Below are 72,089 nucleotides of genomic sequence, written 5' to 3' on the forward strand. Positions count from 1 at the left end.
GTTAGGGTCACTTTGTTCTACTCGTCCACTTCCACCAAAACTGTTGGTTGGTTTAAAGGACGTGGGATTCAAAACATTAATTTTATTGTCTCACAACAACTTATGAGTGTTTTGTTGATGTTGTAACTTGTTTTTTTGCAGAGCAATTCTCATGTGTAGGCTTCCCCCAAGATGATATGCATGTAGATGCCTACTCAAAACTAAGATTACTAGGCATTCTATGAGCTTTGTTAAAACATGTGGCTACTCCAAGGATGGGTGAGAGCACATCAAATTCCATATACTATTAACATTTTTGTCTTATGTGCTACAATTTATTTCTAAATATATTTGGATTAAATTGTTTTTTGTGGTACATGGTGAAGAGGGTGGTGCAAAGGAAGGGGCACCATCATGTGAAAAGACAACGGAGGGTAGGACATCAATGAAGATCTCTCTTGAACTTGTGGAGATTGGGACCCTATTATTGTTGAGGATGTGCCTTCATTTCCTACACTCGTAGACCAAAGTGCAAAAAAGTGGACAACCCAAGAAGAGGAACCCGCCCTGATGTTGAGTGTAAAGATCAAGCACATGAGGAGATTCCAAAGACTCCAAGAAAATATCCTAGGCAATGAGGTGGCCCACGTAGATTGGCTGAAGACTATGATGCTCCCCTATCATCCCGATTCCCTAACCCTAAAGCTAGAAACTTAAATGGTTTAGTGAAAGAAGATGACAAGCAAGTGAACAAGCATCCATGAGAGATTTATTTTTAGTTGTGTGGGTGTGTGTGTGAGTTGTCATGGGTTTGCCACATGATGTAATGGACAAACTCTCCATTTTTTTGTGTAGCCTTGCATGGTATTATATGCAATTTGTAATCAATATCAATCTTTTGGCACATCAATTTCACTTTTTTGAGTCTCTACTCTCTTTCTACAATAGATATGTATATTTCTTTATAGATGCCACTTATCCATTGCATACTTTGTCAAACAAGGTGTTTTATTCCAATGGATGGTAGCTCATGAAAAAGATTTCAAAAAACTTAAAGATGTCATGAGTAGGCAACTTGTACACTTTGATTGTTGTTGATACTATTGGTATTGGAATTAGAGGAACACTCATTCAAAGTGTACACGCCCTAATAGTAAACAGGCATCTAAGATATATACTCTCATCAAACATGATACTTATTTACCTATGATGAGCAATTCATAGGTGTAGGTAACATTTTTCCCTCCAAAGTGGCCAAGCAAACCCTCCCACTAGGAATAATCTTTGTGATGAAGAAAGGGCCTGTCCAGCCCCACTGGCAAACTTAGGTTTATGTTTCAAGAATGTTCTAGAATACAATAGGACCAAATTACTTGGAATTCTCTACATCTCAAATCCTAGTCATGCCATGCCCAATTTCCTATTCTGCCACAAATTTGAGCAAAAAATGCCTCCCACCAGTGCTCCTACAAGGCTTCTAGGTCCCAAATTCTTTCAAGGGTGCAGGCCTCTAAGTCATTATCCATCTCTACCATCACTCAGGTGTCCTTCATGTTGAACTCATAAGGCATGACTGCCTCACACCGTACACAAACTCAAACCATGAATATTAGCATTGTAGGTGGTCTAATATGCGAATAAAGCAGCTGGGAGTAACACAAACCAATCTTCCAAGCAATCAAGCAAATTTTTGTCATGATACCACCAAAGGTTTTGTTATTGCTCTCCGCTAGGTCATTTCTATGAGGGTAATAGGAATTGGATGTTTTAATAATTTGCATCGCTAGTACTAACTCGGCAATTATTTCTTTTACAAATTGGGAGCCCCATTCACTTATTAGTTCCATTGGACACCCAAACCTTGAGATGATCTAATCATATAAGAAGGTGACCACCACTTGGTTTGTGAATGTCCTTATCACCTTTGCCTCAACCCACTTTGTACCATAGTCTGTGGCAACTAGAGCAACTGGTTTCCTCATCTTGTGGCAAAATAGATGGGTCCTACAAAATCCAAACCCCATCTATAGAAGGGTGGCACTGGGTTGAATAGCTTAAGGGGAAGATACTCACACCTAGTCGGGCCCTTTGACATGAGACATTTGTGCACATGAGTGTAACAATCTTTTAATATAACTTGGGCCACCAGAAGCAAATGTGCATTATCTTCGTAGTATTGGCTTATGGGCCCATATGACCACCTCCCATTCCAACATGAGCCTCTTCAAAAGCGGACTGAGTTTTGTGCGGGAGCATGCACCACTTCAAAATGAGGTCTTTTCCCAACTTGTAGAACTATCCAGTAATCAATTTGAAAGGAGTTGCTTGAATGATCCATTTCCTCTTCTCTGCTGGGGTCATCCCTTTAGGAAACTCACCTATGGACAACAAATGAATGATGTTGGTATACCATGGTGGAAAGAAATCCACTACACGCAACCATTGATCCTTCCATATTATGATGTCAAAAGGCTTACATCCAGCAATTAATCCTCAACCCTAGTTTGCTACTTCTCCCAAAGATATTTGTGACATATGATCTAAAGGTTGTTGCAATATTCTATCCCTCACCACAATGTCAAAGTCAAATTCTTGAAAAAGAAAAATCCATGTACTAAATCTACCCCCAAGGGTGGGTTGAGAGCCTAATGATCAATAATGATAATAAACTTACTGCCCAAGAGGTAATGTCGGTACATTGTCATGGCATATACAATACCTAGACCCTCCCATCCATTGTGCTATAGTTTCATTCCACTCCATTCAGTTGTCTGCTAGCAACGTACATGATGGGCAACTCTAGTTTGTGGCCCTGGGCCAATATTGTACCAATGGCCACCCCACTTGCATCCACATGTACATGAAAAATGACATCCCAATTGGGTTGTTGTGAAATGGGTGCCTTCAATAGACAGTCCTTGAGATTGTTGAAAGCTAGCTATTCAGGTGTAGACCAGACAAAGGAATACTCCTTGCAGAGAAGTTTTGTTAGTGCCACCACGATGTCACAATAGAACTAGATGATAACCCACATGCCCCAAAAAGGACTTCACTTCTCTAGGTGTGCGGGAAATGGGAAAGATGAGTATCCAACTTAGTTGGACCCATAGAGCTGAGACAATGTGGCCAAGGAGAGCCCCTCATAGTGCTAGAAAGAGGCACTTGTTAGGCTTCAAGCCCAAGCGAGCTTCTCTACACCAATCAAAATCCCATCTCAACTTATCTACATGATCAATTTGTATAGCAAGGTTGAGGTGAGAGGCATTCTTGCCATTGAAAGTAGAGAAATCATCTAAAAATACCTCGAGAAACTTTCCAATATTCTCTTAGAAGATTTTGGTGACAAGGCATTGAAATGTTGCTAGTGCACCTAAAAATACCTCAAGAAACTTCCCAATATTCTCCTAGAAAAGTTTGGTGAAAAGGCATTGAAATGTTGCCGGTGCATTACATAGACCAAAGGGCATCATTTTATAAGCATATGTCCCCCATTGGGTGACAAAGGTGTCCAAGGAGAACCCCTTGTAGTGCTAGAAAGAAGCACTTGTTAGGCTTCACGGGCTTCTCTACATGAGCCAAATCCCATCTCAACTTATGTAAATGATCAGTTTGTACAACAAGGCTGAGGTGAGAGAATTCTTGCCAAAAATACCTCAATAAAATTTCCAGTATTCTCCTATAAAATTTTGGTGACAATTCATTGAAATGTTGCCAGTGCATCTAAAAATACTTCAAGAAACTTTCCAATATCCTCCTAGAAAAGTTTTGTGACAAGGCATTGAAATGTTGTCGGTGCATTACACAAACCAAAGGGCATCATTTTATAAGCATATGTCCCCCATTGGGTAACAAAGTTCATATTTGACTAATCTTGCTCTTGGAACCTAACTTGGTTGTACTTGAAGTATAGGGCATTAACAAACACTATCTTTAACGCCCTATCCATGAAGGGAAGGGGAAATTGGTCTCGTCTTGTGGTGGCAGCATTCAAACTCTGATTTTCAACACACACTCAAAGCTTGCCTATCTCTCTTTTGGGTACAATTACAATTCCATTGACCCAATCAGAGTAGTCCACGGGTAGATCATCCTTGCTTGCTCCATTTTTTGAATTTTAGCTTGGATTTCCTTACCATATTTGGGATTCATGTGGTATGGTCCTTTAATCACTATGTTTGCATCTGGGTATAAGTCAATGCTATGCTCCATGAACTCAGCTAGGACCCCCTTTAGATATTAGTATGACCAGGCAAAGATATCCTCATACTCTTGGAAAAAATTAGTTAGTACAATAGGAAGATAAGCATGCTCCCAAACCCTACTAGCTACCTTCAAATGTTGAAGTTGGTCCTTAGTCTCGATGTTGAGGTACCGCTAGTTTCAATCATGACCAATCTGGGGAATGCTTGTGGATGTGGGGTTACTAGTCTCCCCTGCCCCTCAACCCTTCATGTGTGGGATTATCTTCGAGGGTAAAGTCTTCTTACAACCAGGGCTATGAAAAACATACTGGTGTGTTCTCTTGAAATGGTTGAGATGTAGAGGTAGCACTATAAGTCATTTTCTTTTTAATCTTTTTGAGCCTACTTGAGCATTCCTCAAATAAGGTAATTATTCTTCCTCATATGTATTTCCAAGAACATCTTTTACCACACCTCTGACAGGTATAGGTCAAGCAAGGTGAGGTCCGTGACATCTTCCTCTCCATGTATGTTGCCCATTGCTTGGAAGGGCCATGAGTCAGTGCAGATGTGTACTTCTCCTTCTAATTGGTCATTTTTCTCTTGGTTCCCGCTACATCCATCATCATGCACTAAAGTGTCCACTACCCATTTTCCTTCTAGGAGTCATCTCCTACACCACCCACCCTATGGGTAACATTAATCACCTAGTGGACATGCTTGTCTTTGGTATTGTAGGGATCAAAATGGTCATCGACCCCTTCAATACTCGCCGTGTCCTCCGCTTCTCTATCACTCATCTCCATGGTACCATGAGTGTCCTCATCTTTTGTGGTTGTCAAATGGCCCTCATCAGGGTTGGTGCTACCCATGTCCATGTCATCCTTGGCTAGTTGTGCTCATTTGCCCTTGTCACATTGGTGACACTACATTCACGGATACTTGTGGAAACCATCCTCCTATACATGGGAGGGTTGTTGCAAACACCGAAGGGTATCATGTCATAAGTGAGTTCACCTAGACCAAGTGACACAAATGTCTCAGGGGTTGCTTCTCGTACTAGACCAATAAGAAGATGATTGTCAGAGTCTAGAGAACATATTTCCACCATATTCACAAATAAGAATCCCAAGTCTCCCATCCAATCCAAGATAACAGCTTCATCTTCATCTAGGACTATCTGATCCAACAAGTGGGTCAAGCTCCCAACACCCTGCACAACTTGTGCCTCGTCTCTTTCATCTAGTCACCTCCAATGGGCTAGTCCCCAAGAGCCGAAACTCCTCTTCTACACCTTCCTCTTCAAAATCCTTTTCTCATAGTTCTATTGGTTAGTGCCGAGCCTTTCTAATAACCATATCTATTTCCAAGGATGTGGATCCTAAGGGCAACCAAACCTCATCAGTGGACCAATCTTGAATGGCCTTTGTTGGACTTGGTCTAGCAAAAAGGAGAGGATAGGTTCGTTCATCTTTGGTCATATCTAGGACGACGACAAAGTTGGATAAGAATGTGACTCCATTATCTTCATGTTAAAACCTTTGATTTCTTCCATAGGATTCTCTCTTCATTGATCACCCATTTGGGATTGTGAAATGGACGTCACTTGTCAACTTCAAACCAGTGTATCTTTCGGCATGATGTTCACACTAGCTACACCACTATCCAAGAAGACATCCTTTAGTTACACCCCATTTATGTCCATGGTTATCGTGGTACTTTGTTCACATGTGAGGGGAGTGTAAGCTGAGGAGTGGTCCATCTTGACCGACTCTATGATGAACAGATCCCTTGTATCGACCTATTGCTGGTACGTGTTTCAAGAACGCAAAAGTCTGGTGCTTGATCTATGGGGACAAATTGTCACATGGTGATGTTGGGCCTGAATTCCATTAGATCTTCCATCAAGGAGTAGGGTTGGGTGTTGGAAATTTGGGACCTAATCCTCCCATCTTCTATCCAAGGGTCAAAGCTGACTCGAGGTTGAGTATATAAATCCAAATTTCTAGCCATTGTTTCTTATAGTGTCTTCCATAACTCACTTACTCTTATCTTGGGTAGTGTTATACCTTAATGGCATCTCCTTCTCTTTGTTGAGTGTGATTCTTATAGGGAGAGCTGATGATCTTGCTTGTTCTTCCTTGTCCATGCTTTGTCCTAGTGTGGTCACCTCAGTAACAAACCGCACTATTTTGAATTTCTAGCAAGGAAATTGAGGTGTGCTTTCCTCATCCTCAAAACTTGATTGAAGATCTCTAGTAGCACTCTTAAGCATTGCAGGGTACCTTGAAGGCATAGATTGATGGACCACTCTTCGAGGTAGTGTCGGCTTGATGGTTGTGTGCCATTAGAGATTCTATCTAATCCAATAATACAAGAAGACATGGAAGATGTATTTTTGGGCCCAATGTTCACCTTGGAGGAAGGGGATGGCTTCCTTTAAGAAGTTGCTCGTGAGGACATTTCTAGTGATGGAGGTGGTACTGGTCAATGATGACGAGGCCCTTTAGTGCAGATACTGAGTTGTTGGCACAAATGTCACCATTTGTTTGTGACCTTGTCACACCTCCCAATACTACCCCAATTAATGGGGGTTGTCTCCCTACCCTTCCACTAGTTTATCAGCCATCTTGACTTGAGATGACATTCCCCTCTGCCATTGGGGTAGTCTTTGCTATATAGTGGTCATTTGTGCTACAATGTGTATAGGAATGTCCCTCAAATGGCTATGTGTAGGAATGTCCCCTCTACCATTGGGGTATGCCGATGCATTGACACAAAAGATTTGTGTCGAGCCCATGAAGGCTGCCCATGAGATTGCAAACGTGTCCATGATGGGCCCATTCCATCTCCCGCGACAACGATGACAGATTGGTGACGTAAATGATTAGCAGAGCCGAATGACGACGGGGTGGTGTGAATCCAACCGCCCATGTCCAAACCATGGTCGAGATGCATTCAAAGCATGATGGGCGGGCATGGGTGGTGGTAGTCAGTGGGCCTATTTTCAGGCGACCTAGGTGTGTGAAAATGACAGGCTGCCACATCCGGTGACCAGTGGAGCCCATGGAGGCAGCGGTGGATTTGTTTGGCCACACTGGTGGCAGCCTATTGTTTTCGCGCACCTGGGTCCAACGAGAGAGAGAGAGAGAGAGAGAGAGAGAGTTAAGGACCGTCGGGTGGTGTGAAGGTGCTCGAGAGGGAGGGATTCCCGCCACATTCTTTTGGTTTTGGGAGAAACCAAACAGAGCTTTTCGGCTATGGCGTCAAACTCTGCTTTTCACTTTTCGTACACACATTTTCGTTCTTGCTGCTCAAATCTTTGGAGCTTCCATCCTTGAGCACTTCTCCCGATTCCATCGAACCGTCGATCATCGCATTCAGCATCCAATTTCCCAACAGCTTTGCTACACAAGCTTGTTCGGGCAAAATCGAACAGAGCTCACGGACGGACGCACCGTCGACCTCGCTAGCATCGCATCGTGCTCACGGAGTAAGGAAGGTGGGAACGAAACGAAACGCTACTATCGCAGGTTGCACCTTCTCCCGGCATTTGTCTCAGTGCCATGAAGGGCGGTACCGTGCAGATAACCTGGCATGGATCCGATCCTGTTCTCACTCTTGATTTCCATCGCACCTCCGGATTGCTCGCCACGGGCGGTGCGGACCACGACATTAAGGTTTTCCGTCGCTTCCTCCACAGATTCATCTCAGTGCAAACTCTTTTCGTCCCACATTTGCCCCGTAACTTAGTTAAAGTCGCCATTACTGTCTCCTTCGCCACTAGAATCGATGCATGGAATTGCGAGAGGTTTGACATCACCTGCTGCGTTGTGAAATTAAAGGATAATCGATATCACCAGCTGGGTTGTGTGAAATAATAATGCATTTGACTGTCGTCATGACTGCAGCTCTGGACCGTACACCAAGCCGATAACGCGGCTTTGCCTTCAGCGACCTTTATAAGCAGTCTGTCTTACCACACTGCTGCTGTCAACGTCCTCCGCTTCTCTTCTGCTGGTAAGAATTGGATCGCACAGGCAGTAACACACATTGTCATGAACTCCACACGCAAGCAGTTTGCAGCATGATAGTACCATAAACTTTCAGTGGTTCAAAATTTATGAAGTCTCATCACGTGGACTCCACACATACAAATAGACTTCTATGGCAGTGCAGCCAGTGAAAGGTTGGAAGCTTGCTATATTAGAAATACTCGGCTTAACTGCCGCATGTTTAAAATACTGGGTTTTGGATTCTGGAACAGTGCTGGTCCTGCAAGCCTGGCTTTGTGCTGGTTAATTTATTGATTATAGTAGGATTGTTCAATTTCTACGCTCATTTAACGAACACTATTTCCTAACACGTAACTTAATTGCGTTTAGTACAATTGTTTGTTGATACTTCATTTCTTACCTTGCAGGCGATCAACTTGCTTCTGGTGCAGATGGTAAGTGTGGAGTACATTCATAATTTAATTTCGGAACAAATCTTGAGCTGACTGGCATCATGGATTCCTTTTGGAAATTTGAAGTTACTGCAAGAGATTGCATTACCGCTTCTTGAATGTCTTATTTTTATTTTTCAGATTTCTATTGAAATATCCTGATCTTAGTTCTGTCTAAATCACGATGAAACCCAATAACCTTGCAATGCAGGTGGGGAAATACTTTTATGGAAGCTTATTGAAGGCTCAGAAACTGCAAATACATGGAAGCTTTCGAAGAATCTAAGGTATGTAATCTTCCTACAGCAAATGCGTGGCTTTTAGGTTGTGTCCTGTCTGAGATAGCGTCAATCGTTGATTGCAGGTTTCATGTCAAGGATGTTTTGGATTTAGAGTGGTCACTTGATGGAACTTTTTTGATATCTGGATCTGTGGACAACACTGTGATAATTTGGGACACCATTAAAGGTATGACTGACATTCATTACAGAAGGTGTTACTATTCTTTTATTTTGATTTGGTAAGCTGGCTAGTCCCTGCTTGAAACGTGGGTGGTGCTACTTGAACCTTTATGCAAATGAAGTGAAAATCATCTAATTTGTAGTTCTTGTTGTAGCATGGGAACAGGCATGTTGTTCATGTTTTTCCATACCGTCTATTCTTCTTTCCATAGGCTTTCTTGTAAATGACTTCTACGAGTGCAAAGGGTAGGCTTAATACATACTAAAGGCTAATTAATGGTGTCAATATCTTTCCAAAACATCTACGCTTCATATAGGTTAGAGGCATAAGTCCTAAGCATAGTAGATATCTAGAGATCATATATGTCAGGTAATCAAACATACTTGCATTGTTTCCATTCCAAGTCAATGGAATGTTCGTTTTTGCACTGCTTTCTCCTTGTGCATACAACTGCATGCAATCTCCATGATTGTGGTTTTGCCTCAGGTTATGTATTAACATATTTATAAGATTCCGGAAAGTGCCTGCTGCTAGAAGGTAGTGTCCACATCCAACATAGTAGATACATGGTTGTTGGACATTTTCAATGGAATGGGTGACCAATTGATGCAATGGTCAATGGAGACTAGGAAAGGAGTCTATACAGAACTCATTGGCAGGAACATCCTTTGAAGTCAAATATCTTCATACTAGGAATACCAATAAGTGGTTCTATTCCAAAGACGAGTTGAGGTCCTTGAGAGTCCATGTTTTTATAAAGTGATGACATTTGGTTCTCTATTGGAAAGGGAGGCTTCGATGCGGGGGACAATGGAGCAATCGATTCCTATGGTTTGTATGTTTGACTGAGCAAACGAGATGTGTGCATTGACAAATAGCATTTGTTAATATTTTACCATGTGGTAGTTAGTTTTAATTGCATGAGAGTTTAGTAAACTAGTGTTTATATAATAGAGAAAGAAAGAAAGAAAGAAATTTTGTTAGTCTTCGGAAAACCGATGGGTCTATGAGACTAAAAGAAAACTCGATACAAATCACAGTAAGGGTGGAGCTACTGAAACGAGCATCATCACCCATGCTGAATCCTAAGTTTGATCATACATAATCAAGTACATCTGGATATAACAATGAAAAGAAAAAGACTGGAGCGGATTGGAATCCTCTGTATGTCATGTCGCCTTGGCTGGTGCATAGACGATGATGGGATGCTGGCACTCGTCAAGGGGTGACGTGCGTCTCGGTCTCTTGGACGAGGCTTGACGCAAGACCAGAGCCATCGTGACTCTCGTGGGATGTATCTCGGGTCTAAACACTGGCGCCTGTCAAGCGGTGACGTGTGTCTCGGTCTCTTGGACGAGGCTCGATGCAAGACCAAAGCCATCGTGACTCTCGTGGGATGTATCTCGGGTCTAAACAATGACGGGAGGTCTCCTCATCGATGTCTCGTATGTCGTGCTATAGTCGTCGGGTTGGGGTCTTTGTCCCATCCGCGGCTGGAGACTGGACGATCAATGTCACTCGATGGGAAGAACTCTGTGATCCTGCTTTGAGAGGTGTCTGATGATGTGGCCAAGCCTTGTCGCCTGAGTAAGTACTCTCTGTGTTGGACCCCCTCGTGAATGAAGGCCGCGAGGCATCTGTGATACGGGTAGGCAAGGAATTTGGAAAGGAGCCTGGAGTTGTCTCTGAAGAGGCAGTGGTAGCGACCTCGGATCTCGTAGTACACTGGGCACCTGAAAATAAAATGCTCCTCTGACTCAACGTCCTGACAGTCGCACAATATGCATAAGCGATGCTCCCTAGGAATCCCCTTTGCTTTGCCGCTCTCTATGCGGAGGCGGTGCGATGATGCTCGAAACTGTCTGATGGAGATCCGTAGTGAGTGAGGCATATGAAGCTTAGTGTACCTCGGTGGTGTGATGAATCCCTCCTCCGAAATACGAAGACAGTGATCTCTGTAGAAACTCAGCTTCACTGGAAGCTCCCTTGGCTCCAACCAGGTCCTAAAGGTGTGTAGTTGCAGGAGATCCTCTCAAATGACCTGGTTGGTGTGTGGCCCATCGGGATGGTAGGTGGGAGTACCGGAGGGGCATCTAAACTGTACTGAAAAGGAGGTATCCTATCGATGTGAAACCCTAGTCTCACAAACCATTTGTGAGTCTGTGCATACTAGCATCGCTCGTCTCCCTCTGCTGCCAACCTCATAGAGGAATCGAGAGCCAACCAGATGTGCAGTCCCCATATGATCTAACCCTGTGTAGATATGTGATGGTCTGAAAGGCTGCATCTAGCTGGAGTAGAGAAGCCCCAAACTCGGCTTGAATGATGTGATGTGGTACAAACGGTTTCCCCCGGATCATCCGTGAGAGCATGAGGATTTGCGGGCGCTCCACGTGTGTCCACTCTATCTCTGACATGTTAGGCTCCCAACAAAGGCTGCCATACATATTGGCTGGTCGGACCAAGGAGTCCAAGAGAAGAGCCTTGGTCAGAGGGTCCTGGAAGTGGGAGTGGAAGCATTGTCTCTCTAGCCGAGCTAGTGAGGTGTACCCCCTACTCAGTTTGGCCTGCATCGTTGGTCTCATGGTGAAGATCGGGCCGGAGAAGATGACCCCCAAGTAAGTGTATGAGGATACGATCTCAACTGGTGACTCGCCGAAAGTGAAAGTGAATTGCTTTCGTTGCATGTTTGCTCGAGAGGTGTTAAAGATCATGACCTTGGTCTTGCCAAGGTTGACCTCCAAATCATGGGATAAACAAAAAGCCTGCAGTGCATCTAGGTGTTGCTGGAGCCTCTTGGGTGTGGATGACAAGAGTGCCGTCATCTGCATAAAGAAGAATCCTGATGATGATCCCGGCAAGTGAGCAACCGGTCCCTCTGAACGCCCCCATGAAAGTCTCAAGCTCATCGATGTAGAGGCCAAATAGGGTTGGTGATAAGGGATAACCCGTTTGACCCCTATGGTACTCAAGATCTCATCTGTCCAACTTGCGCTTGCTCAAACTCGGCTTGAGACTCTCTCATAAAGTGCCATGACTGCCCAGATTATCTGATCAAATTCCAGTGTCTGTAGGCGTGTGATGAGACGAGCTCGAGGTACTATGTCAAAGGCTTTGCGAAAATCCACAAAGCAGCAATATACCCTCTCCTTTCGGGATCTAGCCTCCTCAATGACACTCTTGAGTGTGAGTATGTGATCCATAGTCCCGTGGTCTTGCCTGAAACCGGCCTGACCCTCTGCTCTGAGCCCTCTCATCTCTGCGAACAGGCTGACTGATGCATCCAATACAGTTGTGGACGGGGGGATGGTGTTGAGTGTCCAAGTGCAGGGGAAGCGAAGGCAAACAATGTCATTGAATAGCTTTGCTAGGATCGGGGCTAACGTGTCAATCCCATATGCGATAAACTCAGTGCATAGCCCCTCATCATCCTTAGCTCGGCCATTGTGTAGTTTCAATGTCGCGTCCTTGACTCCCCTTTGGTGAACAACGTGCAAGTGGTGGGGCGAGGGGGTGTGAGATTTTGAGTGGGTTGGTGTGGGACATCATAAAGATGGTGTGCATATGTGTGTCAGACTCTCGTGTCGGTGAAGGGTGATGGAGACCTACGCTCAAGGAATCTCCGCAAAAAATCCTTAGAGTTGCTGTACAAGATGTGCAGCGGAAATTTTTTATTTCGACGAAGAAATGCTTGCTTCTTCCGACGTACGAGACGTCGGTACTTGCGTATCGTGTCTGGTGTGTTCGAGAGGTGACATCTGGTTTCAAGTTGGAGTTGTCGGCGATAAGCCTTGCACTCCGCATCGTACCAGTTGTTGCAGGGTACAGAACCAAGAGGTGGTGGTCTAGTGGACCGTGTGGTGTGGGGAAAGATTTGGAGGGCAGCTTCGTGGAGTGTGCAACTAATCAGGACAGCACGGTCCTCTGAGTGGTATGTGATCGATGTAGGTTAGGCGTTCAGAGTAGGCCGGTGAGAGGCTATGATCAAAGTGTATGTCGTGGTTGGTGTCGTGCTTCCTATGTGGTGTGTGTGGTGTGGCTAAGCGTGGAGTGGCGATAGTAAAGAATAGGTATGTGTGATCAGCTCCTGGAGGGAGTGGTGCTATGGTGAAGTCGGTGATACATGAAGTGAAGGTAGGGGATCCCATGATGTAATCTACTACACTAGTGCCCCCCCCGTGTGGGAAGCAAGTAAAACCACTTGAGGAGGGCCATAGGTCGAGCCCATTGTAGATGATGAGATCATGCATCCTGCCCAGATCAAGGAGTGCGTGTCCATATGGTGTAACAGGCCCATGTCGGTCCGATGAGGTCCTGGTCATACCTGCTCCGCCTAGGTCCATGTTTGGTAGCATGATAGAGTCATCTTGAAAGTCCAGGAGTGGTGCTTGGCGCGTGCTCATCCTGGCGTTGAAGTCCCCAACAAGGAGAACCTCCGTACGGATTGAAAGGTCTGGGATATCCTGATGTAAGGGTGCATATGGCGATGTCTCACCCTCCTCTCATGCCACTTTGGTGAAGTGGGATGTGTTTGGTGGGAAGTAGCATATTGCTATGAAAAGGTCACGGGTGTCTGTGTGTCGGATTCGATCCACATGAATTGGGAGTGTGTGTCCTTCCTCTCAGTGGAGATGGCTCCAGCGAGGGAAGACCTGTACAATACAACGACCCTGCCTGATCCTCGGACTCCTCCCGTATCCCTCATCTCATACCTAAAGGCTGACTCCCATGTGTAGCCACTGACTATCGGTAGTGGACGCTCTGGGCTCTGGTGTGTCTCCGTGTAAAAGACTATGTCTTGTCTTGTATAAGACCCCGAGAAGTTCCCTGGTCTGACCATAAGGTACCATTATAGTTCTAAATGGTGCAGGCTAGGGTCTCGGAAACCTGAGTCTCGTAGGCCTCGTCCCCCTAGGGGGTACGGGTGGGAGCCCGACGGGTGCCAGTCAACAACCTACCATCTCGGAGCACGGCCCATTTTCCCTCCTTGCGAGCAACATCTCGTTGTTGCAGAAGAACTCCTCGCTCCTCAATCTGTAGTGGTGTCAAATCCTCGTCCGTGGATAGGGTGGGATGCTCTCGTAGAGCGGCTTGACGTCGGAGTGTTGCTAGTCGAGCATGTGAATCTTTGAAGCAAATGACTAGGGGCTGCTCTCGGTTGGGGTCTCTCCCAACATGCCATGCTCCCTCTATGCCATGGTCGGGGACCCCCATGGTGATGGTCACAAAGGTGATTGCCTCCTCCATGGGCGTTGTAGTGGTGCTGGTGTTGTCTCGTGTGATCCCTCATATCCAGATGTTGAGGGCCTTCGAAGCCCTCTGCTGTTGCTCATGTATGGCGGCTGAAATGGTTGCCTTTGCGAGCTCCCGTTTCGCCACGTCCACCCATCTAGTCGTCTCTGCTATAGCCGATTGTATCGTGGCTATTTGTGCCTCGATCTCTGTGACCGGGGTCCCTCTAAGAGATGCTCTCAGGGTCCCGAGCTTCTCTCGAAGTTGTGATGTCGTATCTGAGCCCTTGGATAAGGGTGCTCTGCTCGTGTATAATGCGGGTCTGCTCCTGGGTGTATCGGGCCTGCTCTTGAATGTAATGTGTTAGCTCTGCGTGATGGGCCCGGATGCTGTGTATCTCAGCCAATAGGGAGTCCTAGGCATTTGGTGGGGGCCTAAGATGTCCTGGGCTAAGTTGGAACTGGATCTCGAGAGGGGTTGGAATGAAGGTGGGCTACTGAGGTTGTACTGAGGGTGGGGACAGCATGATCTGGGCGGGGGAGTGGTATGTAGGAGTAGCAAGGCGAGACGAGGTGATGAAGGGTGGTTGATTGAGAGGTAGAGGTGATACGAGGGGAGCCATGGCCGGTGGGGCCAGTGGGTGATGATGTAGGAGAGGGGGAGGAGAGAGGTGGCGTAGATGATTAGGCGGATGATGGTGGTGAAATAGTGGTGGTAACCATAGAGGTCGAGGATGTGGTGAGCGGCATGGGCTTTGGGTGGGCCCCTTTCTTTTGGGCCGCGGTGCTATCCATTGTCAAACCGCTCTGGTTGCTGCGTTTGTTGAAGTCCTCCAGACTGAGTTGCTTTTGTGTTTTCCTTGTCACCGTTCCCCTTCCCCATCGCCACGCATATATAAATTTGGACTGAAAGGGTCTCTCGCCTAGTCTCCTGTCCTCATCCCCCTGTTCCCTTCATTATGGGGAAGGAGGAGGAGAGCGGGGGGGGGGGGAAGGGGGAGAGAGAGCTGTGGGAAGAAAAAAAAGAAAAAGAGAGAGAGAGAGAGAGAGAGAGAGAGAGAGAGAGAGAGAGAGAGAGAGCTGAATTAAAAAAGTAAAAAGTTTGGAGGGGGGGGAGGGGGGCTGAGCGAGGGGATAGCAAGGGTGGCGGAGGGGTAGTGGGGGGAGGGCTGAGTGAGGGTGGCAGAGGGGATAGTAGAGGGGTAGCGGGGGGGTAGTAGACAGAGCGGAGGGGTACCGAGGGGGTAGCGAGGGGTTAGCGGGGGTAGTAGACAGAGCATAGAAGTAGCGAGGGGGTTAGTGGAGGGGGTTGGCGGGGGGGGGCAGCAAGGGGGTAGCGGGGGGTTAGCAGATAGAGCGGAGAGGAAGTCTTCGTGTTTTTGGTAGACTCATTGCTTCTTGTTGCCATTCCCATTGGGAGTTCTTGGAGCTGTTGCTCCCTATGTTACCTTGCGATGCTGTAGCTTGGTTCTTCTAGAAACAGTCCTTGTGTCCTTGATCCTTCAAATCAACAGTAGTGTCGTAGTCTTTGGGTGTTTGAAGCGAAGTGAAATATCAATAGATGATTGCACAAGAACTTATTGAGCTTGCTAGAGTTGTCTTTGGGTCTTCGATTAGTGTACTTCAGGAGTGTGCCTTCAAGTTCTTCATAGCTTTGACTTGAGTGTTGGATATTGAAGCCTTAGTGTGAGGTGTCCTAGAGTGAGTGTCCTCTCTAGAGTTTTAGTGTGTGAAACTATCTGGGTCACTGGGTTAGGTGAGCCACATGTCTTGCTGGTTGGTTTGACTTGGTAGGTGTGTGAGTTGGAAGGTCCATACGACCTACCTGTGACGTCAAAGAGAACGCTACACAATCCTACAAAAGGAGACTTGTCCCTTGCATCAACCATCCATCAACAAGATCTTGTGCATTGCCTCACTGCTGCCTCCATCATGTGATTTTATCACTCTCTCCCTCTTCCACCATGGTTTTTAACGTGGCATTAGAGCAAGGATGCAGACACACCTTCCAGCCATGCTGTCTGCATTTTGCCGCCATGAAGACCTACAGCCACCCATGCGTGTTCAGTCCTGCTTGATCCAACTTTGCCATCTCCATAGATCTATTGCGTGTACACCAGCTGCCAAGCTCATTTGACAGAAGTGCCTCTGTTGTGGCATTCCATTTGATGGCCTTGTGTGTGGTAAACCTGTGTGTTGGACCGTGTGATTTTTCGTCCGAAGCTTTGTATCTATCCTTGCAATCCCATATCGTGCACACACATCCCACACACAACTCTGAATATCTGGTGCATTGAGTCTCCAGCCTCCCCACAACGTCCTACTCCTTTCTCGCCAATCACCCTTCTCGACACAGCTTACAAGATCCTGGCCAAGGTCTTGAGCTTGCATCTGTGACCCCACTTACGGGACATCATCCACGAGACATAGATTGGCTTTGTTCAGGAGCGTTGCATCTTGGATAACATCTTTACCGTTAGTGGACTGGTCCAGAGAGGAGTCACAGCCTCTCGCTATTATTCTTCTAGATTTAGAGAAGGCTTACAATAGAGTGGAGTGGTCCTTTTTGGAGGGTACCATGTAGAGACTTTGCTTCTCAGAGCAGTGGATCAAAGGGGTTTCAGTCCTCTATGTAGGCAGCTCCAGCAAGGTGATTATTGGGGGACACACATGAGAGGCCTTTCCTCTTTCCCCTTCAATGAGGCAAGGCTGTCCTTTGGCCCTATCTAGTTCTTTTTGTAGCGGAGGCCCTTGGTTACTTTTTGTGCTCTAAAGCACTTGGCCTTACGGGAATGAGGCTTCCGATCCTCCAGGAGGAGGATTTTGTAGACTTTGAGTTCTTGGATGATACGGCTCTCTACGTGGACTGCTCAGCATCCAGTCTAGAGAGAGTCAGAGGTTCCTTGGCCATCTACTGTGAGGCCTTAGTATTCAGCATTATTGCTTGGAATATCTGGTCGCTTGATGCAGTTGGGTGATGGGAGGCTGGCAGGTTTCTCCGACGGCTACCCTAGTTGCCATCTGGTACTCCAAGTTCGAGAGCGACCGCTGAAAGGTGGGAACGTTTCTGCCAGACATGGCCGGCAGGAACCTTCTACACCCTTTTCGCGAGGGGTATTCGCTGGATGTGCAGACCACTACCTTGGTTGCTAGCTTCTGTTTCGGAATCTCTCTAGGCGGTGAGCCGTGAGATCCAGAAACAGGGGGCTATGGTTGGCAACCTGACCTTCTTTGTATTTTCATCTTCAGCTCCTTTTGGAAGCTGTTTGTATGGTTTTTTCAGCACATTAATAGAAGTTACCTTTTTCTTATTAAAAAAAAAAGGTATCCTCCTAGATGTGAAGGGCCCTATCTTTGCAATTTGAGATTCAAATCAAGAGTAGCTTTCAGCGACATTTCAACTGTTTGCAAAAGTCAATTCCCATAAATTTTCAGCTATTGTAGGCTGTTTTCAGATCATCAATCATGATCTTCAGATAACATATATGACTTACCGTTTTGAACCATCTGTCGTTGTAGCTAAGACTTTAGTGGAATCCTTGAGACTAAATCTGGAAGTAATGCTCAATATTAAGCTTAAATTATTAAAGAAGGCTCCATTGCTGGAAGTCTATTTTCCTTGATTCAGACTTGGAATATTGATACAGTTTGCACTTTCGTTTGGGTTGCTTTGTTAATTAAGCAGTTTTCCTTCCTATATTGGTTTTTGTTATGTGGATCATTGTTGTTTGCTTGTTTTGGAATGAAGAAATGCATATTTCTTGGCCTGTGAAATGTTTATTGGAGAAAAGAAAGGGGAAGTGTTTCTCAGCCAAGGAAAATGGCTGGTTCCAACCACATTCCCTGCAGCAGCTGTTAGCGATGTTGGCAATGGCTTCTCCTGTCCCTTATCTTTCTACCAGGGAATGTGATAATATGGGGTTTTCTTGTCTTCCTGCTTCCCTGCTTTGAAACATCTCCATGTGCAGCTCTCAATGTTTCCTGGTTTGCCTTGCAATTATTATAATCTCTCTCTCTCTCTCTCTCTCTCTCTCTCTCTTTCCTTCCTTTCCTTCCTTTGTTCTCACTCTTCCTTGCCCTTTCTTGTAGTTGCTTAAAGTTTCGACCAGCTAAATTGTGGTAAGTTGATTTAAATGTCAAGAGATCATGCCATTATTGATTTTTATCTGTGAATCTGCAGGTACTCCCCAACAATTCATTAAGGATCATATGCACTATGTACAAGGTGTGGCTTGGGATCCTGCAGGTCAATATATAGCTTCTATTAGTGGTGATAGAACGTGCAGGATTTACAGTAATAGACACCAAAGCTCTAAGAACAAATCTCAAGGGAGGAACATATTTTCATGTCAGACCGTTCTTGTCAAGGCAGAATTGCCCAAACAGGATGATGATATGTGTACTGCTAAGGTAAAGCATGTATGATTGTACATAATTACTTAGGATGGTAGGCACAAACTTCTTGCTTATGATCTTTTTGTCTAGTAAAAAACTTGTCAGCCATGCTGGCATTATGTTGTTTTTTGGATAAATTCAAAGTAGATCAACGTTGGCCAGTGTTCTTAGACCATATTTTGTTAATTTCAGACACAAATTTACGTGGTTAGTGACATTGGCTGTTGCTTCCTCCGTTTTCTAGGTTGCAGCAGCTAAGCAGAATCTCTTTCATGATGAGACATTACCTTCATTTTTTAGGAGGCTTGCATGGTCTCCTGATGGTTCGTTTTTGCTTGTGCCTTCTGGTAAAGATCAAGATCCTTACTATGATAATGGCCAGCTTTCTTTTACCATAGGTCACCACATTGTAATACTGCTCGGAAGCTTCTCACACTTTTTAATTCATTTTTTCCCAAAATTGGTGTGCTTGTTAAAGGATTTTGCTCTTTTTCACTGGAAGTTTAATTGTTCTTTGTTCGATTCAGGTATTCACAAATTCTCATCAGATTCTGTGCTGACAAATACGGCATTCATTATTTCTAGAAAGGATTTGTCAAGGTGTGTGCAACTTTCTCCTTGTGCATCTTGCTTTTTTTAAAGGATGAGCTTCACAAGGGTTGCTACGATGTGAAAAAAAATAAAGTTTCAAAGCACATTTCCTTTATCTAGTTCATGTAATTGAACTGGATCTATACCTTATAAGAGTCATCTTGCATTTTACTTTTGAAGATTTAAGCGAGGATCTCTGCTACAATGTGAAAAAAAATAAAGTTTCAAAGCACATTTCCTTTATCTAGTTCATGTAATTGAACTGGATCTATACCTTATAAGAGTCATCTTGCATTTTACTTTTGAAGATTTAAGCGAGGATCTCTGAGTTTTTGTCCCATCAATCAAGTCCCAAGTATGACTCTCTAGAAAGAACTCTATCTCTGCCTCTCAAATTGGTTGGGACCAATTAGCTGTTATTGAAATCGAAGATATAGATCCAGATAGTGGCAGGGAAGGTGGACTTAGATTTGGAGCTAAGCTCAAGGCAAAAGTTTATTCCATGGGCAAGATTGTACCACCTGTAGACCCAGCAGTTGAGATAACTGTCGAGGTTGAATTGAAGCCGTTTTACGACTAGCAGTGACAGTGGTTTGTAGTAAAAAAAGTTGTTGAGCAGAGAAGGAGCCCTTGCCAAATTAGAAATTCGGCCATCTAGGAGCTGCTGGGGATGAACTTGACTGCATTGGGCAGGAATGACATTAGATTTGGCTTGGTTCTTTTACAGCCTCACCATAAATGAGTTTGCCTGTCATCTGTGGAGCCTGATAGAAAATTTAAGGAAAACAATATAATTGTGTGCTTGCATGTGTGGTAATGGATATGTGCAATGTGCATGTGTTAGAGCATATGTTCATAGAGTTGTAGGCACAAGCAGTGGGTAGTGGATATATGAGAGCATATGTTCATAATCAAGTGCTGATATAATGTCAGTGGGGAGGTCAATGTACCCAGTCTCTGCTATGCATGATTACGTTGATGGATTTAAATTGTGCAGTTGATCATCGTGTGGTTGTAAATTACTTTGTTTGTTTGCGTTTATGTAATGAGTTTGTTAGAATTATTCAAGCATGCATCAGATGGAGCTCTAATACGTGCTAGGATATGCATAGCCGAATGTTCCAAGATTCACCAACACTCAGTATTTCAATATATATGGCTGTGCACATAAGCTAACTGACAGAAACTTGCAGATCTGGAAGAGGATGTACAGCATTGTGGCAGCCAAAATACCATGTAATATATTGCTTCAATATAGTACAAAAGCCACCCGTCTGTGTATCTCATACCTGAGACAAAGTCTGCTATGTCAAGCATGAAAGTGGGCCTGCTCTGCTGCTCCTATATTCTGCCTCTCCTCCTGCTCTGCCATGTGCTCTTTCGAGAGCTTTAGTGGCTTTGCTTGGCTGAGGGGACTGAGGGCCAATGGCTCCTTATGTGGGGGAAGGGCTGGTCTGCTCCCCCACCTACTAGATGGAATGATTGGATGTGCAGAGTGGCTGACCAGACTGTTGTAGGCTGACCAGCAGGCTGACCTGCTGCTGTAACCCTGTCTATACCCTGGCTGACCTGCCCTACAAGTCTTTTGTAGAATATTGGTCAACTCTCCACATGTAAGCCCCCAATTGAGGAGAGGATGTGGGAGTGACACTTGTAGATATTTAGGAGGAATGTGAGGGAGAAATGCACAAGCATGGGGGATTGTGAAACCGGCCTCTAATCACTCAGAGGGCAGTGGAACTAAACCTTTAATCACTTCAGCACTTATTTACAGCTCACAAAGCATATATCACAACCATTAACCATTGCATGATCACCATTTGGCATTTACCCATTTGTTCACAAACAAAACCATTGAAAAAGGGATCGAGGCTAGAATGCCCCTGCTCAACGAACATAGACAAGTGCACTCGATTGGCCCCAAACACCATGGCGCCCCTTTCAGTATTTCTTTATATTTCACAGTGAAATGATTACAAGTTGCATCTGGGAGACCTTCCTGCAACTGAGCACACAACCCCAATTCACTAAGCCTTCGCAAGGCTTTCAAGCATAGAACACCATCACATAAGTGCACTTAACCCATAGGCTCAACCCAAAGGCATTCTCTTTTCCGAGTGCAATTCCATTGGCTGTCCAGATGCAATCACAATGCACCCCAGCTGCACTCTCTTTGAGTGGTTTCCAGATGGCATTCACCAAGCTTTTCAAAGCTCCAAAATAAAATCAGCAAAGTATCCGACCAAAGAATGATCCTGTAGCATTGCCTGGGCACCTGTGAGCCAAGAAAGAGGCGGCACACAAGGCTAACCAATAGCTTATGGCAAAAAGAAATTGCAACAGCAAAATCACAACTCACCAAGCCCTGAAAACTCGAAAGTCCTCAATCGCCAAGAGGACATAGTAGCCAATGCCCAATTTCATTCTCAGCCAAAGAGGAGTGCAAAGGCATGAAGAAAGAGCATTTACAAGAGCCGACCAGCAAGAATTCCACTGAAAAATGCAAAAAGAAGCACTTCTGTCGTGAAGAAGTGGGAGTTCTTGGGCTCAAAAGAAGCGTGCTTCAGAGAGGAATGCATTGAGAAGGTTTTGGAGAAGTTTCATCGCCGGAAAGTCTTCCAAAATTGAGAAAAACTAGTCAACCAGTGCATGGGACCACTCGAAATTCAATAGAAAGTTGTAGCTTTGCAAGAGGAGAGGCCCAGGAGGCGGTAGAAGCAAAAAGGTCCAGAAAAAGCCACTTTTGCAAATTCGACCAGCAAAAGAAGTGCTCAGCTCTACCCGTTCTACCAAACGCACGGAGGGAAAAGCATATTACTACAAAGGGGAGGTAGAGGGGAAGCCATCGGGGCAAACGGAAGTCGAGGAATCCAAACGGGTGAGGAGTTATGAAGAAAAACGGAATTCAGCTGAAGGAGGCTGAAAAACCAGTCCAAAATCTCAACAAAGGGAGAAGATGAGAGAGAAAACCACACATGTGAAGTTTAGAAGGCCCAGGAAGATCTAAGAATGGCAAAGGAGCATGTAGAAGGCACTAGAGCCACTTGGAACTCTAGGGGGGCCACTGAAGGTACATGGCTCTCTAGGGGGCCCATTAAAAATGCCACATCATCATTTCCCAACAACCACTCTTTTAGTTCCTTGGAATGCCTTTGGACCTAGGGATTAATTACGCTTATGTGCTAGGTATCATGCTACGTTTAATTACACATTATTAAGCCCACGCTTGGACTTTTAAAACCAAAGTTGTCACGGTCTTGTAGTACATTAAAGTACTTAGAATTTCACGCCCCCGTGACATACCCCTCTCTTGAAACGGCAAACCACAGTTTGTTGCCCCAAAACACAGGAGCGAGCATGAAATATAGCATAAAAGAGTATACAAGAAAGCCGCAGCTATAGTATATAGAGACAGTGAAAATATGGCTAGGAGAGGCATGCATCCATCCATATACACTGGTCAAAATCTATGTGATCCTCGGCGATCAATAGTCAAGATGCATCAATATCATGAAGTCTCACTGCAGAAATACTGTCAGCTCAGTATCTCAGATGAAACATACAGTGTCATCAAGCGACCTCATGAAATCACAGTGAGCTCGTCTGTACTGAGGGAGTGGAGGTGCAACCCCCCTCTCGAACATCAGGTAATGCTCCAGACGCTCGCTCTGCTGAACTACCTATAGGAGCTTGGATCGCAGTCGGCTCTAATTGAAAAACATCAAGGTAAAGCTGCAATATCCCAAGTGAATCTGCCAGTTCACCTTCCTCCATCCATTTTGCATCAAGTGATGAGTAATTTTGAAATTTTACCAAGTAGCGACAGATAACTTTATCCTTGAGCTTTCTATCCCTGTGTGTCAGAATCTGCTCTGGGACCAGAAGTTCATCTTGTTCTTCCACTTCAGGCTGCACCTCATCAGGTAAATCCTCGGGAATATCTCCATGATATTGCTTTAATAAGCTCACATGAAAGGCATTGTGTATCTTCCAATGCGGAGGCAACTTCAGCCTGTAAGCTACCTCGTTTATCTTTTCAGAAACCTAAAAAGGACCATAGTAACACATGTTCAGCTTTGTGTACAACCTTTCCTTGCCTTTCTTATTTTTCAGCCTTGCCTTCTGAAAATGCAGCAAAACCCAATCACCTTCTGTGAATACCAATTTCCTGCGGTGCTTATCTGCTGCTCTTTTTTGCTTGTCGTGACTTCTTTGCAAGGCATATTTGATCTTCTTGTAAGCCTCTTCAAGGCTTTCCACAAAACGATCAGCTTCGAAGATTTTCTCTTTTGTATGCAAAATGGGAGGTATCTTCTTGGCACCTTCCACTATTTCAAAAGGTGCTTTACCCGTGGATGTGTGCACCGTATTATTGTAAGCATATTCCAGCAAAGGCAAATAATGCTCCCATTTGCTTTTGTGGTCTGAGACATAGCATTTAAACATGTCCAAGATGGTAGAGTTTTCCTGCTCCGATTGTCCATCAGACTGAGGGTGAAAAGATGACGAAAAATTTAGCGTAGTGCCCATATTTTCAAACAGTCCTCTCCAAAAGAGGCTGGTCATCCTCGGATCTCTATCACTGATTATGGATTCAGACATCCCATGATACTTGAAGACATGCTGCAAAAACAATTTGGCCATTTGATCTGCTGTAATTTTCTTTCTTACTGGCACAAAGTGGGCTTGTTTGCTAAACCTGCAAATTATTGTCCACAATCCATCATGTCCAGTAGGAGTACGTGGAAGATCAAACACAAAATCCATAGCTATGCTTTGCCATGGTCTATCCAGAATTGTCAAAGGGTGTAACAACCCAGGTGCCTTCTGCCTGTCAAACTTTACTTTCTGACAAACCATGCATGTTCTCACATATTCTTCCACATCTTTCCTCAAAGATGGCTAATAAAAGTATTGCTGCACTGCTGTAATTGTTGCTGTAATTCCCCTATGTCCTGCATATGGAGGAGCATGACTTTCCATTATGACTTTCTATCGCATCTGATCAGTGACACAGACTCGTCCATGCATCAAAATGAAACCCTCTTTCAACATATAGTGATCATGCCTCTGACCATCAGAAAGCTGATCATAAATAGTTGAAAAATCAGCATCATTAACATACTGATCTTTCATCACATCTAACACATTGTTGTAAGGAATGCTCACTGCTGAAACACTGGGTTTCTTGGAGACTGCTTCAAGCTGTGGTTTCTTGGAAAGTGCATCAGCCACGACATTTTTGTTACCCGGCACATGTACAATTTGAAAATGAAACATTGAGAGGAAGTTAGCCCATCTCATGTGCTTTTCAGATAATTTTCTCTGTGTGAGAAAATATCTAAGTGACTAATGATCTGTCTGCACATAAAAATCAGCTCCAAGAAGGTAATGTTTCCATGTGGTCAAAGCATGTATCACTGCTAACATTTCCTTCTCGTATGTCTGCAAGTACAATTCAGCATCTTTGAGAACTCTACTCTCATATGCAACCACTCTGCCATCTTGCATCAAAGTGCCTCCTATGCTGTTCCCACATGCATCACAAGTTACAGTAAAGGGTTTTGCAAGCTCTGGCAAGATAATAACGGGTTCAGAACACAACTTTTGCTTCAGCTCTTCAAAAGCTGCATTTTCCTTTGGTCCCCACTGAAACGGTACAGCTCTCTTTTATAAAGCACGCAAGGGAGAAGCAATTTCGGCAAAGTACTTTATAAACCTCCGATAATGTGAACACAACCCAAGAAATCTTCTGACTTCATGCAGATTTTTCAAAATTGGCCAACTCCTTATGGCCTCAACTTTTGCAGGATCCATCTTGACTCCATCCTTTGACAATATATGACCGAGAAAATGAATCTCATGCATAAAGAACTCACTTTTCTTGGTGTTTATTAATAGCTTGTGTCTTTTCAACTCTTGAAACACAATAGTGAGGTGTTTCCTATGCTCCTGCTCATTTTTAGAGAACACAATGATGTCATCGAAGAAAGTGTCCACAAACTTTCCGTGTGCTCTAAAAATTCTGTCCATCATTCTATTGAAAGTGGCAGGTGCATTAGTCAAACCAAAAGGCATCACAAGGAACTCATATAAGCCAAATGAAGTGCGGAAGGCAGTCTTGTAGACATCTTCAGGCCGTATCCTTATGTGATGGTATCCACTTTTAAGGTCAATACGAGTGAACATTGAGGAACCTTCCAACCGATCCAATATATCATCGATGCATGGAATTGGAAAACGGTTCTTAATTGTGACTTTATTCAAACCCCTATAATCAATATACATTCTCCAATTGCCATCCTTCTTTTGCACAAGCAACACAGGGGAACAGTAAGGAGAATTACTTGGCTGTATTAATTTCTTTTCCAAGAGTTCCTTCACTTGTGACATTATCTCTTCTTGTTGTGCCTTACTGACACGATAGGGAGGTATATTAGGCGGTGAGCTTCTTGGAATTATATCAATTTGATGATCCTCGGGTCTCTTGGGAGGTAATTCTTGAGGAAGTGCATCTGAGAAACAATCCTGAAAATCTAAAATAAAAGCAGCCCTTTCTCTATCTAGAGCAGAAAGAGTAGAGCCTTCCTGAACTGGTTGGCTATCCTCTTTGACAAAAATCAAGTACGCTGAAATATGGCGCTTTATTACATTGGAAATACAAGAAGCTGAAACTACAGGGATGGACTCCCCTTTCAACTTTACATCAAGTACATGATTTTTGCCTCTATGTTTCTCATTTGCACATCAGCCCCCACCCTGTACATCCAAGGCATGCCAAGCAAAGCATCACACTCTGGCAAAGGCATAATGTAGAAGTCCTCTGCATTGTGATATCCCTGGATATGCATCCTCAACTTGCCAATGATAGGAGTGACAGGTGTGTTGAGTTCAGGGTTGGCCATATCACACATGCCGGATGGCTCCATTTCCTCAGGCTTGATGCCAAGCCTTCTTGCCATATCAGGAGTTATGAAATTCGCCTTTGCCCCAGAATCAAAGAAAAACAAGCAATTCTGATTTCTGATTTTTCCCCATGCTCTGCACATCTCAGTCTTTTTCATTTCCTCTTCATCATGTGCATGTGGCAAACTCCCAATCACATCTGGAAGAAGTCCTGCGGAAGGTTTAGGCCTTTTGCCCTTCCGATCAGCCTGTTTATCACCATTCTTATCATCATCTGACCTGTCTCTTTTCTTGAATGGGCAATCATAAGAGCGATGTCCCTCTCCTTTGCATATAAAACATTTGTTTTGCTCCATGAGTGACTTTTTCTCTTCATCAGATAACTTGGTACGGGGCTGTTTATTAGGATGTCCACGCCTTTGACCAGCTTTGAATTGGGCTTTTCCTCCCTTTTGAAACGGTCGTTTGCCATAATTTTTATTTTCAGATTTGATGTCCTTATCCTGGTGTTTGGCAGCCCATTTGTTGTCTTCTTTCTTGCTGTCCATAAAGCCCAAATTCTTCTCCTGCATCCATGCATATGCTGTCCTTGCATTCTCAATTAATTGAGTCATAGAACCCACCTTGGTTTTGATGCAATAATCACGTAGCCCACTAGGCAATCCACAACAGTGCCTCTCTATTTGCTCTTTCAAAGAAACATGCTTGTAAGAGCTCAATGGCAGCAAAACATCCCAAAACCTCTGGGTGTAATCATCAAGATTCTTGCAAAGTTTGTATGACAAGTCATGCCAGTGTGAAAGTACTTCAACTTCAAAAGTTGGAGTAAGCCAAGTAGAAGAGAACACTTGCTTAAATTCCAGCCAAGTAGTAGGTGCATCTCCATGAAGCATAAGGTTGGTGTACCACTTAAGTGCATTGCCTTTCAAAAATGTGGCAACCTTCCTCATCTTGGATGCTTCTGTAAACAAACCCTTAAGAAATGCAGCATCAAACTGTCGAAGGAATGCGAGGGCTTTGTACCTGTCCTGTACTCCATTATATGTATCAAACTTGACATGAGAACCACCATCCTTAAATTCTTTATATACATTTGATATTGGCTGTCCCAAAGATGGCTGTATATTTGCAGCATTCCCTTCACTAGGGAGAGCCATGCTTGGCTGAACATTAGGCATGGGAGCATATGCTGTGGCTTGCATGCCTGGCTGCATTCCCACATTGTCATACATGGCTTGCTTTCTATGCCCAATTGGCGGTGAAATCAACATAGCATCAAAGATAGAATGTGTACCAAAATATTCAGGTTGCTGCCTCAAATATGGTTGAGGTGGTTGAGCCACATTTATGGACTGCACATTATTATTTTGAGGAGTAGAAGTACCCAAACCAAGGCCTTGTGCTGGCTGCTCATACTGTTGCACTGGCTGTACCTTTTGTACCTCTTTCTCAAGTGCTCTTTTGGGCGATTCCTTTCTCTTGGAAGTCACTTTTTGAGTCATTTTTGATGGCTGTCCCTCATGGGAAACTGATGCATGAGTGTGCGGTCCGGCATGAGAAGCTGATGCATGTGTGTACTCACTCTTTCCGTGCTTGTGCTTTCTTGATTTCTTCTTCTTCTTGGCATTTGTTTGCATAATCTGAGCCAAATTTTGAGCCAGTTGAGTCAAAGCAGTCACTGCACTTGCAAGCTGTGCATTCAACATAGTAGCATCATCTGACTCACTGTTAGAACTAGTATCACCGTTGAGCTCAGTTGTAGCTTCATGTGTGGCGTGCTCAAAAGGCATTTGTTGTGCTCCCTGCAGCTGTACACTAGTTGGATCATTAAGGCTTTCTTGCCTTCTCCTTTGAGGAGTTGTGGAGCTCTCTTGCTCATGGGTACTCACCATGTTTATGGTTGTAATATTCAGCCGTCAAAAAGTGCAGCAAAGATATCCTTCCACCAAACTACCGAGGCCCACCTCTTGAGAAAGAGTGTGTGGTGTCCCGGCAACGGAATCAATGAAACCGGCCTCTAATTACTCAGAGGGCAGTGGAACTAAACCTTTAATCACTTCAGCACTTATTTACAGCTCACAAAGCATATATCACAACCATTAACCATTGCATGATCACCATTTGGCATTTATCCATTTGTTCACAAACAAAACCACTGAAAAAGGGATGGAGGCTAGAATGCCCCTGCTCAACGAACATAGACAAGTGCACCCGATTGGCCCCAAACACCGTGGCGCCCCTTTCGGTATTTCTTTATATTTCACAGTGAAATGATTACAAGTTGCATCTGGGAGACCTTCCTGCAACTGAGCACACAGCCCCAATTCACTAAGCCTTCGCAAGGCTTTCAAGCATAGAACACCATCACATAAGTGCACTTAACCCATAGGCTCAACCCAAAGGCATTCTCTTTTCCGATTGTAATTCCATTGGCTGTCTAGATGCAATCACACTGCACCCCAGCTGCACTCTCTTTGAGTGGTTTCCAGATGGCATTCACCAAGCTTTTCAAAGCTCCAAAATAAAATCAGCAAAGTACCCAACCAAAGAATGATCCTGTAGCACTGCCTGGGCACCTGTGAGCCAAGAAAGAGGCGGCACACGAGGCCACCAACCAATAGCTTATGGCAAAAAGAAATTGCAGCAGCAAAATCACAACTCACCAAGCCCTAAAAACTCGAACGAAGTCCTCAATCGCCAAGAGGACATAGTAGCCAATGCCCAATTGCATTCTCAGCCAAAGAGGAGTGCAAAGGCATGAAGAAAGAGCATTTACAAGAGTCGACCAGCAAGAATTCCACTGAAAAATGCAAAAAGAAGCACTTCTGTCACGAAGAAGTGGGAGTTCTTGGGCTCAAAAGAAGCGTGCTTCAGAGAGGAATGCATTGAGAAGGTTTTGGAGAAGTTTCATCGCCGGAAAGTCTTCCAAAATTGAGAAAAACCAGTCAACCAGTGCGTGGGACCACTCGAAATTCAACAGAAAGCTGTAGCTTTGCAAGAGGAGAGGCCCAGGAGGCGGTAGAAGCAAAAAGGTCCCAAAAAAGCCACTTTTGCAAATTCGACCAGCAAAAGAAGTGCTCAGCTCTGCCCGTTCTACCAAACGCACGGAGGGAAAGGCATATCACTACGAAGGGGAGGCAGAGGGGAAGCCATCGGGCCAAACGGAAGTTGAGGAATCCAAACGGGTGAGGAGTTATGAAGAAAAACGGAATTCAGCTGAAGGAGGCTGAAAAACCAGTCCAAAATCTCAACAAAGGGAGAAGATGAGAGAGAAAACCACACATGTGAAATTTAGAAGGCCCAGGAAGGTCCAGGAATGGCAAAGGAGCATGTAGAAGGCACTAGAGCCACCTGGAACTCTAGGGGGGCCACTGAAGGTACATAGCCCTCTAGGGGGCCCATTAAAAATGCCACATCATCATTTTCCAACAACCACTCTTTTAATTCCTTGGAATGCCTTTGGGCCTAGGGATTAATTATGCTTATGTGCTAGGCACCATGCTGCGTTTAATTACACATTATTAAGTCCACGCTTGGACTTTTAAAACCAAAGTTGTCACGGTCTTGTAGTACATTAAAGTACTTAGAATCTCACGCCTATGTGACAGATTGATACTTGTAGGCATTCAGGAGGAATGGTGAGGGAGAAATGATCTACCCGTTGGGGCAGATCTATCTCCAGGACAGCCATGGTAGTGGCCATTCATTGGCCTAGGTTGGCGCTTGGATTGGATGGACACAAGCTAACAGTGAGCCCCTCATATGTGGGGCAGGTAGGGCTGCATACAGACCTGCATACGAGCAGGAAAAAGGCCCTTGTGGTGGGCAGTAGGGCTGGGACAAGGCCCAGCCAAATGCAGTGGAGGGCCCCACCCTAGTCTGGTCAGCCATCCAACAGTCCAGGTCAGCCTGACAGGCCTTGTTGACCAGAGTTGTGCCTTGCTATCGTGAGTCTGTGATAGGTAGACAGTTACTATGAGTCTTTTGTCCCATGTGTCCATCTGATGCGTAGATGCATAGTTCATGAGTTCCACTGAATACTCTCATTTGTTGTAGCACAATGTGCTTCAGGCCTAATTTACAGGGCTTCCTTCAGAAGGATTTAGGCCCTCCTTGTCCAAACACATGTGCTAGCAATCAGCACATGCATAGAGAATGTTTGGAAGTCAAAACAATGTTTCTCTATGTGGACTTGTATGAAGAAGTGTATGAGTCAGCCCGTGTGTTTTCAGGTGCTTAGTCAGGAAAACAAAGTTTGCAAGCTGCATAAGGCACTTTATGGGCTCAAACAGGACCCATAGGCTTAGTATGAGAAAATTCCTAGATATTTTGTTATGAGAAAATTCCTAGATATTTCTTTAGTCAAAATCTATAGAATAGTCCAACTGAAAGTATCCAGTACAATATGGATTTGGTATTGCTTTACAGCATTCCAATGCTGTGTCTTTGGGCTGTGCATGTACCTGCTCGATTGGGATACACTGAACTTAATATTTTGATGGGTACTGCACAGACATATGAGGCATCCAACAGCGGTGACTGTATGTAACAGCATAAATTTGTTCATTGCATTATGCATGGACAACCTGAGTGTTAGAAAATACCCAACAGAGGGTACGCACAGCAGAAGACTTATAGTAATGCCCAGGAGCTCACATAGTGTGCATGTGGGATGTGGAATCACAAACTTCTTAACTTAATGTTCATAATATAGATGTGCAGACTCATCAATAGACAATGAACCAGCCAGATAGAGAAACCACCAAAATATATATTTCTGTCCAAAACTATGGACACAATACAAAATCGATAGATCCAGAGTCCCACCAATGGTGTGGTCCTCTGATCTAACCACAAGGTCCTCCTCCTATCTGCTGGCTATCTCTAGACTCGAGCTTGCATGCTCCATCTCGAGCATCTATAGACTTTCCGTCCAGTGTGCTCTTCTCCACCTTACTGCCTGTGAATCAGCCTAGGTGGGCAGCCCCTGCTAAGCTTTGTCTGCAGCGCAGAGGTCCCCTTGGTCCTCCTGAATGTAGGCCCCAAGATAACTGTTCCACTGCTCCAACCTGCTTGTGAATGGCTGCTCCAGAAGATGATCTCAGCACCTTGCTGCCCTAGAAGACAGCCAAGGTCCAGCCCTCCTTGGCTAAGTCTACAGCCCTTGTTGCACTGTCTCACCTCCTGTAGATAGGCCCAGAGAGTAGGCTCCCTGCTGCGCCTCTCTGCCCTGGAACTGCTGGCTATGTTGGATGATGAAATGAGGCAAGTGCCTCTCCTTTTATAGGCCCCAAGGCCTGCTGCAAAAAACCGACCAGCCAGCTTCATACTGGCCGATCAGTCTGCTGCTGGTCCAGCCCTTTAAGGGCTCACAAAACTAGGGCCCTTTGGCCCACACTTCTAGGGCCTTTAGCCCTCCAATCAAGGCAGGGGCCCAGCCTATATAAGGCATGCCACTGCCCACTGGCAGCCTCATTTGCTGCTCCACCAGGCCCCAGCCATGTCAGCGCCTGTTCACCCTGCTGCTGCTGGTTCTGCCCTTTGCCAGGCTCTTCTCCAGCTATGTGTGCAGCACCATACTGAACCGTATTGCTGCTGATGTCATCGCGCCCTGCCAGGTCAGATATAGGGCTTGTTGTCCTCGCCTTCTGCTCCTTCCACAGGTTTTGTCCTTTGCAGCCATGCTTGTCTCTGTGAGGTGCTGCCCATGTGGCAGCCCCCTCTCTTTCTTCTCTCTTGGGCACATCCTGCCCTAGGTCTCCCTCCCCCACGCTCTCCTCATTTGGGGGCTTACAGATGGGGAGGTGACCTTTCCAACACCCCCTCTCACCGACACATCTCGGCCCAATGCCAACACATCGATGACGATGCTTCAGTAACTCCCTGGTCGTAGTCCTCTGGAACTCTTCGATGTCGAAATCTTTTCCTGGCTTTTCATCCAGTGGCTCCTGCTCCACCAGGTTTGGTTCTGCTTCTGCACACCATCTTGGTACACAGGTCCATCTCTGGTAGCACCTCCTGGCACCACCTCCTTTAGTCACGTTCCCGCCTCTGAACTCGAGCAATCCAACCGTCACGATCTTCCAGTTGTCCCTCATAATGAGTGAACAACCTGGAGTCTTCTAGGCACCATGCTCTGAGGGTCTGTTTCAGCCCGTCCTTCCTTTGGCAAGGTCTGCAACAAAAGTACATCTCCAGATAACTTGGACCACGAACTTTAAACGCACCTGATTGAACCTGAGTCACCCTCCTTATCGAAAGGGCACAATCCTCTCGTCGTGGAAGTCGATTCCCAAGAGCTTCTGAATCAGGGTCGTCCTTCAGCAAGGTCCCTGCCTTCAAGCTCCCACACCTGCGAGCCTCCTACTTGGGCTCTGATACCATGTTAGAAAAGACCCAACAGAGGGTATGCACAGTGGAAGACTTATAGTAATGCCCAGGCGCTCACACAGTGTGCGTGTGGGATGTGGAATCAGAAACTTCTTAATTTAATGTGCATAATATAGATGTGCAGACTCATCAATAGACAATGAACCAGCTAGATAGAGAAACCACCAAAATATATATTTCCGTCCAAAACTATGGACACAATACAAAATAGATAGATCTAGAGTCCCAGCAATGGTGTGGTCCTCTGATCTAACCACAAGGTCCTTCTCCTATCTGCTGGCTATCTCTAGACTCGAGCCCGCGTGCTCCACCTCGAGCGTCTGTAGACTTTCCGTCCAGTGTGTTCTTCTCCACCTTACTGCTTGTGAATCAGCCTAGGTGGGCAGCCCCTGCCAAGCTTTGTCTGCAGCACACATGTCCCCTTGGTCCTCGTGAATGTAGGCCCCAAGATAACTGTTCCACTGCTCCAACCTGCTTGTGAATGGCTGCTCCAGAAGATGATGATCTCAGCACCTTGCTGCCCTAGAAGACAGCCAAGGTCCAGCCATTCCTGGCTAAGTCTGCAGCTATTGTTGCCCTGTCTCACCTCTTGTAGATAGGCCCAGAGAGTAGGCTCCCTACTGCTCCTGTCTGCCCTGGAACTGCTGGCTATGCTCAAGGCCTGCTGCAAAAAACCGACCAGCCAGCTTCATACTGGCCGACCAGTTTGCTGCTGGTCCAGCCCTTTAAGGGCTCACAAAACTAGGGCCCTTTGGCCCACACTTCTAGGGCCTTTAGCCCTCCAATCAAGGCAGGGGCCCAGCCTATATAAGGCATGCCACTGCCCACTGGCAGCCCCATTTGCTGCTCCACCAGGCCCCAGCCATGTCAGCGCCTGTTCACCCTGCTGCTGCTGGTTCTGCCCTTTGCCAGGCTCTTCTCCAGCTATGTGTGCAGCGCCATACTGAACCGTACTGCTGCTGACATCATCGCGACCTGCCAGGTCAGATATAGGGCTTGCTGTCCCCGCCTTCTGCTCCTTCCACAGGTTCCGTCCTTTGCAGCCATGCTTGTCTCTGTGAGGTGCTGCCCATGTGGCAGCCCCCTCTCTTTCTTCTCTCTTGGGAGGCGTGTGTCTACACAAAATGAAAAAAGTAACCTCAATCTTTATAAATGCCCATGGCACATTTTCCAATCTTTATTTGTGGCAATGTGTTCGGGCTTTACCCCTTCACCTTCAAATTCTTTTATTTCTTGTAAGTTTTTTGCAAATGGTCACCAATGATTTGCTTCTACATACCCTTTTGTGGATGAGGGAGAGCATGAGTTTGACTTTGTGAGTTTCAAGTAACTAGGGCAGGGTAACGAGTCTTACAAAATGAAATGTGTACTCTCCTTCACCTCTAAACTCCTGGAACTAAACTAGACATCTCTTGTAGGTTAAACCTTGCAATGTTACTAGGACAATGTTGCAATTATGTGAGAGTTGACATTTTCCGAGGTACAAGGGTTGCTCTAGCAATTATGTGCATTGGATGAATGCTTGACCTTGTGTGCTTCTATGCATTGTGTGTGCAGTGTTTCTTTTAAAAGCTATAAGGATGGTTTATCTGAACCACAGCCCAGTTAAATTACTTTTGCAAGTTTCTTAGGTTCATATTCAATGCAAGGATGATGCTTATCAATGCAAATCAAGATCATTCTTGAAATCTGCAATTTTGTCTTTAGTAATGCCTATGAGGAGCATAGCATCCACATAAACGATGACAATCAAATTTCCTTTACGTTTTGCTTACTCCACTCTCTATCCTCCTCTCATCAAAGACACAAAGCAAGATTGGTTGCCAAGGGATACGCGTTACTGAAAGACTTTAAGTTCTTAATGAAACTCTATGTATTTGGTACGTCAATGACTATATCTCAAATATGGGCTTTATTGGGAGTAATGTTGCACCGAGCCTATACATTAAGAGAGATGGTGAGATTGTGTTTCCTTACGGTCTTCAATGTGGATGATTACTGTTAGCTTAGCAAAAGCATCGTGTACCAAGTCAAGAATGAACTTTCCATGGAGTTCACAGTGAAGAATTCGGGCATGCTACAATATTGTCTTGTTGTTGAGGTATGGAGATGCAAGAACCACCCCCATATACAAGGCAAGCATATTGACAAAGTTTAAGGTGAGCCTTAGCTACTACAGATTCCAGCAGGCAAGTTATTGGCATGTGAGGATGGTCAAGAGCTGTACGGCAAGCCTACATTATTGACCACTTCACACTGTCTAGCTAGATGTCTCATACACAGATCGTGCATTGAGCATTCATAGCATTTCCAAAGAGGAACACTGGATGGCAACGGAGAGGATACACTCTCTCATGCTCGGCATTACAGAATACATCTTACCAGCATTGTTGGCTATTGATCACACATATTTAGTTTGGGCTAGGATCGCAGACAGTGATAGATCTATATCAGGCTATGCATTCAGCATTCCCCACAGGTGCCATGCCATCATCATTTGTGCAACATCAGCAAATCTCTTAAACTTTGGAAGTTTGCAGCCTAGATCCCTTATTAACTTTTAGAGATCCTTATGGGACATTATCTCATATTTTCTCGAGACTAGACCCTAAAGCTCTCCACATCTCAAAAGCCTTAAGACATGGGCTAGCCATTCCCATGTGAAGCTCTTGTATGTTTACCAGGTCTTGTTCCCAAACCTCTTGCATATGCTTTACTGCAAAATCGATACTTGCCTTCCCCTTGTTCTTTTGCGCAACTGTCGTGTATTTGAAGCATGTCATGAAATGCCTTGGGCCAGTGCATATGTTGCTGTACTTTCGGGACCCATGCCCTTGATGCCTGCCTTTCTCTAGATCTCATGTAAAGATTTCCTCAGGCAACATTGAAAGAGTTGATCCATAATGATGGAGTCTTCGATAATAAGAGCTAGTGTTGACAAAGAAGCACCCCGTTGAGCCAGAATCTAGACAAGCAGGAGGCTTTGTTCATACACAAACTTTCAAGAACTCAGGGCTAAGTCAACGTTCTCAATCCAGCCATGTGGTGCAAATAGAGCCCATGCTGCTTGCATAAAAAGATGCAATGCAGAGATGATTATGCATTGAGAAAATGCATTGCATACAGTGAAGTTTTCTTTCTCTGAAGCATTTAATCTCTTAATCTACACAATGCCTTTAGAATTCATGTATTGAGTTTTAATAAATGATGTCTTGACAATGCGCTTGGGGTGATGCAGGCCTGCTCTTCAGCTTCCTGGAGCAAGTAAGCCAATTGTCGCGGTTCGATTTTGTCCAGTAATATTCCCCCTTCAACCAAACAGGGACCAGAAAATTGATAATGATTTTAGTGGTAAATTACGGACCTGAAATTTTCTTACTCTGAAAGTTTTGTGTGTGCACATGTGCATTTGTATGTAAAGGTGTGCACATGTGTACATGCATGCATGCCCTTGCACGCCTACTGTGAGCTTGTACGTTTACATGTGCATGTTTTCTTGAGTGATACACGCATTAGGAAAGTGGCCTTGTTCTCCACTCTGGCTTCTCACACATAATGTGGGAACTATCACCAATCTTGAGCTTTGGTTTGCATAATGCCACATTTCTGAACAATCAGTCTAATTTGCCTCTTGTTTGCTGCTCCACAGTTGCAGAGGTTTTCAAGCTTCCATATAGACAGGTTTTTGCTGTGGCAACTCTGAATTCACTTTGTGTCTATGATACTCAAAGTGCCTATCCTCTCGCTGTCCTTGCAGGCCTCCATTATGCTGCAATTACTGATATAGCATGGTTTGCTTCCTTACTCTGAGATTACTAACCCAGCACCCCCCTCCGTCATCTCCCCCTTGTAGGTACCCTTTTTAAACTTGTAAACAGATGAAAATTTAAGCACTACTTATGCATGGATTCCATATAAAAGGGTGTTGATTTTCTACTCAGACGAATCAGGCATCCTTTTGAATTCAACAGAATTAATGAAGTTTTGAAATGCCTCCAAAATCTTAGGATTGTTCTATATTATTCATCAATTTAAGCTATCTGTCAGGTCATGGGATGCTAAATTCTTGGCAGTATCATCGCAAGATGGCTTTTGTACCCTGGTGGCTTTTGATCAGGGAGAACTGGGCCATCCTTTGCCTGTAAAATGTAGGTTATGTGAGATTTTTGTTTTGCATATTATGGTGGTTATTTTCTTCAGTTGATATAGATAAGATTCTGAAAACAAGGGTCTTTCTGGTTCAGTTGGACAAGCAACACCAGAAACAGAAGAGATGCATGCAGAGCCTTGTTTGACAGTACAAACATTAACTGTCGCTGTAAGACCATTGCCAGATTTACAGCAAAGTATTGAGAAACCTATAGTCTCGAACTCTCAATCTATAATGAGTATTGAGAAACCCAAAGTCTCCAACTCTGAAGACATTGCAAAAACACAAATCCAGCCTGTGAAGCTAAGACGAATTACACCGACTGCCATCTCCGTTGATTCTACACCCTCACAGCTACAAGCTTCTGGTGGGTCAAGCTCTGTGTCCAAGTGATGCAATCGATTTGAACTTGCAAGATTCCTAGTGACAGAGCATCAGAATTCTTTAGACAAGACGGGCATAAGTGGTCTTTGCTCCTCTGAAAGTCTTTTCATCTGATGGATAAGTGGCCGAATCTGGCCAGGCAAAGGTGACATGGCTTCTGAAGGGCGTAAATTTTGTACTGGTATCACATGTCAAGCCCGTGTCGAAGGATTTCTCATGCTTGAAACTTGAAGGAATAGTCAAATGCTTGCCCTTGGTGGAGCATTGTAGAATGTGGTGACCACACCAGTTTGTAATGATGTTATACTATGTACCATGTAAAAGATTGAAAAATCTATATGTTAACATTATTTCAGAAGCTGTAAGCTTATGATCAACAACCAGGTCTGATTTTCTGGGTGATAACCTTCACAGCTAACAACTACTAAGAGAAAAAACTTCTTACAGATGCTAATGACAGCCTAGTTTTGGAATGCATCACGTCGAGTTGCATTTTTTTCATATTGCAGACTACTGATGTACATGTAGTTATGATTCTGGATTATACTTATTTCACAGGTACAAAAGAAGAGGGATATTTATTCTTCCTGAGTCTCTGGATAATGAGAAATTCAAAGCTAACTATTTTAACTGTGAGGATTGCTGTGCATGTATAGCTAATTTAAAAACATACCTCCTTTGGCCCTTCTCTTCAGAGATCTTGGAAAGAACCCTCTTGTTTTCTCAAGTATTGGCTACTGATGTTAATGCACCTTACAGATCTTGCTCTGGATTTACTGATTCCTCCTTTCTTTCAAATACTGGTGGCTTTTGTGGTCCGACTAGTTCTTTTCAACAGACACTATGTATGTATGTATGCATGCAGGCATGTAATTGCATGTGCGTGCATGCTTGCATCTATGTTTGTACATGTGTTTTCATGTCTTTGTATGTATGTATAGGTCTAGGTTTAGGTTAGGTGTGTAAATTGTGTATGTCTAGTTCTAGACCTAAATGTGAGTACGTGTATTCATGGACATTTATATGTATGTTTAGTCACTAATCCAAAAGAATTGACGGCATTGGTTATCGGAGTAATTTCTGTTAGATTATTGAAGACTGCACTAGACAAAGTGATCCAAGGGCTGCATAAAAGTAAGGGCTGAATGTGCAAATTTGGTGTACTACACTTTGGCAAAGAGGCTCAAAATTAACAATCATGTCAAACTTGTATGGTCAACTGTCATGAGCTAAAGGTGATTTGATGTGTACATGGCAGAAGATCTGTTAATTTCAGGTGCAATGTTAAGGAGATGATATAGAAAAGGCTTAGAAGCCTAAATATAATTGTAAAAACATAAGCTGTCCTCGAGACATGTCGGCTACTAAATGCTCCTTTCATGATAGATCTAAAGTCTTGGATATATCCACTAATGTTTAAGTATGGAGTGTGCACTATAGCCATAAATGCATACTGGAACATTGGATGGCTATAGTGCACCTAGTTGCTCTATGGTCAAACATGATAATGTCCATTGCATTGAGGTATGACTATGTTGATGCATAAATGTCCTCATGTTGAGGAATGATCTATTGATCTAAAGTGGGGGAAGAAATTGAATCCAAGTAGTTTGCACTTTGGAATAGCTCAATTAATGCTATAATATCTTGATGGTTGATCTGTTGATCCTAACTAGTGGAAGGAACTGAGTCTAAGGACATGATACAATCCATGTTAGAGGTGAAAGCATATGGATGCTGAAATAAAATTACTCGAGGAGCCGGATGCATTAAGGCGTTTTTTCTGCATGTCAGAGGAGGTGAGAGCTTCATGTTGAGGACTTATGTACAAATAGACATGGTCACGATTGAGCTCCTATTTTGCACTTGCATCATATGTTGTAGTACTTAGAGTCAGATCTATGCATACATGTGATGGTGTACACTACTAAAGTCAGACTATGGTGACATAGATGGGATGGCTTTGTGTTTAGGGCTTACTCGCAATGTGTATGATGAGACGATAGAGGATGATCCATGCAAGCATATGATACCTCTGTGTCCATTCTCTCAAGACCTGTGAGATTCAAATAAGAATTGTATAGGTCCAAGTAGGTCTCATGTGGAGTCATGACTAGAATATCATTACTATGATCTATCATTTGATTGTGAATAGCTCCATGCTAGAGAATTTCTATTGTTTTGTGCTAGATGCCTACTCATGTAGAATTCGATGAGTTGCCATTGTCGGGCTTACGCTTTGAGTTGCCGCTATGGAGCTTATGCTAAACCTATAGAGAAACTATAGTGCTCCCTCTGGAAATAAAGTGTCTACATGAATGTGAGAGTCATTGTCACAAAATGTGGGAACCAAGTCATGATGAAACACCTATAATCCAAAGATGTATGTGTACAAAAACCCAAAAATAGTTTACAATGTGATCTTACATGGGTGGCATATGTAGTGCAAGTTGTCTGACTATCTTGAATCAAAAGGAAGATCATTCTCTCATCATTCTACCCAGTGTATCATTGATGTGATGAATTGGCCATTGCCAAATACCCAAGTAGTATGTTGGCTATATGAGTGTGTGCCAATGATAGAGCTGAATGGACCGATGTCGGTGGAAACTAATCAAGTGTTTGAGAGAGAGAGAGAGAGAGAGAGAGAGAGAGAGAGAAAGGTATATAACACGTGTGCGACCTCTAATATGACACGCGGTGAGTGTGAGACATAGAGACAGAAGAGAGAGAGCACGAGGAGAGAGGAGAGAGGAGAGAGGGAGAAAGGGCCCGAGACACAGAGAGAGAGAGAGAGAGAGAGAGAGAGAGAGAGAGAGAGAGCAGGGGGGGACGAAAAGAAAGAGAGAGCATGCGAGAGGACAGAGGAGAGAGAGCTAGGGCTAGAGAGAGAGAGAGAGAGAGAGAGAGAGAGAGAGAGAGAGAGAGAGAGAGAGAGATATACAATATATCTATATATATAACATGTATGTATGTATGTATGTATGTATGTGTGTGTGTGTGTGTGTGTGTGTGTGTGTGTGTGTGTGTGTGTTATATGTTTTATATATATATATATATATATATATATATATTATAACATAATATATGGTATAATAGATTTTATTATAAAATTGTGTGTGTGTGTGTGTATTATGCGAGGGAGCGAGCGAGAGAGAGAGAGAGAGAGAGAGAGAGAGAGAGAGAGAGAGAGAGAGAGAGAGAGAGAGAGAGACTTTAAATTTATTTATAAATAATTTCTAAAATACATACATACATACATACATACATACATACATACATATATATATGTGTGTGTGTGTGTGCGTATGTATGTATCTGTGTATATATATATATATATATATATATATATACACACAGATACATACATACATACATACATACATACATACACACACTCACACACACACACACACACATATATATATACATATTGATATAATGATGAAATGTGGGGCTATAGAGAGAGAGAGAGTGAGGAGAGAGAGAGAGAGAAATGGGTGGGTGCATGGTAAGGTAGTACACTTGCATGTGCTAAATAGTGGTGCCCCAATAGTAATATTTTAGCAACAAGTACGGGGTGAACAATTTTTTTAAAGCGTGTAACCGAATGATGGATGAGTGCAAGGCTTTACCAACTAACTCAGTGTAACAGATTGTTATGATTTTGGCGACACGCACTACACTAAGTGTAGATTCCCTCTCTCACACACACCCGTAGACCAAATGAAAGTTCTGCATGAACCAAGCCCTATGCAACACATGCAAAGCTTCCTTCCTGGTCTTCTTCTTTCTTCTACTGAAGTTTGCTTCTTCTATTGCTGATCGTGAGCTAGAGCGAGTTGCGAACGAAACCAAGCAACATCCTTCTTGCACGAGTAGGTGGACCAAGTGAGATGACATAGCTCCAGGACTTTTATTTTTTTGAAACAAGCTCCTTGCTTGTCTAGAAGTAGCCTTTGATTGTGAAGCTTCCAAACATAGGACTGTTCTTTCTGTAAAAATGAGCTCCTTACTTGTTTGTAGCATCCATTATGAACCTAAATGTAGGACTGTTGTTTCTTTTAAACGAGCTTGGAGTCCTCCATTGTGAAACTAATGGTGAGGGCCTCTATAATGACAAGCGGAAGAGAATCCGTCAATACAAATGCATGTTCAACTTGCGCATGCATGAAAATGAGCTGCAACGATAGGACGCTATTAGATAAAGACTTCATAGAAGAGCTTGGTTGGTGACGAAGCTTCTGTGTCTTGCCTTTTCGAATCCTCTTTAGCATAGCTATTGGCTTGTTGAATGTTATGCATCAATAAATTAGCTTTACTGTTTCTTAACTTACACTGTGAATTGAGAGAATTGTATAGAAATCCCAACGAGCTGCACTAACAAATCTCAGTATATAGATGTTGAACTATAGTATTGATAGTCCTCTGCTTGAACCTCCTATCAAAGTAATTTTTCAATATATCTATATCTGTAATAAATGTTTCTATGTCTGTCTGTTTCTGTTAAGTGTGTTTCTGTTAGTCAGTCAGTCTCTGTATGTGTATCTGTCTATCTGTTTCCGAAAGTGTGTAACACAATCTATTTGTCTATCTGTTTCTATAAGTGTGTTTCTCTGTCTGTTTGTTTCTGTAAGTGTGTAACATAATCTATATTTGTTTTAACTATGTCTTTAATAGTATATCTGTTTCCTTTTTTGCAGTCCATATCAGATGTTTCTCTAACTGTGTCTGTATTTTAAATTTGTAGTATCAGTATTCAATTCACTTTTTGGGGCAATGTCAAGGTTTAAAGCACCCCACATTGACACTCCATGCTAGAAGGTGTTTTGCAAGACCAAGGAGGAATTCCACGCAGAGTATGGCCTGAGCTTGGTGGGCTTGAACCCACACCAACTCACAGAACTTGGTGTTCCGGACAGGTTCTGGTTGACTATTTTTCCCACCTTCGGTATGAGAAAGAAAAAATAAAGTGCCGGTTTGTTAGGCCTGAGTACTCCCATCTTCTGGAATTTCATCTGAAGGTCTATCAAGAACCTCCAATCAACCTGGAGTTGTCCCTCCGTTTGCGAGAGGATTCGCTTATGAGTATGGACAGGATGGTCGTACAAACACAGGGTTGATTGCTTGGTTAGATTTTGCTGAGAGCATAATCTCCCTGGTCCAACATTAAGACAAGCTCCAGCAAAAGTTTGATAAGTGCTTGAGCAGGAACAAGAAGGACGACAATGAGAGGAAATTTGAAACTCTTATGGCTTCCCAAGCTTTTATTGGCGGAAGCGTTTGTTTCGATGGGAGCAGCCAAGGGTGGCCAGCCCTAGGCGTAGAAGATGCCAGGTTGAAGAATTTCAAATTTGTAGTGGTACTGTTGCAAGAGAGAGAAAAGATGCTAGCTGCGGCAAGGGAGGAATACAAAAGGCAGTGGAGTCTCTTGAGAAGGCAAAATGCCAGCTACATGAAACTTGAGGCATTAGCTCAAGAGCCTAGAAGGTGAAGAATGATATGGCCAATGCCATGGAGGCATATGAGACTGTAGCAGAAACAAAAAAATAGAATCTGCATATCAGAATAGAAACTCTGAAATCCATGCTTGCCTACATGGAGGTCAATAGCTCTGACAATGCTCAGGTGTCATGGATACTGTAGAGGTATGTTGGTCTTGCCTGCGCAAACTTTGGTGCTTGCAAGTCTTTGATTTTTCAAACACTTGGGAGATGGTTTTCAATTATTCATGTGTTTGTAGGAAGAAGCGCGCCGACAGAAAGTGGATCTGAGGGAATGTGAGGTGCATGTAGAGTTTGCTTGGAAGATGCTCCAACATGTGCAGAGCAGAGCCTCTACAACTCTGCATCCTCCTGTGCCATGATGGCAGCAAGTTGCTAGGATTCCAATCCCTTTGATAGTTTTTGGTTCTAATGCTGGGTGAGGCCTTGTCCATAATGATGAGGTACAGGGTGTTTGCATGCTACCATGCAAACACCTGTACCATCTGTTTTGCTTCGCACAGTTATGTGCCATCAAGCAAGAGTGTGTGCATCCGGGTTGTGGACAACAAATAACTGATGCTGCACAGGGTCATTGGTGGTAGGTGCACATCGACCACCACATGAGGACACAAAACTACATGCTTCAATCGGCTTTGGAGGTAAGTTTTCACCAACACTACCTTGGCCATTGTTTAGAGCTCTAGCATAGCACTTACAAAATATTTATTACAGTAGTAGCACATCTTTGACCCGCACCATTGGAGCACATAACAAGTACCAGCACACCATTTACTTGTAGTGTTACTGCACTGACAAGCACTATTGTAGCACTAGTAGATCATATTACTAGAGGAATAACATGTACTGGAACTCTTAAAAAGTTCTAGCTTAGCTTTGACCAGCACTAATTGTGCACTAACAAGCACTATTAGAGCACTATTACAGTAGTGCCAAGCACTAGGACTATATCAAGTTTTGGGATAGCCCTGGAGAACACTATTACAACACTATTATAGTAGTATTAGAGGACTAACATGTACTTGAACTCTTGAGAAGTTCTAGTGTGGCTCTAGCATAGCCTTGGAGAACACTATTAGAGGACTAACATGTACTTAAACCCTTGAGAAGTTCTAGTGTAGCTCTGACCAACACTAATAGTGCACTAACAAGTACTAATGGATCATTATTAGAGCACTATTATAGTAGTACCAAGCACTTGGACTATATCAAGTTATAGCATAGCCATGGAAAATACTATTACAACACTATTAGAGCACTATTATAGGACTAACATGTGCTTGAACTCTTGAGAAGTTACAGTGTAGCACTGACCAACACTAATAGTGCACTAACAAGCACTATTAGAACACTAATAGAGTAGTACTAGGCACTTGGACTATATCAAGTTATAGCATAGCCTTGGAGGACACTATTACAACACTATTAGAGTACTATTAGAGGACTAACACGTACTTCAACTCTTAAGAAGTTCTAGCATAGCTCTGCCTAACACTGATAGTGCTCTAACAAGCACTAATAGAGCACTATTAAGGCACTAAGAAGCACTACTATAGCACTATTAGAGGACTAACAGGTATTGGAACTCTAGTAAGTTCTAGCATAGATCAGACCAACTATCAGTGCACTAAGAAGCACTATTAGAGCACTATAGTGAAGACTTATAGCTTACATTGTATCTGTTAATGGGCATGCTTAGTATCAAGAACTTTGACAAAAACTCAGTATTCTGAGACTTGTATGGATCTATGCAAAGTTTATCAATTTGAAGCATTTTGTTATTCCATCACTAGGAGTTGTATGATTTTGTGGTTACACAATTGAAATTATGTCTCTACTTTACATGGCATCAAGTTATTTTGTGCTTTCAATTAAGAATGTTAGCACACTGCAGTGATTTATTTGTCATCGACCTTGTTTTGTATGTAGTAAGATTTGAACTAGTTCACCATCAATGTCAATGTGGATGATTTGAGTTGTTCAACTATCCTTCAAACTTTTTCATCTATATTTGAATGATTCCAGAATAGTTAAAATAGGTATTTTAACATGTGTTCTTAATATTTATTTATCATTTGTATTTAAAATCTATTTTAAATTCGGGACTTAAACCTGTATTTAAGTTATATTCAAATATATTGTTCCTGAGAACTCTATCTAAAATGTGATTGACTATTGGAATCCTGTACTTAAACCTGTCATGTTTATCTATCCAGATGTATTTCAGCTAGACAATATGGTCCAAGATTCGATGTATGTGGTAGAAAGGGAAGCAGGCTTGCAGTTAACCATCCACATTAGCAGCTACCATGAAAAGAAAGCACACAAAAAATGTATCGCTAAGAGGCAGAAGAGGCAATAGAGGAGGGAATTAAAAAAATGGGATTGGATTCACAAGAGGTGTCTCGACATATTGGAAAGATTGAAGTCAAATCCTTCAAAACTTGTAGACATCCCTTTGATGGATCACCCTCAGCTCTTGTCCCTGCCTCCACCTCCAGTGATTCCATCGATAGTGGTACCAGTGCCTCTCCATCAAGAAAGAAGAGCTATAATCTTAGATTTGAATGGCCTACTAATGAAGGTCGTTGAGTCGTATTATGGCAATCCTATGCACACTTGATGGAAAGAAATGGTGGGCACACATGATGGACCGTGTTTATTCATAAAGATGCTACTGCCTTCTTGGAATTCTGTTTGTCATGGTTTGAAGTTTTTATTTAGAGCATAGCTAGAAGAAGAAAAGTAACCAACATCCTAAGCACATGCTTTGCCGAACTATTTTAAAAGATAATAGTCTTGGCATAGGAAGACCGTCACAATGCTAGATTCACGATGGATTCTCAAGGAAGATTGTTAAGTTTGAAGCCCATTATATTTAAGGACTTGCCGACCATCTGGAACAACTTCACTTACTTGTCAGCAGCCAATAGTATTATTTTGGATGACTCCTTGTACAAGATTTGTAGAAACCTAGCTGGAACCTGGAGAGTGCTTCCAAAGTTTGAGATGCAAAGTGATGAAGAAAGGTTCTCCTATTTGATGGACAACATCACGCCATGGTTGTTTGTGTGGCTGCAAAGGGAGGATCGCCATTCCTACACGACATATTTTGAGCACGAGCTCTTCCATGATGAGGCGTCCATTGACATTATGGAATATATGATAAGAAACAACTGTTGGAAAGAGTATTGAAGATGGAAGTAGATGCATGTAGTGGGATACCAACCTTTTTGTACATTATTAATAACTTTTATAGAAATAATTCATTTTTGCTTGTACGTTGTCTTTTTGGAGATGGAAGACTAATTGGATTCCTTTTCTAGTTGAAACAAAGACTCATTCATAGTGTTCTTATTTCAACTCCTGCTTTGTGTTTTTATAATGTAATGTGCTTAAAATTAATAGAGTGTTTGAGTATTGTACATAACCGGGGTAAAGGCACAGTGACCTTTAACCCCCACAGGAGACCCATGGCGTATATCCAAATTAACACAGTTCCACTTGTGGACAACTACCTAGCCGAGCTTGAAGGCAATGCAGCGTTTAAGTATACTTAAGTATACACCGTGTTGTCCAGTAGCAATCTTTTAGGAAATCAAAGACTTGAGCGATGAATTATGGGATGCTCTTAGGTCTTCTAATGACGCACAACACAAGAGCTATGTGCGTGAAGGCTTGCGCTGTTTAGCGTGCCATAGTCACGTACTACGCACTTTTATTCAGCACAGGGTTTTTGGCCATTATTAGATTTTTTTTCTTGCATGTTACTAGTATCTCTAATGTTTTCTTCTTGAACTTTGGCATTTTAATTGCTAAACTTCAACCATGGATATTCGGGTCATTGTAATTCCGAATTTCAATCATACAGGGTTATTGAAAGAAATTTTAATTGCACTCAATATCGAGTACGAGTAGTCATAAAAAATACTTGACATTGTAGACATCCAGAAAATGCTCAACACAAAGACAAGTGGGATATCGGTTTATGAATGCGAGCTATTGCACTACGGCTACAATGTATCGTTGGACCTACTTACAAAAACATCATGAGAAAGTGGGTTTGTGATATTAGAGCAATTCATGGAACAATTTGGTGGTATGCATGATGCAACGAGCCCTGTTATTACAATCGAGAAAGTGACTTACATCTTCAATAGAGACTTGTACAACCAGCGGTTCGACATGAACACGGATCCTTTTACTGCAACCAAGCCACACCAAGGCAAGTAAATAGCTATCGTGTTGTCTTTTGTTTCAACATTCAAAGCCACGGCACACAACTTTCCAATTCGCTTGTTTTCGGGTTGTGAATATCTTCCTTTCTGTCCTCCTTACAAATCTACACAATGACAAAATATGAAGAGGGGAGAGGAGGAGAGTGGAGATGAGGAGAGAGGGCACATGTAGAGAGCACACCACAAATGACTAACTGTACACTAGATTAGTTGAAAAAATAGAATATATATAAACCCTTTTAGGGTTAGGGTTAGGGGATCTAACCCTTTCCTTTATAGCACTCTATAAGGTTAGTGCTATGCACATATGATCACGTGATGGTGCTATGCACACATGATCACATGATGTTGACCGTGAACTCTCAACACCTTCCCTCAAGATCAACATCATGAAGTAGGCCTCCCTCAAGATGATGATTCTAGGGAATCGAAGAAGGACTGAGCATTACATTCCATCACACCCCTTTAATGGGAATGTCCTTCCTCTGCATCAAACTAAGAGCTAATCAGTGTTTCTCGAATAGCTCTTTACCGAGTGGTTTGGTAAAGATGTCTGCAACATTCTCTTTGCTATCACAATGCTGTAGTGTGATGTACACAAAGTAACACTCTTCCTCTAATGAAGTGCTCTCTGACATCAATGTGCTTTGTGTTGGAATGATATACTAGATTCTTGGCCAATGCTTGAGCCGATTGATTATCACAGTATATTGTTGTTGGCTTTGACCCATCAAAGTAATCTATTTCTGACAATAGTCTTCTGAGCCATATAGCCTCACATGACCTGTAGTGAGTGCTCTATATTCTAATTCACTTGAAAACAAAGAAACAGTTGGCTATTTGTTTGACAACCATGATATAGCACCTTGACCAAGGAAAAATGCATATCCTTGTGTCGATCTCCTAGTTTCATGATCTTCGGCATAGTCACTATCACAGTATCTGTGCAACCATGGATGACTTCCTCTGTATTCTATCCCAAACTGTCTTGTACCTTTGATGTATCTCAAGACTCTTTTGGCTACATTCCAATGGGACTGTTTTGGATTTGCCATAAACTGTGCTAGTGAGCTTACTGCATAACAAATATCTGGCTGTGTGATTGTCAGATATATAAGAGATCCGATGAGTTGCCTGTAGTATTTGCCATTGACTGTAGGCTTTTTTGAATCTTTAGTACATTTTAATCTTTGTTCTATGGGAGTGACTGCAATCTTGCAATCTGCCATATGAAACTTCTTCAGGAGACTATCAACATACTTGAGTTGACTCATGAATGTGCTATCTGAATCTCTCCAGAACTCAATTCCAAGACAATAGTGCATAAGTCCAAGATCTTTCATGTTGAACTCTGCAGATAAGCCTTGTTTCATTTTTCTGATGAAGCTATCCATCTACATTGGATTTCATGTATCCCAAATCAGCAAAATACTTGTCGATTCTGTTGTACCAACTCCTAGGTGCTTGCTTTAAGTCGTAGAGACTTTTCTTGAGATGGCAAACCTTATTCTCCTTTCCTGGTTCAACATAACCTGCTGGTTGTTGCATGTAGACTTCCTCGTCTAGATAACCATTTAGAAATGCATTCTTGACATCAAGTTGATACACATTCCATTTGTTGAGTGTCGCTAGTGATATAAAGAACTGTATGGAATCCATCTTTGCTACTGGAGCATAAGTCTTATCATAGTCTTGACCATATTGTTGTGCAAATCCTTTTGCAACTAATCTGGCTTTGTATCTTTGAATACTGCCATCTGGATTGTACTTCACTTTGTATACCCATTTGTTTGCTATGGCCTTCTTTCCTAGTGGAAGGTCGCATAATTCCCAAGTATTATTCTTATACAAAGCATCCATTTCTTCATTCATAGTAGTTTGCCATTCTAGCTTGTCTACTACGTCTTTGAAGTACACTGGCTCTTCTGTAGCCATGATGGTAGTCATAAGAGCATAGTTGGTGGTTTTAACCTGAATTGCTTTGCCTTTTTGAGCATATGTCAATCTGGTGGGAGGTCTACTTTCCCTAGTAGACCGTCTGAGCTGCTGTGGCTCTACTTGGGGTGTTGCTGGCAATTCTCGCTCTTCTTCATCAACCTATTCTATAGATGACTGTGAAGTCGATGCTTCTATCTCCTGTGTAGGTGAGGTTTTCCATTCTAATTCCTCATCAAAGATTACATCTCTGGAGATAATGACTTTATGGTTGATGGGATCATATAATTTGTATGCTTTACTTTATTCACTGTAGCCAACCATGATGCATTTGCATGACTTTGTAGCCAATTTCCTGCGATGATCATCATGTATGCGAGCATATGCTATGCAACCAAATATGCAGAGATGCCCAATGTGTGGCTTTTGTCCTGTGAATGCTTCATAAGGAGTCATACCCTGTATTGGTTCTCGATAGGAAGCCGATTAAGCAAGTAGTTTGCTGTAGCTATTGCTTCTGCCCAATACTAATTCGGAAGATGCTTTTCACTAAGCATTGCTCTAGCATTGTCTGCTAAAGTCCCATTTTTCCTTTTAGCTCTTGCATTCTGCTGAGGAGTATTTGAACATGTGAATTGTCTTTGAATGCCGTGATTTTTGCAAAAGTTCATGAATGCTGAAGACATGTATTCACCTCCTCTATCTAATCTCATGACTTTGATCTTTCTGCCTATTTGGTTTTCTACCATGGCTTTGAATTCTTGAAATCTAAAAAACACTTCAGATTTCTCTTTCAGAAAGTAGACCCAACAATATCTTCTATAGTCATCGATGAAAGTCAAGCAGTAAAGTGAACCATTGATGCTGCAGGACTGGGCATCACCCCATACATATGTATGAATCAAATCAAGAATACCTCATGCACGAGAGGTACTTCTAACAAAGTTTGTTTGCTTTTGTTTGCCGAAGCAACATGCTTCGCAAACCTTTCCAAGAAATTATAGCTTTGGAATCCCAATTGCCATATTCTGATTCTTGAGATCTAACAAGTACTTGAAATTGACACGACCATATCTTTTGTACCACTTTGCAAATAGTGGCATCTGTTGTGGTTGAGCTGACATGGCATGCTTATCTGGTACTGTAGCTAGTATTCGGTATAAGCATCCTTCCTTGATACCTTTTGCTACTAGTTGACATCTTTTGGATTTGTCTCTGATAGTGCATTCATCACCGTCGAAGATGACTTTGTAATTGTGTTCCGTCATTTGACCTATTGACAAAAGGTTCTTGCTAAGCTTTGGAACATAGAGCACATCTTTCACCAATCCTTTTGTACCAGTGAAATTGTTCATAGGGATAACACCTGTCCCTTGAACTGGATTCGGTGTATTGTCTGCTGTGTAGATGACATTCTTTTGTCCTTCTAATGGCTTCATTTCTGTGAACCATTCCTGATGATTTGTCATATGAGATGATGCACCGCTGTCGATATACCAAGGATCCTATTCCACTTGGTCGACTTGATAGATGTAATCCTCTTTGGGATTAAAATCTATAAGAAAACAAGACGTCTGTGCTCAACAAATAATAGGATCTCGTATGCAAGAGAGAAAAGTAGATAGTATGGAGAATCAAAAATTTGATTACTATAAAACTGATACAATAGATGGCACTGCCTCCTAATCGTGTGCTCCTGTGTGAGAAGCTTCGATGGCATGCTGCAAATAGTAGAGGACAAAGGGTGGATGCTAAGGAATCAGGGTTGTTGTAGCCAGTGATGATGATGGGCTTCACGGGCTTGCTCTTATATAGCCACCACTCGTAGTTGGTTAGACCCAATTGGGTGACCGACCCAGTTCGCCCAAAACAGTTGACTGGGGGTTGGTCCCAAAATAGGCCACCGACCACACGATAGAACCGTGGTGCAGAATAGAGCAACAAACCTACCGTTGGAGTTCGGCCCATAGCCATTCGGGATCATCTAGGGCTCCAAACAAGCCCTATAACCCGAGAGTGGGCTGCCCCGAGAAATGCTCCGTCTACCCTCAGTGCGGTCAGTCATGGGATGCCTTCTTACACTTGCATGTGGCCTAGTTGGCAGTGTGCCAACTCTATCTGAAGGCATCTAGCCATCAGGCCACACATGGCCCCCATTTGGTGTCCAAAACAGGACCTATTGGATAACCGAGCTACTCGAGGCCTTCACAACAAGAGGAGGAAGTAAATTGATTTCAAAGCTAATATACTAGCTTGCTGCGCTACCATGCACATGAGATGATGTCGCCCAGCCTTAAAAAGCTCTGAATCGCCACATGTAGATCACTAGTAGGCTTTTCACATAGCCCTTCAGCCATTTGCATGGCTCTTCACACCTGCCAACACCATAGACGAATAGTATACTACCACGCAGCCATTTTCCTAACAAGGAAGAGGAGAGCGCTAGAGGGGGATGAGAGAGAGAGAGAGAGAGAGAGAGAGAGAGAGAGAGAGAGAGAGAGGAAGAGATGGAAATCTCATGATCCCAACTTGGCACTCACTCTAGTTGCATCAATAGTAGACCCATTTGGGCATCCTCACCCCAACATAGCTTCCTTCTAAATTTGAAGTGAGAGCAAGGCTTGGCTTGGCACTATGTTGGTATCGGGAAAATAGTACTTTTATGCAATTAGTACTTTTAGGATAATGGTCCTTTTATACCCTATGGTTTCCCATGGTCTATTGAGATTAAGGGGATTATGCTCCATGGTTATATATAGTATACAAGCATGGTATGGAAATCAAAGAGCACTGTCATTATATATGGTCTGCTAGCATAGGAATTTACTCATAAGTCTTTTCATATGAAGGATTCTTTTGTGGATTCCGCTCTACATTTTCAGCCCCCGGATCACTCTCTCCACATTGACTATGCGGTCTTCTTCAATCCCGCATCATTTAATAGATATTACCCTACTGTAGCATACCTCCAACATTGATGCCACTTCTTTTGGGTTTGTGACCCCTTGTTGTCACAACCTATTATTTTACTTCTCCATAGCTATGTCAACTAGCCCCACATTTAGATGCCTCTTCTACAAAGCAACTACACAGTCCATGGCGACACATGACATGTTCACATGTTCAGCATGCAAGCATACATGATTTGAAGTTGTAATTAAATATAGCACATGCCAAGGATGGAATCAAAGAGTTTGCCATAGGGTAGATCTACAAGGACATTAGGCCTCCCACATGGGTAGCATGTGGGCTACTATGTGGGTAGCATATGAGACTGCAACATAGAACCTAGAAGAGGTTTGGTTTTGGCCATTGAACTTGGTCACCAAAATGCATCTGTTGAATGTGACTAATACATGCAAGATTCTTAGGTGGCAATATGACATAGCATAGTTGTTATAGTGTTGTTGATTCTCCTAGTTATAAGTACTACTATACATACTATTAACCGTACAACTACTTTTAGCATAATGTTACTCACTACCATGGATACATAAATCTCATGTACGAATCCAATTCTCTTGTTCCATAAGATGTGGCTACTAACATGACATCTTATGGATGAGATCAACATGGAATGTGGATCACAAACAACATTTACATCTCTAAAAGTGTATTGATACATTAGGGGAATTTTGGACTCAAAAAGGGCCTCATAAGGAGTGGATTAGGAAAATGGATTAAGGACTAACAAGGCCTAATAATGGTCCCATCACCCCCCATGTGAGTCCGAAAAAGTACATCTCCCTAGGCTTTGGTGGTCCCCAACTATGCCTCAAAAAGTCCATCTCCCTCTCCCACTTGGAGGGTCCCCCATGTGCCCCTCTTTACTCACCCAAGTGGTCCTCATTCCCAAAAATTATCTTGTGCACACATTCCCCCCAAAAATTTGAAAATTTTAAAAAGTGCCCAAACTGCTCTAAAAGCCTTCCAAACCTTCCCCCAAAAGATTCCTATACACCCAAATCACTTTTCAACCCTAAAACTATCTTGCGGCACCCTTTCCCCCAAAAATTTGATTTTTTAATGAAATGCCAAAAAAGGCCTAAAAGCCTTCCAAACCTTTTCCCAAACCATTCCCATGTATCCAAATTACTTCCCAGCCCCTAAATCCTCCTTCTACTTCTAGTTGATGCTTGTTGCCATCTTCTTCTCCTAGTTGAGCTCCTATTGTTAATGTCATTTCTTATTCTTGTTGGGTAGACCTAACTGAGGATAAATTTTTTTCCTGTTCATGTCACTAGGAGCTTGCTCCCTTGATTGGTGTAGGTTGGAGGACCAATTGGCTCCATGAGAGTTTTCTAGCTCGTATTAGAGAAAGCATGTTATTGCTCGAGCTTTTAGAGGATGGCAAGCATCAACTTTTGGAGGATGGTAAGCAGCAACAACTTATCAAGAGCTAGGCATATACTGTGGGGGTTAAAGGTCACTGTGCCTTCACCTCGGTTATGTACAATACTAAAACACATATAAATGAATGAAAAAGAAGATTAGGGTGGTTCTGCACCCACCAAAACTTGTGTGGCTCTCTGTTTCTCTCTCTCCCTCTTCCGTTCTTGCTTCCGTTGAGAGCACTCTCAACTGGCATCAGAGCCCGAGTGATCTAGCTGAGCGTGCGTGAATGCTTGAAGCTCAGCAGCTCTGTGGGAGGAAGGAGAAGCTCTATGGGAAGCTTTGTGGGCGACTTTACTTGCATTCGAGTGTACAGAGACCTTGGAGGAACCTTTGGAAAAGTCGCTTTGGTTTTGTGAAGTGGTTTTGAGAGCCTGTTAAGCGTTTTCAAAGAAAAAGTCATTTTTTGAGCTTTTCCATGTTCCGTTCTATGACAGAGACTCCGTATTGACTTGTAGAGGCAACTATTCCTTGCTTTTGGTGTCCACTTCACTTCATAGCTTGGAAACACCTTCATTCTTGAATCTGGGATCATTTCATTGGATTTTTGACTCACTGTGGCAGTTTCTGCGTTTTTCTGCACGGGTGTTGGAACTCAAGTTTGGAGCAACCATTTGCAGATCTGTCAGTTTTGGTGGACTCAAGAGGTCCTAAAACTTCTATGTTGCTCATCATTCGCACTCCGGTGGAGTTGACAAACAGCTTTGTTTCCAAAAACGTTTTTCAATCCGTGTATTGGACCCAGTGATTGAGACCATGGTTTCCAAAACCGTCTGTCCCATTGCGTTCCGGACACCCAAAACCCCCTACCTGTCAGTTCTTACACGATTTGATGGAGGATTTTCAGAGTTATAGATCTCCGTGTATTCGATTTCGTCTCTCTGTTATGCATTTTTCATTCTAAGGTTTTGAAACCTTAGATTTATGCCACATGGCAGTGGATAAGTGTTGACTCCCATTTCTCACTCATCGGTTGGGATTTTGGAGTTCCGACAGAAGAGAGATATTTGCAGATTTTCTTGCTAAGTCCAATTATGCAATGTCGCCCATGTTTTGAGGCATCTCAAGATCTATTTTCAATAGCGGTCATTACCGTGGGACTATAATTTCTTGAGCATACCTTATGCAGATCACTCTGGTCGTAGTTTGAGTAGTGTGCACTCATTCGTGGTGTGCATTGGGTTGCAGTGGATGATTTATAGGCCATTTGGATGCATTGTAGTCCTTATTGGATGCACTGATAGGCCCAAATTGCCTTGTGGGATGCTATTTTTATGGACGCTTTGCACATGGATGCTATTTTATGCTGAGGGATAGCTTTGACACATTGCAGGTGATGCACTGATAGTGTTATGCTCTCTTGGATGAGATATTATTGATGCATATGCCCATGGACAGTGTTTATGCTTGAGCCATTGGACACCTATTGGCATTTTGGATTGCCATTGCAGTTGGCATTTTCTTTTGGGCTAGATTTGCTCATATGGATGCATAGTACATGCACATGAGTCAGCTGCATCTTTTTTGATGCTTTGAGACATGAGTTTTGGTGATATTTCACTCTATTGTGGCATACACATTTGGGTGCACCTGGTATTTGGTGTGATTCTCTCTTGTAGGTCCTAGCATTTGAAATTTTTGCTTCATTTGCATCATGGCATCCTCTTCCATGTCTGAAAAGGAGTTTTTTAGCATGAAAAAGTTTGATGGGACAAACTTTTCTTTGTGGAAAGAACAAATAAGGGATGTGCTTATTCAAAAGAAGCAGATTAAACCCTTGGCAGGGATTGAAGCTAAGCCTGCAAATATGTCTAAGGATGATTGGAATGAGTTGGATGCATTAGCAAAATCTACTATTAGACTTCATCTTGCAGAGTCAGTTTATTTCACAGTAGTAAATGAGCAGACTACGAAAGATTGGTGGAAGAAACTGTGTGCCACTTATGAAAAGGAAACTGCCTCTATTAAAGTTTACCTCATGAAGAGGTTGTTTGAGCTGCAGATGAAGGAAGGGGTCTCCATTGCTTCTCACTTGAATGAATTCAATATTATCCTCAGTCAGCTTCAGGCTCAGAAGATGAATTTGGATGCCGAGACTAAGGCAATATTTCTCTTGTGTTTATTGCCATCCTCATGGGATACCTTCTGTACAATTGTCAGTAACTCTGCACCTGGTGGAGGACTGAAATTTAATGATGTTGTGGGTAGCTTGTTGGCTGACCAGATTAGACGGAAGTCTATGGACGGCAATAAGAAAGATGCAGCCTTAAATGTGCAAAGGGGTAGATCACACTTCAGGGGGAAGTCTCAAGAAAGAGGGAAGTCTCGTAGCAAATCCAGGGCATGGAACATTGAGTGTTACCACTGTGGCAAGAAGAGCCATATGAAAAAGGATTGCTACAAGCTGAAAAGACTGCAAAAGGATAAGAAAAAGAATGCGAATTGGGGTGCAAATAAAAAGGAAGAGAGTCCAAGGGAGGACAAAGGAAAAGTGAAGATCGAGGAGATCAATGCAGTCACACATGATAGTGACAATGACGTCCTCTTGATGTCTAGTTTATCTACAGAGTTGCTTACCACTTCAGATGATGCATATTCCCAGGATTGGATTTTGGATTCTAGTGCTTCATTCCATGTTACTCCCCATAGGGAATGGTTCTCCACTTATGACAGGGGAAGGACATGTTGTGTGCATCTTGGAAATGACTATGAATGTGACATAGTGGGAGTAGGTGACATAAAGTTTTCTTTTGCAAATGGGTCTGCATTTATTTTGAAACATGTGAGACATGTGCCTAAGTTGACTAAGAGTCTTATTTCAGTGGGTCAGCTAGATGATGCTGGTTTTCACACCACTTTTGGCTTTCAAAGTTGGAAAATTCAGAAGGGCTCTATGCTTTTGGCCAGGGGTGCCAAGTGTGGGACTTTGTATCCCTTACATGTATCAGGGGTATTTGATCATGTTGTTGCAATAATCGAGCAGCCAAGCTCTTCTTTGTGGCATTGCAGGTTGGGCCACATGAGCTAGAATGGAATGAAACTCTTATGCCATTTGGGTTATGTACCGCATTTGAGTTTCTCTGATTTTGAATTTTGTGAGCACTGTCTCTATGGGAAGCAGACTAAATCAGCCCATAAAAGAAGGGGAAAGAAAGAGTTTGAAAAGCTTGATTTGGTGCATTTAGACGTATGTGGTCCCATGCCTACATAGTCATTAGGCGGGGCTGAATACTATGTGACATTCATTGATGATGCCACTAGGAAAGTGTGGGCTTATGCTATAGCTCGGAAGAGTGATGTGTTCCAGGTATTTCAAAAATGGCTGGCCTTGGTTGAGAATCAGTCAGGTAGAACGCTTAAATGCCTATAGACTGACAATGGTGGAGAGTATCTCTCTCATGACTTTCAACATTTCTGTGATACACATGGTATTAAGAGGGAGCTCACATCCCCTCATACTCCAAAGCAAAATCCAGCTACAGAAAAGATGAATCGTACCATTCAAGAAAGGTTGCAATGCATACTTTCCAATGCAAGTCTTTCTGGTGGTTTTTGGGCTGAGGTAATGAAGACTACAGTGCATGTGATCAATAGATCACGTAGTAAGAGTTTGGATGGTGGTATTCCTAAAGAGGCATGGAGTGGCAAGAAGCCCTCTTAGTCTCATTTGCATATATTTGGGTGTGAGGCATATGCACATGTGCCAAAAGAGCTTCAAAAGAAGCTAGATCCTAAGTCCAGGAAATGCATCTTTCTCGGTTATGGTGAAAGTGGAGAGATGGGCTATCATCTTTGGGATCTAGAAGCAAAGAAGATCATATGCAGCCCATGATGTAGTCTTCAATGACAAGAAGATGCATAAGCACCCATGAGGGATGGGAAAATGAGGAGAATCACTTTCTAGGATGTGAATCCACCTGCGTATGTTGATAGACAGCAAGCTGTCCATGCACCAAATGTGCAAGAAATGGTACCAACAAGTACTCCCATAGGTATACAATCAAGGGTGGATGACAGATCATCTATTGGTGGAAATGATGAGCCAAATGTGGCTGATATGCAGGTGGGACAGCAAGCTGAAATGCCCTTGACAAGATCATCTAGAGTGTCTAGACTACCTAATAGGTTTGTTCCAGGGGTAGACTATGTGATGCTTACTGATTGCGGGGAGCCTTCTTACTACAGAGAGGCTATGATGGATGAGGATCAATGCAAGTGGAAGTATGCTATGCAATCATAGATGAGTTCACTTATGAAGAATAAGACTTGGGACTTGGTTTCTTTGCCATATGGAAAGAAAGCATTGCCATGTAAATGGGTCTACAAAATGAAGGTCACAGGTGATGATGTGTCTAGGTACAAGGCCTGTTTGGTCGCTAAAGGGTTCAATTAAGAGAAGGGTGTGGACTTTGATGAGATATTCTCTTCGGTTGTAAAGATGACCACACTTAGATGCATGCTTGGACTAGTGGGATCAGAGGATATGGAGCTTATGCAGATGGATGTCAAGACAACTTTCTTGCATAGGGATTTGCATGAGGAAATTTACATGGTGCAGCTTGAAGGCTTTGAAGAAAAGGGCAAAGAGCATTTAGTTTGCAAGCTAAAGAAGAGTCTCTATGGTCTTAAGCAAGCGCCTAGAGAATGGTATCAGAAGTTTGATGCTTTCATTCAGTCCCAAGGTTTTAGAAGGAGTGAAATTGATCACTGCCTCTACACTAAAAGGGCTAAGGATAATAGTATGATAATCCTGGCACTATATGTGGGTGATATGCTATTGGCTAGCAAGAATAATTATGAGCTAGATGCATTAAAGGCCAAGTTGTATGAGGCCTTTGATATGAAGGATTTGGGACTTGCAGGTCATATTCTTGGTATGCGCATCACGCGTGATCGAAGTAGGAAACTCCTTTGGCTTTCATAAAAGGAGTATGTTACAAAAGTATTGCAGCATTTCAATATGGAGGGGGGGAAGGCAGTGAGTACTCCATTACCTCCATATGTGAAACTGAGTCATACAGATAGTGCCAAATTAGATGAGGAAAGGGCCATCATGGCCAAGGTTCCTTAAGCATCAGCGGTTGGGAGTCTTATGTATGTTATGATAGCTACTAGGCCAGACATTGCATTTGCAGTGGGAGTTGTTAGCCGGTATATGGCTAATCTAGGAAAGAGGCATTGGGAGGTAGTTAAGTGCATCATGAGGTACCAGGGAGATGTGCATCTGCTTTGGTAGAGGAGACATGCGTGTACTTGGGTACACAGATTCAGACTATGCAGGGCATGTGGATAGTAGGAGATCCACTTCTGGTTGTGTGTTCACCTTTGCAGGTGGTGCAGTGTCATGGATGTCTCACACACAGAAGTGCGTTGCTTTGTTTACCACAGAGGCTGAGTATGTTGCACCCACAGAGGGTTGCAAGGAGGCTATATGGCTTGATCGGCTAGTGGGAGATTTGGGGATTCATACAGGTGTACCGACATTGCATAGTGATTCCATGAGTGCTATTCAGCTAGCACGGAATCCGGTCTTTCATGCAAAGACCAAACACATTGAGGTCAGGTACCATTTCATCAGGGATATACTTGAGGACAAGTGCATAGAGCTTGTCAAGGTTCATACAGATGATAACCCTATAGATATGCTGATGAAGAGTCTACCTAGTCAATGGTTTGAGTATTGTCGTGTATTGATGGGCATTGGATAGTATGCTCATTGGTTGTTCTCCCTTAAAGGAGAACAACCAGTGAGTACTCCATTGCCTCCATATGTGAAACTGAGTCATACAGATAGTCCCAAATTAGATGAGGAAAGGGCCATGATGGCCAAGGTTCCTTATGCATCAGTGGTTGGGAGTCTTATGTATGCTATGATAGCTACTATGCTAGACATTGCATTTGCAGTGGGAGTTGTTAGCCGGTATATGGCTAATCTAGGAAAGAGGCATTGGGAGGCAGTTAAGTGCATCATGAGGTACATGAAGGGTACCAAGGAGATGTGCATCTGCTTTGGTAGAGGAGACATGCGTGTACTTGGGTAGACAGATTCAGACTATGCAAGGCATGTGGATAGTAGGAGATCCACTTCTAGTTATGTGTTCACCTTTGCAGGTGGTGCAGTGTCATGGATGTCTCGCACACAGAAGTGCGTTGCTTTGTCTACCACAGAGGCTGAGTATGTTGCAACCACAGAGGGTTGCAAGGAGGCTATATGGCTTGATCGGCTAATGGGAGATTTGGGGATTCATACAGGCGTACCGACATTGCATAGTGATTCCATGAGTGCTATTCAACAAGCACGAAATCCGGTCTTTCATGCAAAGAACAAACACATTGAGGTCAAGTACCATTTCATCAGGGAGATACTTGAGGACAAGCGCATAGAGCTTGTCAAGGTTCATACAGATGATAACCCTATAGATATGCTGACGAAGAGTCTACCTAGTCAATGGTTTGAGTATTGTCATGTATTGATGGGCATTGGATAGTATGCTCACTGGTTGTTCTCCCTTAAAGGCACATTGTCCTTTCAATGGGAGGTTGTGGGGGTTAAAGGTCATTGTGCCTTTACCCTAGTTATGTACAATACTCAAACACGTATATAAATGAATGAAAAAGAAGATTAGGGTGGTTCTGCACCCACCAAAACTTGTGTGGCTCTCTATTTCTCTCTCTCCCTCTTCCATTCTTGCTTCTGTTGAGAGCACTCTCATATACCTTTTAGGAACTGCTAGTTTTTCTAGTCTTTAGGTTTTTGTTATGAGGGCTTCTAAAGTGTCAACATAGAGTGGTTTTTTGAGAGATTTGGAAGCAACCTGTATTTCCCCTCCCTATGTTGTATTTTGGTTGTATGCAAAGGTTTAGCATTGAGCCTGCTTTCTCCCTCTATTGTAAGAATGAATTTTTTGTTATGGATTATGTTTCAATGTAAATCCTTCTTCTCACCATATTGTCAATACCTTGCTAATAAGAAGTGAAAAAATTACCTTACACATTGAAGTTTGCATTCAATTTCTATGTGTATGTGTTTAAATTAAAAAGTCCCATCAATAATTGAGCCATACAATCAATTCCAAACTAAAAGATATTTTTTTCCTGAACTAACCTCCCATGGTGTTGAATAGCCAATCGCCATTTTTGTTTTTTGAAGAAAAGACCATCTTGGTCCTATATGGTGTCAAAAATTCTCTCCCCAAAAAAAGAAAATGGCCCAAAGCTCCCTCTATGCATGAGTGCACATATGGGTCAAGCGACATTGTCATTTGGCCCATATGCACATGCGCACACACATGGGGCCTTCAAGCCATGTTATTTTAATTTTTTAAAAGGGGAATGGCTCTACTTGGACCCAAGAGCCATTCCCACAAAAGAAAATTGAAAATAAATGGCCTAGAGGGCCCATGTGTGTTGGGTACACATATGGGCCAAATGGCATCGCGCACACATGGACCTCTGGGCCTATTTTTTCTCCTTTTTTTTTTGGGTGGAATGGCTCTCCTTGTGGCCCATAGAGACATTCCCGTAAAAACAGGTTGAAAAAAATGGGCCGGAGGCCCTATGTGTGGACAAGCGCACATAAGGACCAAACGGCTATGCTCACTGGAACACACACAAGGCCTCCAAGCCTTTTTTTTCCTTTTTTTTGTGGAGAAAATGTCTCTCCATGGCCCCATATAGCCAATTCTTAAAAAAAATTCAAGAAAACAAGCCATTGAGAGAAAAAAGCCGCCCTGCCCCCCCAACTTTGACTCAATAGGTCGGCTTTCTAAAATTAGTGCCATTGTTGTAATTTAGCAAGTTCTTTATTTTTATTAACATTGGATAAAAAGACCCCTGTTTGGAGACTTGCATCTCCGAAATGTTGTGAAATATTGTAAAAAATCAATAATAAGACTTTAACCATCTTTTGATTTGCTACAACTTTGGTCATCATCACTTTCTATCAAAATCCATCTTAGGCCTCAAATCTGCATTTTAGAATCGGGCACAAAATTCCAAGTAGAAAAAACAGTCTAAAGGGACTTTTCCTGATCTTCGAGCCATTATTTGCCCATCCAAATGGTTACATCATGTAAATTATAAAATATCAAAGTTGTAGCCAACTAAAAACTCTAGAACTCTCTCATACATACTTCTCTCAAAATAGTCATCTTCCCATACATATTATCCTTTCAAAAATGCTCACTATCAATATTTGATGACATATATCAAAAGTGTGAATACAAAATATGGAAGCAAAAGTATTGTGTAGTGATCTATGGCCTCACAATGGTTATTCAAACAATGTCTACATATTATACTCTTTAAGGTTGATCTACAAATTCAATTCATAGTTTATGTATATCCAATGTGCATTACTTTCACTTTTTCATGCATGGATATTCAAAAATATACACACATTATACTCGAAGACTGATCTATTTCAAAAAATGACCAACTTATTTGTTATATCTATTGTCCTTTTCTTGTTACTTTTTAGTGTCTACATTAAAACCAATAAGAACAAATATCACTCTTAAACCTTTAGAGACATTTTTTCATTACAAGTATGTGTTATCCTTATACAAGAATTATCAATATTATCCTCATATTATCTACATAACATAACCCTTAAGCAAACAACACATGTATGCCCCTAATTATCGCCTTGTACCTCAATTCATAATAACATGGGTATGTATGCACATGTTCTATGCTTAAGGTACACTTGATATACATGTGTTGCTTATTTAGAATGCTCAAATACTTTTTGTGTTATAATTTATCATCCATACAATGGCTTTTGGGTAAACATTATGATATGATATCCATTAATTGGGCCTTGATGGATATATTATCTTTAAACCTTCAAAAACTTTCCACTCATTTTGATAAAGACATTTAACAATCTTTTTCGCACCATTGCTCTATCTTCTTACAAAAATTGTGCATGCTTGCTTGCCACAATTTATTGTGATGCATTGTGTTTATTAGTTGCAAAGATTTGATCTTATTCAATTTTAAGAAAAAATTTGGGTACATTTCAAGATCTTTGAAAGAAATTATATGATTGAAAAAATTATATAACAAAGATTGTTATGCATATTAATATCCAAGAGTAGAACACTTCCAAAGCATTGACACCAAAATGTTACTTGGGGTATTCCATAAAAGCATGTATTACCAATGTATATGGAGGCTACCATTCTCCAAATTTCCAACTTTGATTCTATGTGAAGAAGAAATACAAGTAATCACATGTGTTGAGACTGATTATTTTGAAATGTGATTTAGTCATTATAAGTTCCGAATACCTACACACATATTTCATCTACAATGTCCCACATACAACTTGATACTAATAATTTCTCTCATCCATGTGCATGAATTGGTATATCTTGGCAACAATTGGATTTATTAAACAAATAAATACTTATATCTAATTGAATCAAAAGTAGTACATTTTCAAAGAATATATCCATTATTTTAAAAATGATAATTGGTATACTTAGTCAAAGGATGCATAGCCAGTGTACATAGAGGCTTCTATGTAAAAAACCTTACTTTTGCTTCAATTTTTGTCCAAATAACATTCTCCCATGGTCTCCTCACCAATTTTTCATCCTTTGTAAGCAAACAATGGGGATGACAATTTGAGATCATGAATAATTGCTTTCAAATGTAATTTAAAATTTCAAATCCTAATTAATACTAAAAATTACCATGATTTGAGTTAGAAAGCCATCATTAGCTGGCAATTAATGACCTCATGACAATGGGGGGATTCTATTCGGTGAGTTTTTTCCTAGCGAGTTTGTGAGTTTTTTACTACTAAGAACAAAGTAATAGAAATCTTGCCAAACTCGCTAGGAAAAAACTCGCCTAATAGAATCCCACCTAGTGGGTATAAAGAAGTAATATAAATGTTGCCAAATATAATCCCCCTTAAATGGTAAGCATAAAAAACTAATAGAGAACTTGCAAACATAAACAAAAAAACCCCCTTAAATGGAAAACATAAACAACTAGTAAAGAACTCACAAACTCGCAATAAAAGACTCTCCAAATAGAACCCCTCTGTAGGGGTACTTGGAAACATAAAGAAGTAATAGAAATATTGACTTCACATGCATGTTTGCATCTTATTGACCCTTCATCATGTCAAAGAAATACCACTCTAAATTTAATCTAAGGGTATCCCTTTATTCAATTTAGAGTGGTATCTCTTTCAGATGTATTTAATGACAAGGTATTGAAAAAAACATGTTCTAGAAGACACAAGTCGCTCAACTTCATAAGTGACTATTCAAATCCATGACTTGGCAAATTGTATGAAGGCTTCATCACATGTATGTCATTTAATATATTTCAAAGGGATACCACTCTCCCAAAAGAGATGCATGTCACATGATTGATTCAATTGACAACTACAAAGCAAAAATTTAAAATTGTTTAGGTTATATGAATGTTATGCCAAAAATAAATATCAAGGGAATCTGATGACTCCGACTTGACTGTAACATGGGAAAACAAATCTTGCATGTCACTTGAAATATGGGTCCAAAATTTATCTTGAATCTATATTGTTCTATGTGGCTAATGTAGACTTTAGGAGAAGTTAGCAACTGGAAGATCTCCATAGCAGTGAGCCGGGGTTGGTGAATTGCAATGCAATCCATGTTTTGTCCCAAGACATGAAGGTAAACAACACACATGTGCTTGCATGGAACAAATATTCCTTGTGATGCATGCTGAATGAAGTCATTGCAAGTACATGATGGTTCACTACAAACACGCACTATATATGTCTTTCCCATAGGATTAGATTCAAAGCTTTCAACGATGAACTCTTCATCTTCATCCACTTTGTGCATCATTCCTGGGGTCACATTAGCTACAGTATGCAAAGAGCATTCAATGCAGTCTGTAGCTGCCTTTGAAATGCTTGTCCTATGCTTCATCTTGCAATGGCTAGAGGTAGGAGTTACTTTTTTTGAGAGGTTTGGTATTTGATTCCTACCATGTGTTTTATTTGCATCAGAGTTTTATGAAATCTCAAAAACGTTCAGAAGGGACCCAGATCTTTGTAGCTTCCTTACTTCTACACTTGTCAAACATACTCCTACTTGCACTGGCCACTTTTTAAGAGCTATTGGAGCACCAATAATCTTGTTGCTTGGAATCCATGAATGTGTCACATCATCCCCACAAAACTAAAAAATTTGCACTCATTGACCATGGGCATGGTTCATTCTTCCCTTGAAACTAGGTCCTGGATTTTCTTGCAAGCTATTCTCATTGATCAATTTTCCACATTTGTGACTGACACTTGAAAGCCATGCTTGACAATGCACCTTGCTTCCTTGCTCTACCGTATGAATGGCCCAGCAAACATCATGAACATCATGTTCATGCACCCGCATGTGCACATCATTAGCTTGATGTGTACTTTGAACATTGGGCGTTGATGGTGGCATGCTCAACCTATCTTCAAATTTAGAATCTTTTCTAGTGGATGCCTAGAAGGTTCTTCATGCACATACCACATACTCAAAGTCATGGTGATGAGAGTAATTAATGATCGAGGGCTCGCCCAACCTTTTCTTTCATCTCACAGTCTCCACATCTCCCATGAGGTGTGGATCATCTACTTCTATCCTAGCAACATTCACTGCAGAATTTGCAACTCTCATTGCCTATTGAGGGCTAATGTAACTTGATCTTTTGTTGCCTATTTGTTGAAGCAAGTTCTCCAACGAAGGACCAGATCCAATATGCAATCCTTGGACATGTTGTTCACACCTTGCTATCTGCAACAATGCAAATGCCAAGTCCCCAACACAAGCATCATACAATGAATTTGGTCTTATGTATCCTTCAAATGCCAACCAACTCCCATATTTTGACTCTGTTAGATTTGCTCGAGGAGTATTGGCCAGAGCTCCTGTGTCCATTTTTTGATCCAAAGTAACAAATTAATTTTCTACACAATAAACTCAGCTACAAATGCAATGAAGGCAAAGTTCATCATATAGTTAACTCAAAACACTTACCTGTACCATGAAGTTACCCCAATGAGCTATCCTATCCTCCCACCATGACATCCATTGATCCAAGAATGGAATGTCACTTAAAATCACATGGCTATTTCTCTACCATGTTCTCTGGAGTCCTTGTTCCCAATGGAAAATGCATGATCTCTCTCGTGCCTCCATGACATTCTCAGGGCCACCATTGTAGACAGTGTGAATTGCTCGCCAATTTGCTTGTGCCTCATCGGCCATAAACCCAAAGAATTTGGGCTCAAAAAATCCACATTTTCTTACAACATCATTTAACATTCTCCAAAATTGAGCCTGAGACTTTGTGTCCTCTTTCTTAAACTCGTAGGTGGCAATTGTCAAAATTTCTCTCACACTGCAATTCAAAGATCTCATTGTTTCACTAACAAAGTTAATTCTGATTACATCACTATGATACATAATAGAAAAAGGGATCTACCTTGGATCTTAAACATGAGCTGCCATTGTTGTCCAACCATGCACTCTACGAACATGCTCAAAATGTACCCAAGCCTTTTCAAGATCACTACCAGGTTGCACCCTATTGACAAGATCGACTCCCAAACCTCTACCCTTACAAGACATTTTCATCACATGGCAAGGCTGGGACTCAAGCAAAGAATGACCAGGATACAAATACCCTTGGAAAAAATCATATCTAACATGTTCCTTCAAGTAAATGATACATTCTAATGAATGTTGTTGTCGTTGCAATGCAACTAGTGCCTCATGAATCCATCTCCAAAACCTAACAACAATGATGGCATTTGCAAATGTTAGCAATTTCGGGCTTGAGCGAACTCCAAATTCTTTCCAAAATGAACAACAAACAAAGCTCCAAACTAACCTCCTTTGATTTGTGTAACCTTGGAGGAGCCGGCGCAAGAGGTTCTCCCACATATCCACTGACAATGTAGTTGACACATCAAGAACCTTATTTATGGACAAGAGATGATGGGAAATTATTTCCTTTGCCAATTCTTTTTCAACTTTTCTTGCTCCAATACTTTCTCTTGTATAAATTTTCGTGTATTTGCTACTTGATGCCTGCTTTCAACAAGAGAAACATCATGATCATGGTAACCAACATGTATTGCCAATCTTGTGTATCCAACATCTTCTGGCTCATAGTAATATATTTTTGCAAAGCATCGAGAGCGACAAAATGGCTGTTCTTATCTGATGTGTGCATGGCATGTAGCATCTATCATAGGATTTTCAAGAAGGAATTGATAGTATGAAGGCCTAGCAGCCTAAAATATAACAAAGAATGCATAAAATATCCCTGAGGCATAGGAGGTGCTGAAAGTTGATGGAGGAATAGATCTAAAGTCCTGGATCCAACCACTAATCTGCATCAAATATGGATTGTATACAACAGCCATAAGTGCATGCTGAATCATTGAAGTTCCCTAGGTTGCAGTATGGCTGAACTTGCTGATGTCCACTACAGTGGGGCAGGACTACAAGACACATAAATATCCTCAGGCTCAAGAATGATCTGTTGATCAAATGCTGTGGTGATTTACTGAATCCAAGACGACACTATTGCGGTTTGTTTGGGTAATTGCAAATGTTTCTCCTTAAAGATTCTCTCAAAATTAGGGGAAATTTGGTTGTTTTTAAAAATTATGCATAAAATTTACAGTAGCAATTTATCAAAAGGCTAAAATATACAATATTTTAGGTTCTTAAAAAAATGTATTACTTAGAATATAAAATATTCACTAAAACTAGGCACTCTAATTTCTCATTTTGGGATCCAAGGAAACTATAATGAAAAAGTATGTAATTCAATACACTGAAAGATGTTTAAACATATGGGAAAATGAAACATTATCAAAATTTTCACTCCTTTTATTGAATTGGCTATAGAGCTTGTACATACACATGTTTTATCTCTAAATTTCTTACAATTTGAATTAAACTAGCATTATTTCTTTTACATGCACATATAATGCCTCAAATTCATTAAGTTTATGAAATGATCATGCTTGAAATCATGAAGATCATAAGATAAATGCAACAATTCAAATTTTAGTTTCATGCTCTAAAAGATAAGAAATGAGACTATTATATACATCATACCTTATATTTGTCATTTAGCTTTGTTAAATTTTGGAATTACTAAATATTACATTTTTTGTCACATCAAGGATGCCTTGGCTTATTCATGCTCTAGACACAAACAAAGCACTTCTTTTGACATAGAAGAGATATGCAACATATTGCAATGCTTTGGGCAACATTTACAACTACCCAAAAAATTTGCATTTTTACAAGATAAGAGCCAAAATCTAAAACATAAGAAACAAAACTAAAGTATCCATTAACAACATTGAACTTATAACATGAAGTTGTATATCTATCTCATTGAATTCATGGTAAGTATACTTGACTCTCCTTATGTCACACCAAGATTCAATACAAAAAATAAATTGCATCTGACACAAGCTAACCACTTTTTATATCGTGCTTTGATTGTAAAAAGATGATGATAAATTAGTATGTATAAACTACCATGTAACAAAAAAAAGTTTGCAACTAAAATATACTATATAGTTTCCATGGATATTTAAAGCACATAAAATTGAACTTTCGAAAGAGCTAAAGCATAAAGAAAAAGAGCTCCATGCAAAAGAAGCATACTGTAAAGCTTCTTTGAGACATTACAATCAATAGTAACTGCTTAAAATTACAATGCAATAAGAGTGGTATAATGCAACATGATTGAGTCAATGCTAGAATGTCTTGAAGACTGGTCTATTGATCTAAGCTATTTGTGGGGGTTATAGGTCAGTGTGCCTTTACCCCAATTATGTACAATACTCAAACACATATATAAATGAATGAAATAGAAGATTAGGATATTCTGCACTCACCAAAACTTGTGTGGCTCTTTGTTTATTTCGCTCCCTCTTCCGTTCTTGCTTTTGTTGAGAGCACTCTCAACTGGTATCAGAGCCCGGGTGATCTAGCTGAGCGTGTGTGAATGCCTGGAATTTTAGCAGCTCTATGGGAGGAAGGAGAAGCTCTGTGGGAAGCTTTGTGGATGATTTTACTTGCATCCGAGTGTGCAAAGATCTTGAAGGAACCTTTGGAAAAGTCACTTTGGTTTTGTGAAGTGGTTTTGAGAGCTTGTTAAGTGTTTTTAAAGAAAAAGTCGTTTTTTAAGCTTTTCCCTGTTCTGTTCGACGATAGAGACTCCATATTAACTTGTAGAGGCAACTATTGCTTGCTTTTGGTATCCACTTCACTTTAGGAGCTTGGAAATACCTTCATTCTTGAATTTGGGATCATTTCATTGGATTTTTGGCTCACTGTGTCAGTTCCTACGTTTTTCTGCCTGAGTATTGGAACTCAAGTTTGGAGCAACCATTTGCAGATCTGTTAGTTCTCGTGGATTCAGGAGGTCCTAAAACTTCTATGTTGCTCATCATTTGCACTCCGGTGGAGTTTACAAATAGTTTTGTTTCCAAAAACGTTTTTCAGTCTGTGTGTTGGACCCAGTGATTGAGACCACGATTTCCAAAATCGTCTGTTCCATTGTGTTTCGGACATCTAAAAATCCATACCTGTCACTTCTTGGGCGATTCGATGGAATATTTTCAGAGTTATAGATCTCTGTGTATTCGATTTTGTCTCTCTCTTATGCATTTTTCATTCTAAGGTTTTGAAACCTTAGATTTTTGACACATGGCAGTGGATAAGTGTTGACTCCCATTTCTCACTCATCGGTTGAGATTTTGGAGTTCTAGCAGAAGAGAGATATTTGCAGATTTTCTTGCTGAGTCCAATTATGCAATGGCGCCCATGTTTTGAGGCATCTCAGGTTTTATTTTTAGTAGCGGTCATTGTTGTGGGACCATGATTTCTTGAGCATACCTTATGCAGATCACTCTGGTTGTAGTTTGAGCCATGTGCACTCATTCCTGGTGTGCATTGGGCTACAATGGATGATTTATAGGCCATTTGGATGCATTGCGATCCTTATTAGATGCGCAGATAGGCCCAGATTGCCTTGTGGGATGCTATTTTTATGGACGCTTTGCACGTGGATGCTATTTTATGCTAAGGGACAGCTTTGACACATTGCAGGTGATGCACTGATAGTGTTATGCTCTCTTGGATGAGATATTGTTGATGTATATGCCCATGGACAGTGTTTATGCTTGAGCCATTTGGCACTTATTGGCATTTTGGATTGCCATTGCAGTTGGCATTTTCTTTTGGGCCAGATTTGCTCATATGGATGCATAGTACATGCACATGAGTCAGCTGCATCTTTTTATGCTTTGAGCTTTGAGTTTTGGTGATATTTCACTCTATTGTAGCATACACATTTGGGTGCACTTGGTATTTGGTGAAACCTTTTGCATGTACTAGCATTTGGGATTTTGCTTCATTTGCATCATGGCATCCTCTTCCATGTCTGAAAAGGAGTTTTTCAACATTAAAAAGTTTGATGGGACAAACTTTTCTTTGTGGAAATAACAGATAAGGGATGTGCTTATTCAAAAGAAGCAGATTAAACCCTTGGCAGGTATTGAAGCTAAGCCTGCAGATATGTCTGAGGATGATTGGAATGAGTTGGATGCATTAGCAAAGTCTACTATTAGACTTCATCTTGCAGAGTCACTTTATTTCACAATAGTAAATGAGTAGTCTATGGAAGATTTGTGGAAGAAACTGTGTGCCACTTATGAGAAGGAAACTGCCTCTAATAAAGTTTACCTCATGAAGAGGTTGTTTGAGTTGCACATGAAGAAAGGGGTCTCCATTGCTTCTCGCTTGAATGAATTCAATATTATTTTCAGCCAACTTTAGGCTCAGAAGATGAATTTTCATGCGGAGACTAAGGCAATATTTCTCTTATGTTCATTGCCATCCTCATGGGATACCTTCCATACAGTTGTCAGTAACTCTGCACCTGGTGGAGTACTGAAATTTGATGATGTTGTGGGTAGCTTGTTGGCCAAGGAGATTAAACGAAAGTCTATGGATGGCAACAAGCCGGATCCACCAGCCTTAAATGTGCAAAGGGGCAAATCACAGTCCTAGGGGAAGTCCCAAGAAAGAGGGAAGTCTCGTAGCAAATCTAGGGCACGGAACATTGAGTGTTACCACTGTGGCAAGAAGGGCCATATGAAAAAGGATTGCTACAAGCTGAAAAGAGAGCAAAAGGATAAGAAAAAGAATGCAAATTGGGGTGCAAATCAAAAGGAAGAGAGTCCAAGGGAGGATAAAGGAAAAGTGAAGATCGAGGAGATCAATGCAGTCACACATGATAGTGACAATGTCTAGTTTATCTGCAGAATTGCTTATGACTTCAGATGATGCATATTCCCAAGATAAGATTTTGGATTTGGTGCTTCATTCCATGTTACTCCCCATAGGGAATGGTTCTCCACTTATGACAATGGAAAGACAGCTTGTGTGCATCTTGGAAATGACTATGCATGTGACATAGTGGGAACAGATGACATAAAGTTTTCTTTTACAAATGGGTCTACATTTGTTTTGAAACATGTGATACATGTGCCTAAGTTGACCAAGAGTCTTATTTCAGTGGGTCAGCTAGATGATGCTAGTTTTCACACCACTTTTGGCTTTCAGAGTTGGAAAATTTAGAGGGCTCTATGCATTTGGTTAGGGGTGCCAAGTGTGGTACTTTGTATCCCTTACATGTATCAGGGGTATTTGATCATGTTATTGCAATAACTAAGCAGCCAAGCACTTCTTTATGGCATTGCCGATTGGGCCATATGAGCCAAAATGGGATGAAACTGTTATGCCATTTGGGTTATGTACCGCATTTGAGTTTCTCTAATTTTGAATTTCGTGAGCACTGTCTCTATGGGAAGCAGACTAAATCAACCCATAAAAGAAGGGGAAAGAAAGAGTTTGAAAAGATTGATTTGGTGCATTTAGACGTATGTGGTCCCATGCCTACACGATCATTAGGCGGGGCTGAATACTATGTGACATTCATTGATGATGCAACTAGGAAAGTGTGGGCTTATGCCATAGCTCGGAAGAGTGATGTGTTCCAGGTATTTTAGAAATGGCTGGCCTTGGTTGAGAATCAGTCAGGTAGAACACTTAAATGCCTACGAACTGACAATAGTGGAGAGTATCTCTCTCATGACTTTCAGCATTTCTATGATACACGTGGAATTAAAAGGGAGCTCACATCCCCTCATACTCCTGAGCAAAATCCAGTTGCAGAAAAGATGAATCGTACCATTCAAGAATGGTTGCAATGCATGCTTTCCAATGCAAGTCTTTTTGGTGGTTTTTGGGCTGAGGCAACGAAGACTACAGTGCATGTGATCAATACATCACCTAGTAAGAGTTTTGATGTTGGTATTCCTGAAGAGGCATGGAGTGGCAAGAAGCCCTGCGTATATTTGGGTGTGAGGCATATGCACATGTGCCAAAAGAGCTTTGAAAGAAGCTAGATCCTAAGTCTAGGAAATGCATCTTTCTGGGTTATGGTGAAAGTGGAGAGATGGGCTATCGTCTTTGGGATCCAGAAGCAAAGAAGATCATACACAGCCTTGATGTAGTCTTCAATTAGAAGAAGATGCATAAGGCACCCATGAGGGATGTGGAAATGAGGAGAATCACTTTCTAGGACGTGAATCCACCTGCATATGTTGATAGAGAGGTAGTCGATAGAGCGAGCGAGGAAAAGCGAGCGGGCCCAAAAAAGCGAGCGAGCTTTTCCACAATTTCCTTATTGAGGTACTCAACATAGCTTTGTGGAAACCACTATTTGGGAAGATTCTCGAAAATAAAACGTATGTTACTATGTGTAACTATACCAATATTGCGAATTATAGTCTACCTTAACTTCCAAT

The 72,089-nt window shown here is 42.2% G+C and overlaps 1 protein-coding gene across 1 annotated transcript; it reads left to right on the forward strand.

Moving 5' to 3' along the window:
• Positions 1-7,370: 7,370 nt before the first annotated feature.
• On the forward strand, positions 7,371-37,684 carry FAS2 (Transducin/WD40 repeat-like superfamily protein). Its single transcript, XM_087376938.1, has 12 exons — positions 7,371-7,840; positions 8,072-8,180; positions 8,584-8,610; positions 8,819-8,894; positions 8,972-9,075; positions 18,481-18,710; positions 18,940-19,042; positions 19,223-19,295; positions 35,821-35,933; positions 36,232-36,373; positions 36,630-36,730; positions 36,827-37,684. Exons 1-12 carry the CDS (start codon positions 7,727-7,729, stop codon positions 37,123-37,125), a joined length of 1,491 nt encoding a protein of 496 aa, XP_087233064.1. The 5' UTR covers positions 7,371-7,726; the 3' UTR covers positions 37,126-37,684.
• The last annotated feature ends 34,405 nt before the right edge of the window (positions 37,685-72,089 follow it).

The sequence above is a fragment of the Dipteris shenzhenensis genome, chromosome 7, assembly GCF_047967505.1.
Source record: "Dipteris shenzhenensis isolate YYH24624 ecotype China chromosome 7, Dip_SZ_1.0, whole genome shotgun sequence".
NCBI classification, from domain to species: Eukaryota; Viridiplantae; Streptophyta; class Polypodiopsida; order Gleicheniales; family Dipteridaceae; genus Dipteris; species Dipteris shenzhenensis.

What these genes read in the sequence shown, in the direction of transcription:
- FAS2 (XM_087376938.1), top strand. Translation starts at nt 7,727, where the DNA reads ATGAAGGGCGGTACCGTGCAGATAACCTGGCATGGATCCGATCCTGTT. An exon ending in AAGCTTTCGAAGAATCTAAG is followed by an intron (nt 8,895 to 8,971) that starts GTATGTAATCTT and finishes CGTTGATTGCAG; the next exon opens with GTTTCATGTCAAGGATGTTT. An exon ending in AATTGATAATGATTTTAGTG is followed by an intron (nt 35,934 to 36,231) that starts GTAAATTACGGA and finishes GCTGCTCCACAG; the next exon opens with TTGCAGAGGTTTTCAAGCTT.